This window comes from Stegodyphus dumicola, chromosome 2 (genome assembly GCF_044657685.1).
Source record: "Stegodyphus dumicola isolate Sdum_Otavi_A_Nest chromosome 2, ASM4465768v1".
In the NCBI taxonomy this organism is placed as follows: Eukaryota; Metazoa; Arthropoda; class Arachnida; order Araneae; family Eresidae; genus Stegodyphus; species Stegodyphus dumicola.
In genome coordinates, this window is record NC_140769.1 from 93705466 (window position 1) to 93777554 (window position 72089).

The 72089-nt window shown below is 34.0% G+C and overlaps 3 protein-coding genes across 3 annotated transcripts; all 3 read left to right on the forward strand.

Moving 5' to 3' along the window:
• Positions 1–12153: 12153 nt before the first annotated feature.
• Positions 12154–41076, forward strand: LOC118180486 (TP53-regulated inhibitor of apoptosis 1-like). The gene is made up of 4 exons (XM_035349571.2): positions 12154–12320; positions 20222–20376; positions 22597–22761; positions 40814–41076. The coding sequence occupies exons 1-3, from the start codon at positions 12176–12178 to the stop codon at positions 22690–22692; spliced, it is 396 nt and encodes a 131-aa protein (XP_035205462.2). The 5' UTR covers positions 12154–12175; the 3' UTR covers positions 22693–22761; positions 40814–41076.
• A 133-nt stretch (positions 41077–41209) lies between these two features.
• LOC118180485 (uncharacterized) lies at positions 41210–50395 on the forward strand. Its single transcript, XM_035349570.2, has 2 exons — positions 41210–41409; positions 41523–50395. Exon 2 carries the CDS (start codon positions 43244–43246, stop codon positions 43829–43831), a length of 588 nt encoding a protein of 195 aa, XP_035205461.2. The 5' UTR covers positions 41210–41409; positions 41523–43243; the 3' UTR covers positions 43832–50395.
• Positions 50396–51297: 902 nt separating this feature from the next.
• On the forward strand, positions 51298–60324 carry LOC118180487 (uncharacterized). Its single transcript, XM_085810912.1, has 2 exons — positions 51298–58686; positions 59925–60324. The coding sequence occupies exon 1, from the start codon at positions 51634–51636 to the stop codon at positions 52276–52278; it is 645 nt and encodes a 214-aa protein (XP_085667038.1). The 5' UTR covers positions 51298–51633; the 3' UTR covers positions 52279–58686; positions 59925–60324.
• The last annotated feature ends 11765 nt before the right edge of the window (positions 60325–72089 follow it).

Here is a 72089-nt window from a genome sequence, read left to right on the forward strand (position 1 = left end):
GGAGTAGGGGCTCCACTTGTGGTCGAGAAGTAAACAGCTGTATACTGGTAGTTCGATCTAGGTTATTGCGCAGAAGAGCGGGTTGTTATTATATAGACCATTTTGTGGCTTTCTGCTTGTGTAATGTGAATACGACCTAGTTTCGCTGAGCAAGTCGTGCTCGAAAATATACCTTCCCTTAGGACAGCCGTCGTGTGCTTTGTCATATCCAAATACCCTGACCTGATAACCCACTAGCTACATTTTAAACCGAGGCGTCCAAAAACGTTTTGAAAACTGAGTAATTAAAAAGATTTTTTAATACGTTTCATTTTGCATCTTTTAATTTCCTACACTTTTGTTCGTTTTGAAATTTGAAGCATCTCCATGTCTTTTTAAATCTAATAATGTGGTTAGAAACACAAACAAAAATTTGAACCTTATGGACCCACACTGAATTTTCTGTCAGAATAAAAATACCAAATGGGAAAACTCGTATTCGGTGAAATATTGTACTAGCGTTGCAGAAACGACTCTGCAGAAGCAACTGAAATTGGCAAAGCAAATCAGAAATTTATTTCAAAATTTGACTCAGTCAAAAAAGTTCTTAACTGCGTAATTCTTAACCTTCAGCTCTTAACTACACATTAGACGAATAATTTAATGGAATTCGATAAATATACCCCAAAAAGGGAGGACTCTCGAACGATGTACTTTTCTAGCTTTCCTTTTGAGTAAGTAAAGAAGAAAACGAGAACTTTACTATGAAAATGATATATATAATGAATGGATATTTAATAATTCAAAATGCTCGATTGATTGAGCGAAAATTGCACACATGGAGTTCATGATTACCATGAATTTACTTGCAACGCTGAATGAGAATGATTACAAATAAAGTGAAATTCTTGATGTTTCCTGAACATTTTATAATATAACTAACATTGTACAGTTTTATATGCAGAACCTGAAGTACTGTTCTGTTACTGAGAATTATTCTTGGTGGCAAGTATTGTATCATTATTTCCACCATATGTAAATTTCATTCTCATTGTGCATAAATTTATATCTGCAATTCTATTCAACATTTAATTTAAAAACTGGAAGGAGTACCTAAAGTATGGTCATCAGAATTCAACAGAATATTATAAATGTAGTTTCATGATAGTAATTTATTTCAAAAACCAAAATCTGCTTTTGGTATTTCATATTATTTTATCATAGCAACAATCAAAAATATTTTGAAATGCTTTTAGAAATTTAACGCTTTTGGAATAAGATAGCTCAAATATTTTTTATCCATTTTTTGTGTAGACTATACCTATTTCCAAAATTAATTAAAATCTTTATTCATCTACTTTTTAAAATTTTTATGTTTTGAATGCGCACTCATCGTTCAGTGGATAATACTTTTAATGGATGGACAACAAGAGGTCATCCGAAACTCTAAAACAAATGACGTAAAAATTTTAAAATATGCCATTATACGAATGATTGATATTTTATCGTAAATTATTATTCAGTGATTTAAGAAAATAATAATTTTAATATGATTAAATTTGATTGAAATTGAACTAAGGATTTACATCTTCTGTATTACACACTTTTAGACAACAGATAGGAAATACAAAATATCAGAATTTTTCTTTAATGTGAAAGCTTAGAAAATCCTTCAAAAGGAAAAAAAAAGAGGGACCAAAACGTTACAATTATTGCAACCTAATTTAGATGAAGGGACAACTTCTCCAGCAGCGCGGGAAATTTTATTACCCTCAGTCACAATGAAACAGACAGAATGGGAAAGAAGAAAAGGCAGGGACAACCTACTGCAGGGTTGTCCCTGCCTTTTCTTCTGTTCCCCCCCCCGCCCCCGCCGCATTCAAGCAATTTTGACTTGGCCCTGTATCCAAAAGGAAAGATGCAGACGATATATATCTTTGATTTTTGGAATCGTGAGAAAGTATTTGTCATTTCATTTGAAGATTTTTTTTCAAGCTTTCATTCCTGTTTCAAGTTAGAATTACGTTTCAAGAATAAAACTACAGTTTGTTGCAACAATTTTTAGAAACAAAACAAAAAACTAAAAACAAAACAAACAAAAAAAGGATAGTAAGGATTTTTTAACACTGTATGATAAGCGAAACTCTTACGTTATTCCCTAAATTCTCTCAAAGGTTAATCTAACGAATAATGCTTAACAATTTAAAGAAAAATGTCTAAGTCTTTTCACTAATATTCTTTTTAGTTCAAAGGGGCTTTGTCCTTGGAGGCTATTGCTTTCGTATTGCGATTTTGCGTTGGTTCACTATAAATGTCCGTTTCAATTTTCAAACAGTTGCCATCCAATCTTAGAGTCCTGCATTATATTTGAAAAAATTAAATGATGAAAAATCTGCATAAATGTATGTATATTTCACGCATTGTGATAAAACATTGGTACATACAGCCATCGAATTTTGAATGACGTAATCCTACTGCGGATATGGGTATGTGGAAGCCCAAATTTGAAATCTGGAATTTGTTTTGTGATCGATTTGATATTTTGTAAAACTTTAACGAATTTTTGAGTAGCAAACTAAACGATTTAAAGACGAGCAATGGCAATGTTGTACAGAAAAAAACCTTTTTATCTCCAGCGTGCGGAACTGTGTATCGGAAATTCTAAAGATATGCTCAATTTAAAACTACTTTGCGATATTGCTCTTGAACTGAATTTTATTGTTTAAGTGCAAAGAACGTGATATTTAATAAAAAAGGTAACACACAAAATGTTAAAAAAAGTCCCTTTGGACGTAATTTAAAATCTGAAACTTTTCAGATTTTTCTTTTATTCTGCAAATGTAAATAACTTGGATAAATAAAAAAAAATCATTTTGTGTAGTTTCATTTTAGCCCAAAGGGCATTAGCCCAGAAAGAATATTAATTTCGTTTTGGCATTTTGCGTCCATTCACTTTCTGTGTTGATTCACTTTTCTGGAAGCCCTAATTTGGAGTTTGGTTTACTATTTATTTCATATTTTGTCAGACATTAAAGAATTTTTGATTAACAAACTCAAAAATTTTAAAGCGAGAAATGACAACATTGTAAGGGATTTAAAAAAAAAAAAAAAAAAAAAAAAATTACCTTCAGCGCGCGAGACTCTGAATCGGAAATTCTAAAGATATGTTTATTTTAAAATTATTTTGCGATATTGCTGTTGAATTGAATTTTATGGTTAAGTGCGTAGAGCATGATATTTAATAAATAAAGGTAACGCACAAAACATAAAAAAACGCCCGTTATTGCATAATTTATTATTTTAATAATATATATAAAAAAAAAACCTGAAATGTTTCAGATTTTAAATTACGTCCAAAGGGGCGTTTTTTAACGTTTTGAGTGTTACCTTTATTTATTAAATATCATGTTCTTTGCACTTAAACCATAAAATTCAGTTCAAGAGCAATATCGCCAAATAATGTTAAATTAAGCATATCTTTAGAATTTCCGATATACACAGTCTCGCGAGCTGGAGATAAAAGTATTTTTTTTCTATATAACGTTGCCATTTCTCGCTTTTAAAGCATTGAGTTTGTAAATCAAAAATTCGTTAAAGTTTTACAAAATATAAAATCTATAATAAAACAAATTCCAAATTTTTGATTTCAGATGCCCATATTCGCAGTAGGATTTCGTCATTCAAAATTCGATGGCTCTATGTACCATTGTTTTATCACAATGCGAGAAATAGACAATCATTTATGCAGATTTTTCATTATTTAATTTCTTCAAATATAATGCAGGACTCTAACATTTTGTGGCAACAGTTTGAAAAGTGAACCGACGTTTATGAGTCCGACGCAAAATCGCAAAACGAAAACAATAGTCCTTCAGGGACAAAGCTCCTTTGGACTAATAATATTTTATAATTTATTATTTAAATATTATTTTATTATTATTATTATTACTGTTTTATCAGTAATGTTCACAATTTTGAAATTCTAAGTTCCATAACCGACAAAATAATTCAAGCTTATGATATTTGTTATTCTTCTACAAAATCGCTTATCCTATGCGCTTTTTAATTGCAATTCCACACCTGCGTCGTTAGATATCGTTTTCAAGTCCCTAATGAAGGAAGTGCTTTTAATCTTATATAAATCCGTGAATTCCATTATATAATCAACGCATTCATCTTTGATGTATTCCTAGGGAATATATGCATTGATTGCAGATAACTGAAGTGAGTTCTAATTTGTTCATTGTTTTCATGTATATTTGATATGATAAATTATGTTTCTTTTTCCTAGTACATTGATCTCAGTAAACAGTAGATCGTTTATTTTCATAAAAGGAAAAAAAAATTCTTTAAAATAACTATATTTTCAAACGAGGAAAACTCAAAATTGATTACAATCAAAGGACATAATATTTCAGTAGTTTGTTTTCCTTTACTTCGAGAATAAGAGTTACTGCAGAGCAACTTTCTTCAATGCCTTGCTTAGAAAAGAATAGCAGAGTTTGGACACTATGATAGTTAGTTTAATTAATAAGGTATTTTTCCCCTCCTTTACGTAATCCATCGCGGTGTAATTAGAAGCATACTCGACGCGTATTCGAGAGCTCCAGGTTTCGAATCCCGGCAAAGGGCAATGTACATTTTTCACGTCTGCAGCATCAAAAGCCGTAATGATTCAAAGTCCGTAGAAGAACAGGTTAGCTCACTTGCGTACCAATGGTTATGTTATATAAATTTAATAATATTTGTGACATAAAAAAATTAATTTTACAGTCACGTTCAAATTTACATTAAACTTAAATCAATGCAAAAGTCTACAAGAGCCAATATAGAGCGAGAACTCACTTTCGTTTGTTTATGCAAGTGAGGTAACCTACGATTCTTCTTAACTAAGAGACTAAAACTATCTGCCTATGAACAAGGATGCTTTCGTGAAGACTTCTGAAGGGAAAATATCTCGTATTCACGCTACAGAAAAGGAAACCATTAAAACTCCCATGCAGTCCACCCGTTCTCTAGGATTTCAACCTAGGTCAAACTACCAGTTCAGCGACATTACCGCTAGGTCGATACTATGAAATTGAAGAATTCTTAAAGCATACGAAAAATTTACTGCATTTTTCTACTTCTTCACAATCAAATTGAAATATTTTCCTCTTTTGATCTTGTTTTTGTTATAAATACGTATTTTTTAATTAAAGATTTGTTCATAACATGTTGAAATGAATGATAATTTGGAATTAATTGTTTTTCTTTAATACATAGCCAATAGATTGCAATTTTCTTGATCTAATTTAATCCTATCAAAAATTCTGTTCTAGTAACGCTTACAAAAGGCACTAGTAGTATGTTTTTTTAAGTCTTGAATAACTTCTGAAACATCCATAAACAGTATTATTGGATTTGATTGCTTTTTTAATTAACTATAATGAAAGAACATAAACTTTCCCGAGTTTGCAGCGCATCTGATATAGCATACGAGGGCTATTACCCTAAGGCAAAGGACGCATACGAGGAGGATTTTTCAAGGGCAACTAGCTCGTGTTCGCATTGCTCATGAGAAAAATAAAAATACAAAAACGACTAAGTGGCCACCTCATTCTCTGGTATTTTAACGCCGGCTTAACACAATTACAGTAGTCTTATTCACTCTGCCAGTGGTTGGCCTTTTACTAAGGCTGGGAATTTTAATAATATTAGTATTTAGTATTGCAAAACATTTACAAATGAAATTGATGCTTTCAAGGAAAAGTTTAATTGAATTACGTATCCAATCTATTAATACCGAGAAGAAGATAAAACTGAAAGCATATTGATCAAATATGAGGTCTGTCTTCTAAATTGGGTATTAAAAATCATTCAAGTGATTGTTATAGATTTGTGCATATTGTATGGATTTTTTAAAATTCGCAAACCGAAATTGCGGTAACACCATTAATTTCTTTCGACATATTTCATTCTCTGAAAATTCTCTATTCTGAAAATTTCGTTCTCTGTTTGAAAACAAAATAATGACAGCTGTACGGAAAGTGAGAAGCTCTTTTTTTTTCTTCTCATTCACTGCTTTATGACAGTGTTTAAGCAACACTTTTTACAATACACTGTAATAAAATATGTATAACATTTTTTTACGCATATGTATTAAACGACTACGTTTTTATACTGTTTAGATAATCACTAGACGTCTGTGTTTGTAGACAGATTTAATAAAATGGAAATGCACGGAAAAGCTATTTACCTTGAGGTAGACATCTTTATAGAGATACTTTGTAGGAAAAATTGCTGGTATTCACGTCACAACTGCAGTTTTAATGAGAAGAAAAAATAAATAAAATCTGAAAACGTTTTCAGATTTTACATTACGCCCAATTTTAAGGTTTTGTGTGTTACTTTCATTTATTAAATATCATGTTCTTCGCACTTAAACCATAGAATTCAATTCAACAGCAATATCGCGAAATAATTTTAAAATGAGCGTATCATTAGAATTTCCGAAACACAGTCTCGAGCGTTGGAGATAATTCCCCCCCCCCCGTACAATATTGTCATTGCTCACTTTGAAATCGTTGAGTTTGTTTATCAAGAATTCCTTACAGTATTCCAAAATATGAAATCGATAATAAAACAAATTCCAAATTAGGGCTTCCAGATGACCATATTTGGTGGAAGATTACGTTATTCAAAATCTGATGTCTCTAAGTACCGTTGTTTTATCACAATGCGAGAAACATACATACATTTATGAAGATTCTTCATTATTTAATTTCTTTAAATATAATACAGGGCTGTAATATTTGATGGCAACAGTTTGAAAAGTTAATCAACGCAGAAAGTGAATCGACGCAAAATGCCAAAACGAAATTAATAGCCCTTCTGGGCTAATTTTATTCGGATTTAAATTGCTTATTATTTGTAAGATTGCTGTTATGAAAATTAGTCCATTTTCTCAAACATATACGAAACAATAAGCTATTTAAATATATGTTTATTATACTATAGCTTACTGCGGGAGATGAATTTAGCTATTGCCTTTAAAATATGTAGTGAAAGATCCATAAGTAGCTGGTATTGGTATAATAATAACAATAATTTTAATAATAAATGAAGTTAAGGAAAAGTTGTATAGAAATGAATGATAATATTTATTTTATTACTCGTTTACTTTTATATTTAATAAAAATCACTTTGCTCATTACTGTGCTTAATAAAGTTCAGAACCTCTAACATATGATAGCATACGTCGAGGCGTTGCAACCATGGCCGGCGCTAGGCATTTTGTCGATCGGCGTAAATTTTGAAGGTTTTTAAATTTTGCTTTCCAGTGCATTAATAAATTAAAAACCATTTTCAGCTTCTAAATGCCTCTGCCTTGTGTATTACCTAAATTCCAAAATTTTTGCCATCCCTAAATTTTGCTGCTCATTGCTTTTCTAAATTCTAAAAATTTTCCCGCCTTTTAATTCTACCGCTCCTGCTGTGACATCAGTCCTGGTTTCAACGAGTATCAGTTTAAAGCTTACGATTATTTAAAATTCTTGTAACATGTTTATTATTCTAGTATTTCCGAAAATAAAGATGTTTCTATGTTTAATATCAGTCTTATGCTGTCAAAAGTCTGTGATTAAAACATCTCTTGTATATTTAAATTTTCAATACTATACCGATATGCTTCTATTAAAACAAATCTTCATTAAATGTTAAGGTACGTTAAATCATTAACATTTTAAAAATTTATTTTAATGATTCTGTTCAACTTATTGTGTTGCGAATATTCGATTCTAATTAAAAAATAGGAACTTTGATTAAATACTCTGGATTTATATATTAGCTTCAAACTGTCAAATCAGATTTTAGTTGAAGAGCGGTTATTATTCAATTATTTTTATTCTCCATTTCAGATATTAGATGAAGAAATAAATTCCATTTTTACTTTCAGTACGTGTTGAAAGTATTTCTGCTGTCTTGGCTAATTCGATAGCAGTATTAAAAATTCGAACAAAACATAGATGTTTGGCGACTTAACAGTTATGTGCAGCAACCCCAAAATAACAAGCTAAATTTCAGAAAAACGAAACCCTTCCCAGCAGGGAGCCTATTAGTGCAATCACTCCCGTCAAAATTGCTGGGGGAAAGAAATCCTAACGCGAGCGTATATATGCTTGCTGGCCGCTTAGAGCAAGATTTTAGTTGGACGTATATATGCTTGCTGGGCGCTTAGAAGAGGATTTTGGTTGGACGTATATATGCTTGCTGGCCGCTTAGAGCACAATTTTGGTTGAAAGTATATATACGGCTCGGCCACTTGGAGGGTTAAATGTAATCCCATTTACTCTAAGCTGATACTTATGACTAATGATTATGACTCTAAGTTGATACTTGAAAGGGATTTTTTCGTGATGTGTAAGTACGTATATATGCATTTCGCATAACTCAAAAACGATTAGTTCTAGAATTTTGAAATTTTGTATATGGGCCCGTTATAACATCTAGATGTGCACCTCCCTTTTTATTGAAATCGGTAATACTACAAAACGTAAATATGTATATTTTAAAGAAATTATAATTAAAGTACATATATATATATATATATATATATATATATATATATATATATATATCCTTATAATTAAATGTAAAGTACACAGATATATATATAAATATAAAATAAAAGCCAAGTAAGGCGAAAATAAAAGCCTTGGTTTTTATTTTATCTATTTATCACTAAGTAAGTTACTTGGCTTTTATTATTTTACCAGAGTATAGATAGAAAATTGGTTATGTAGCCTATTCTTCTAAAACGACGTTTCGTCGCTGCCTTCCCCCACCAATTCCCTTTTTTTTCGGTTTCGGATTATTTGGTTACGGCAATGCACACTACGGCTATTGCCCAAGAGAAGGGATGCCTTCGTGGAGGACTTTTTAAAGGAAACTGACTCATATGCAAGTTACACATGGGGAAAGCCATGAAAACTCCCGTGCAGCCAGCCGTTAGCCGGGAATTGAACTTCGGAACGAACTATTAGTCTTCAGCGACTTTACCGCTCGAGCGCTGGTGGGTTCTTCGCTGTTTGCAAAATAGGTGTTCACTTTACGATAAAGCAAGCACCTGTTTTCTTCAATTAAAACAGGTTAGACGATTTGACTCTTAGTACTTCATTCTCACTTAGCTTTTGATTTCTAATATTGATTCAATATTTTCTGTAGACATTCTGATTAGAATAATGGATTTCAAACATGTGCAAAAGGTGTGTATCTGAATATAATAAGGTTTTTATAACATACGGCCCATTTTATTAATTTATAAAACAATATTATCGCTGTTTAGAACCACATTATCGCTGTTTTGAAAGAAAGCAAAAATGTGACAAATGTATAATGAACATTAATATACATGCTTTACTAGAAATTCACCCTTTCGTCATTAGCGGTTCTGATGAAAGGAATGGGGAGAAGCAGCAAACGAAGTATCGAATAACCGACAAATAACGAAATCTAATCTTTAATGCCGTCTGCCAGTTTCTTTAGCCCTCCAGCGGTAACGTCGTTGAACACTGGTAGTTCGGTCCGAGGTTCGAATCCCGCGAACGGGATGGCTGCATGGGTGTTTTCGTGGTTTTCCCCATGTGTAAAGTGTATATCAGCCATTTCCCTTAGAAAGTCCTCCACGAAGGCATCCCCTCTTTAGGCAGATAGCCCTACTGTGCTTTGCCATAATTAAATACACCAACACCAACCCAGTTTCTTTATTTGTATTTGGGAAAGTTTTATTGTCATTATGAAAAGTGAAATTTGATATAGATACCGCATAACTTTTTAAATTATGCTTATTTTTGCTGCACTTCATTTAAACTTATTTCCTCGAATTATTCTAACTTAATTAAGCGATACCCGAAGGCAAGTTACAAATGGCATCAAACACTGCAAATTTTGAAATTAAATTTCCCGGTCAATCTCTGTCTACGAGACTCAAACTTCTTGTATTTTTATTTTTTCATAACGAGTATAAAACTTTGCCAGCTATAAATATAGGAACCAGAATACAACATTAAAAGTTAGATTTCATAATTTGTCCAAAATTAATTCTTTTTAAAATTTGACATTGACAAAATATGAATATTTTCGTCATTTAAAATACTTCTGTATTTTTGTTGCACCGTACTTAAACTTGCTTCTTCGAGTTATTGACATTAAATTACATTAATTCCGTTATCTATTAGAAAATAATTATAGCAAATCATCTAATTACGTTCATTAATTAAAATCTATCATTAATTAATTTAATAACATTTTTCTAAGGTCACTTTCTAAGAGATCTGTATTTTTGTGAACATAAACAAACATTGGTAGTGAACATCACCTTTTTAAGACCACGACATGTAAAATCCTCTAAAAAGCATGAATGGTTGCATTTAAAGAGGACCCATTGCTTTTAATAAAGAATGTACATTAATGTTAATTATACATGTTTTTGGTGTGTGTGCCAAAATAGTGATACCGTGGTTCTGTTGCTTTAGAAATGTGTGAAATTAAAAAAATGGATACAATATAACAAAAATGTTGTTATATTTAGATACAACACCTTCTGAACACGTCTGAAATTCATTCTTCTGCTCAGCATAATTCGTCTGCGTAAAATAATAAATAGTATTAGAAATCAAAAGCTAAGTCGAAGTAGAAACAGTCATCTCTTCTAAACCATTTTAATTGAAGTAAACAGACGTTCGTCTTATCGTAAAGTAAACACCTATTTTTCAAACAGCGGATAAAACGGGAAAGAGGGAATTGGTGGGAGAAAGGCAGCGAACGAAATGACACTTTTTGGAGTTGGAATGAAATGAGAAAGGACGAAAAGGTACTAAGCCAATAAGACAAGGTCTGGTATTTTACTTTATTATTTAACTATTCATCATAAATTTAAGAATTATTTTAATTTTTATTTGTCTTTACATTTTTGTTAAATTTTACTTATAAGTATTTTATATTTCAGTTGCTAATTATTATGTTACTTTAATTATTCATTATTTTAATCACTATTTTTTATTATTTTAATTAATAAGTTTTTTACTAAGTAATTTTTTATTATTTTAATTACTAATTAATGATATTTTTGTAATATTTATTTTATTTATTTATTTTTTATTTTATTTTTTCCTATTTTCCTGACGGCCTTCCGTAGGCGCTTCTGACTTTTGTGACACAACAAAAAGAGGTGAATTATTTCCATCCAAGAATACGACGTAAAACTCCCTATCGCATAGGGCCGTATACCGATCCCTAGAGCTGTATACCGATAAAATAGGCTCAGGATACGAATACCGATGGATTTTACCGAAAGTAACGAGAAACGATACGATAGTAACGAATACTGGTTCACCGAGTAACGAATACATACGGGTACACAATTTCTCGTTACTTCTACAGCACTAACTAGTAGAGTTGACAAGTTCACAGCAAACTCATAACCAAAATAATTAACCAAATTACCAAATTACTAACCAAATTACCGAACCACTAAACGAAATACTCTTCGACAAATGCACAGCTTCCTGTTTCATTCTCACAACTGAGTTTATACATTTATATCTATTAAAAATATAAAAAAATATGAATGTAGTTAAAATAAAAGTTGTGTCTCTTTCAAAACAAAATGAATTCATCAGTGATTTATTTTTTTACCCTCCCCCAAACATGTTCAAAGAGCATATACACTTCAACTTCGACTTCGTAGACTTTGTTTATTTGTTGTTCAGATGGTTAAATAGTGTTTTGATGAGAAATTTTTTTGTATATTTTGTTAAGGTTTGATTATTTAGTGTTTAAATCCAGCTGAACTTTAAAAAAAAAATAACGTTTTACGGGCTTTTCAGTTTTTATTTATGTTTACGTGACATTCTGAGGTAACGTACTTTTTTTTAATGTTTTAGCTAATTGACTGCATTTATTTAAATGCGTTGATATTTATCCTAGTTGCCAGCCCTTCCAATTTTCATCAAATCTCCCGGTGATAACTGATTCCCCCGTTTTTAGCCGTTGATAAGGAAAATCTTTCTCAGCTCTGAACAAAGTGTAATGACAAATTTAAATTGTGCGAATTCCATTTCCTATTAATCTATCTGTGCAAAGGCACAGCTTTAGTATTAGTCCTTTTTGGCGAGAAATTTGTTTGGCGACATTTTGGAGTGATAAATGAAAAATTATGATAACCTTGGTATCCCTAAATACTGAGCTTCAAACATGCTGCCATTTCTGTCCACGTAACTTTAACGAATTTGATAGGTATCAGAGCTTTGATGGCAGGAGGGATAAATTGTGTGTTTTTCTTAAAGTTACTTTTGTGTTAGGTAAGCACAACATTTAAAATACTTTTTAAAAAGCCAAATTTTTGATAGTTAAAACTGGTGCTTTTAATATTACATCACATGAGACTTGACATTTTTTCATATGTCAACTCTGCATATTACTATAAACTCCACCCCCCCAGGAAAAAAAAAAAACACATTTTCAGTAGCATGAGGTAAACTCTTGGTGTTTCCTTTGCTAAGGAGATCAAAATTACCATGGTTACCTCATTTTAGAACTATAGGGATGTGTAATTGCATGAATTCATAGGTTCAAATCAGGACCAAAATCAGGTTTCATTATTGCTTTTATAACATTTTCATAATTTGTCTGACTATAAAAAATATAATGTTGCTTAGATTATGGAATATATTGCTTATAATTTAGAGTTCTCAAATTTTGTAAATCTTACAACCTAACAGCTGTATTATTACTTCACTGAGTATTATTACTTTTATTAATAGTATGTTGACATAACAGTCGACTTTTTATTTTAAATTTTATGCAAATTTTCTACATTACTTAAACATTTTATCTAACAGAAATCTGAATTTTTGTAATAAAAACTCCATAATAAAAGTAAGAGTACAATTTATATATAAAAGTTTGACTACATGGCAAGCACTTAGATACTGATTTCAATGTCTTTAAATGTTATTATCATTAAGTTTAGATATATTCTTATTAAGTTAAGATATACTTTTATTCTATTATAAAGTTTAGATGTACAGAACAGAAGGCACACTTTGTGCTTACGACTCAGTCAACCACTTGTGGCAAGATAACTTATGATAACAATTAAGTTCAAATGTAAAATTTAAATTCAAATAAATTTGTAGCCCAAAGGCTGCACAAATCAATTTAATGCAAAGTTGGTTAAAAACTTAACTGGCATGGAATTCAACTATCAGCAATTATAATGCAAGGCTGAAGACTACAAATCTTTTCTTATCTAGCAACCTATTAATGTGGCCTGAAAAGGCAAAACACGGTTTGTTTTACAAAATAAAAACTTCATTTGGATTCTGGTGAGAAAACGGATGGAGGAAATTGACAGTAAAGATCCCAAGCATGAAATAACTCTGGTTACAAAATAAAGGAACGTTACAATATACTTTGTTCTCTCATTAATTATTCAGTACATGAAATAGTGTAATGCGTTTTTTTTGCATCACATACAAATTATTTAGTTTAAATGCTTTCCAAAACTGACAGGATTTTGCAAACATATTGACCATATTTTTTGATCTATAGATGCAACACTTCTTCTCTTCAGAAGTAAGATTTAGAATTAAGAAATAAGAAAATAAGAGAGAATTATGAATAGAAAATAAATACATATGCTGGCTAGCAGAAGAAGGATCCCTTCATAAAGTACTTTTTAAGAGAAACTGGCTCAGATTCACATTACATCTACGGAAAACTACTAAAACTCCCATATAGCCAGCCTGAACTACCACTGTTCAGTGGCTATCATTCCACCACTAGTGGATTCCAATGACTGTTCGAATTTTTCACAGAAATCATCATTTACAATGATTGTTGTATTATTACCATTGGTACAAAATTTACTCATTATGATAATTTAATTTTAGCTTTTAAATTATAACCATAAATTACTTGTAATAAATTGAGGGATTAAAAAATACACACTTCTTAATATTTTTACCATTTACAATATTTAATCATAAAAAGTATTTCTAACACTGGTACAAAACTTGCCCATTATAATTGAATTTGATTTTCTTCACTTTGAAATATTTTTTTATTTCCTTTTAATAACAGAATCTAAGAAACTAAAGTAACATATACTAGTTTGAAATGCATTTATTAACCTTTTGTAAATTTCATTATTCATAAACATAAAAATTAACCTTTTTTAAATTTAAAATATTAATGTTTAATACATTATATTTTGTAATTAAAAATATTAACATATTGTAACTTTCATTACTCATAACATAATAATTGTCATAAATTCATTTACAGTAGTGTTTCAAGAATTTATCATAGCAGTACTAGAAATATTGAAAATTAGAGAAAGACTGTTTATTCTGATTAAGAGCTTATTTTTTAGGATTGTTATTTAGTCTAGATCGGGTTTTGTTGACAATCCACCATTTTTTTCCGATCTTCAAAACCGGGTCTACCTTGGCGACCTAAGTTTGTCGCCAAATAAAAAAATCGCCAAAAGGACCAATACTAAAGCTGTTCCTAATCTGCTGCTTTTCAGCATTTCTTATTAAATTTTATCTGAATTGTCTTAATTTACTATAATCATTTATAAAAATTATTATTTATGAAGATTCAACTAATATTTAATCAGTTAATATTTGTAAATAATTTTGCCTTATATCAATGAATGGGTTAGAATAGAGAGAAGGGTATCTCTTGTATTATCGTAAAATTGTTGTTCGTAAGGGCTTGGGATGTTGGTTAGGAAGTACATTGTTTATTTTTAGGTTTAGATTGTAAAATGGCTTAATGTGGTAAGATTAATTTGAAGTTTCTGCATGATTTAGAAAGAAAGGGGAAAAGAACATTACTTGACTAGTGTGTAAATGAAGGTTTACTTAGTAGCCATCATTAAGTGTCCTGTTTGTAGGAAGGAAATGCGTATGGTCGAACGTCAGATGATAACGGCGCTACAGAGGGTATTTTTACTCTTATTTTGTGAATTTATGTGGTGATGCCAGTATACAAATTCTAGTTCAGATAATTCTACAAAGTTTTTGGATGCTGTTAAGGAATTTTTTTTTTTGGTTAGAGTAGAGAGAAGGTGGGTAATGTACAGAATCGCCCACTTATTTGGCACATTTTACAAGAGTAAAAAGAATTGGATTTTTGTCAATTTCAAGTGAAAATAGGTTAATATGTACATGGAGTCAAGGGAGTATTCAGTGCCATTTTTGTGCAATTCTGGGATTTTTTTAAATTTAAAATAGGTCAATGTGTATATTTGTACCGAGTATGTGCAATTCTTAAAGACGCGCCAAACAGTGGGTGATTTTGCACTTTTCCCGAGAAGGGACCCTTTTTATTATCGCAAAGTTGTTTCATTTATCATTAAGTTGTTTAATGTATGGTAGCTTGAGTAATTGTGGAAATCCTATTATGATGTAATCGGTTGCATGATTGCAGTAAATTTGTAAGGGCTTGTGGTATGTGTTGGTTAGGAAGTATATTGCTTGTTTTATGGTTTAGATGGTAAAATGGCTGAATGTGGTAAGATTAATTTGAAGTTTCTGTACAATTTGGAGAGAAAGGGGAAAAGAGCATTATTTGACATGTGTGTAAATGAAGGTTTACTCAGTAGCCATTATTAAGTGTCCTGTTTGTAGGAAGGAAATGCGTATGGTCAAACTCGGATAATAATGACGCTATGGAGGATATCTTTTACTCTTATTTTGTGAATTTATGTGGCGATGCCAGTATACAGATTCTAGTTCAGATAATTTTGAAGTTTTTAAATCCTATTAAGGAATTTTGTTTGAATGAAGACATGTTAATTCGTAAATAAGGTAAGTGGATATTTCCTTTGAGTAGTGCAAAGATGAATTTCCTTATGTTATTTTATTGTTTGATTTAAAATGTAGTTTATTGAGATTATGTATTTTTTTCTTGGCTGCTCCTTTGACTTTTTAAGTGAATATAGTTCAATGTGTACATGGACGAAGTCAAGAGAGTGTGCAATTCCCTGATATTTTTTCAAGTGAAAATAGGTCGATGTGTACATGGATAAAGTCAAGGGAGTGCACAATGCCAGGTTTGTGCAATTCTCTGATGTTTTTTCAAATGAAAATAGGTCAGTGTGTACATGGATACCGAGTTTGTGCAATTCTTTGTCTTGTTACGAGGGCTATCCAGAAAGTAGATTACGTTTTGGAATAAAAAAATAAACAAAGTATAGGAAACAAATTTTATTATATACAGATGAAAGCCACACTCAAATACTACTTTTCTACATAGTCACCATACAAATTAAGGCATTTATCGTAGCGATGTACGAGCTTGGAAATTCCTTCGTCGAAAAATTCGGCCGCCTGCGCCTTCAACCACTTCGTTACCTCTTCTTGCAGCTGTGCGTCGTCATCAAAACGCTGCATAGCCAGCCACTTCTTCATTGCTGGGAATAGGTGGAAGTCGCTCGGTGCCAGGTCGGGACTGTACGGCGGATGAGGAAACAACTCCCACTTAAAAGATTCAAGAACTTTACGAGTGACATTTGCCGTGTGGGGCCGGGCGTTGTCGTGAATCAACAAGATCTTAGAGCTCAACATTCCTCTGCGCTTGTTTTGAATTGCTCTTCTGAGTTTTTGGAGAGTTTGGCAATACCTTTGAGAGTTTATTGTAGTGCCTCTTTCCAGGAAGTCCACCAAAATTACACCTTTTCTGTCCCAAAAAACAGTCGCCATCATCTTCCTTGCCGACATTGTTTGCATGCATTTCTTGGGTTTTTGGGGAGAACTTGTGTGCCCCCACTGCATTGATTGCAATTTCGTTTCACAGTTCACATGTTTCACCCATGTTTCGTCACCAGTAACGATGCGATCGAGTAAAGAGTCACCATCCTTATGGTAAGCGTCCAAAAAGTTCAACGCTGCAGCCATTCGCTGATTTTTGTGGTCCTCTGTCAAGATTTTTGGAATCCATCTTGCACAAAACTTGTGGTAACCAAGCTTTTCGCTGATGATTTCGTGCAACAAACTTCGCGAAATTTGTGGAAAACTCAAAGAAAGTTCCGTTATTGTGAAATTTCGATTTTCACGGACTTTAGCATCGACTTTTTCGAGAAGTTCGGCGGTCACTATGCTGGGTCTCCCACTTCGATCTTCGTCGTGAACATTGGTTCGGCCATTTTGAAATCTTATGACCCACTGACGCACTCCACCTTCAGTGATAATGTTGTCCCCATACACTTCACGAAGCTGCCGATAGATTTCTATCGGTTTACAGTTTTTTGCAGTCAGAAACCTTATTACTGAGCGCACCTCGCAGCTCGCGGGATTTTCAATTAACGCAGACATTTCAAACCGTCACAGTATCTGAACGGAGCACAGCACGAACCTCTCACTAGCACGGCTAGATGCAGACTGAGCTGCGCAACGCTCTGACCCCAAGATGGCCGCGCTAGCCCCGCCCCTAGCGGACACAGACGGAAACGTAATCTACTTCCTGGATGGCCCTCGTATTTCAGCTTTGTGTAGCGGCAAATTTTAGAACAAAAAATTGCCACTACACAAGTCAAAGAATTGCACAAACTCAGTGTCCCTGTACCACCAAAATTAGGTAATTTTCGCCAAGAGGTACTCGTAAGTATAGTTTTACCCAGTGAATGTTACAGTACTAAGTTTATCTGCAGAATAGAATCTACATTAATTATTAATTTATTTTCGTCATATTTTAAAGTACACTGATAAACAAAAGCTTTCGATTTACATTTTATATATTGTACATAGGTAGAGGATTTTAGTGCAATTGTATTTTTCTGCACAATGTAACATGAAAAATATAGAGAAGAAAGTTATGCCAGAAAAGTAAAAATACAGGATAAGTCCATTTAACACTGAGTAAATGGGTATCTCGCTAATTTGGTGAGATATTGATCCAATCTCTGTATCACCATAATAGATATTGTAATTGAACATCCTCATATCACCATCTAGTTATTGATATTTGCTTGTCTGCAGTGGTACATCACAGAAGGATTATCGCCTTCATTGAAAATATGTTCACAGCAATTAACGGATCAGTGGAGATTCTGATGTCTCTTATTAAGGAGCACTTGGCAAAGGGAAGAACTATTACAATTGATGAATGGCAGGCATGGGTATTATGTACATTAGACTGTTAATCATTCCATAAATTTCTTTACTTTGACAATAGGTGCACATACCCAGTCTAAAGAATCGAACAAGCGGCCTCTGAAAGTAAAAAAAAGTGGTGTTCACAAGAAAAATCGGTTAATCTTTAGATTATGGTAACTTGGTGATTTTTTGGCGACCAACTCTCCTACAGCAACCCTCTATTATTTTTTTCCCCACCGGCATTTTGTCTTCACGAAGTAAAGACATGTTTCTTTTCTTTTTATCTACTGAACACTTCTTCCAACAATCTACTAGCCGAATTACACTTATCTAGAAATTTTATCTAACAAAACTGCTTAATCATGACAAATATTCACTGCAAAATTGGGAAAAAGTGCACAAGATTATACTCCTTACGCGTTTTTCATAACACATACACATAAACCATGTACACGTTGACTTATTTTTACTTGAAAAAACATCCCAGAATTGCACAAAAATGGCATTGCGCACACTCTTCACTATATCCATGTACACTGCTTTTTTCTCATAAATTAGAAAAATTTCACAAAAATACATGACAATTTTCTGAATCTTTAAACCCAGTAAAAAGAACATATATGAAATTACCTGATCGCGAAAAAGTGTATACTCTTTCCAAATATGAACATTTCCACATATAAAATAAATAAAATATCCAAAAACGTTTACCTCTAAATCATCTATTATATTATAAACGTCACCAACAAATTCATACCGCAAGCATTACAAATACTTAGTGTCAAATATTTAAATTATTTCCATACACGTTTACTTCAACTAAAACGTATACCAAATTCCTACAAACATAAAATTCACAAAATAACTACCATTTAATTAAAATATAATTAAATTCAAAAACACTGCTTAAAATATAAATAAGCACATACATTAAATTAATAAAAATTAGCTTACAATCCTAATTACTTTAAACTAAATCATTGCTAATAACAATTTTCGCAATAATACCAAATTACTTTACTTCCACCTTACATTTAGAACAATACATAAAAATAATATCCTCAAATAATTAAAAATACTAACTTACCTAATCTTCTTCAGAATCTTGCTTACATGGTGGATGTACTTTTATTATGTATTCAATAAAATTATTGAACGACTTTTTCTGCGAATTTTTCCTCCACACTTACTCCGCTAAATAAAAAGCAAAATTCTGTTTATCACAATGCCTCGGAATGTCGCTTTTTATAGCACTCCACGTGCCCTCTATTGTATTGGTATGTGCACCTGTTTCCGGGTCTTTAATATTTGTGGTTCACAGCAAGATGTTTAAAACCTTCATGTTCCAAACATTCATACGATTTTTCACTTTAGACAGCGCCATACAATCCCAAAATTATTCAACCCTACTTCACACAACACACAATGAAGCTTAATACAAAATAATATACAGCCACAGATATTTTTTCAAATTCCCCCCTTTTCCGATTAAAGAACCGTAATTTGTCCATTAATATCACATGACATATCCCATGATCTCTCATTTCCCTCACACAAAATAATGCGTAATCGGAACTGAGTACTGCTCACATTATTACCAAAGTCCCAGGTAGTAACCTTTATCACCTCCAAAATGTCGCCAAACTACCAGTTACCATATTCTAAAGATCAGCCGAAAAATCTAGCTGAGCACGTCCTCAAACACCTGTTTCAGCTTGAAGTTAAACATAATGGCCAGAACCACTCATGGAAATTTTAAGTGCAATTAAAAATTATATTCTTTTAAGGTAATACATCTCCTTCAATGTACTGTTAATGGCATAGGTTTTTGAAAAAAGGGGGGAACTTTTTTAGGGCCATAATAATCTGAAAAAAGAAAATTATTGCTGGATATAAGTATGCACATTTTTTAAAACTCTTTTGTAATATTTCTATGATAATACTAACATTTGTTTGACTTTTTTATGCTAATCTTCACTAGCATTTGCTGAAGATCATGCTTTTCTACCAAATGTGAATTGTATTAAATACCATGTTGAACCAACTCATTTTCTGTATTAACGCTTTCTTTTAAGATTTTCTTTTTGTATTTTTAGGCTGTATGGACAGCATTGGTAAAGATTGTAAAGAACTGAAGCGACATTATGAAGCTTGTTTTAATTCATGGTATTCTGAAAGTTTTTTAAAGAATAAGAATGGGGACATGAGTATTTGTGAACCACTTTTCCAAGAATATCAAAAATGTTTAAAGGTAATTTTTGATATATAATTATATATATGTGTGTGTTTTAAAAAAATTGGATTTTTATTAAAGAAGGTATCTCAATAGAAACAGTTGAATTTTTTTATGCATTATTTGTACTAAAAGTTTTCTGTTTTCATTTATTTATATTGGGCAGATTAATGATAGTCCACAGAATGGATGTGGTTTGGAAAATCTTCTGTGGGGCCTATGGCTAAGTTCACAAAACATGTTGTTTCTGTTTTATTTCTTTTATTTATGTATATTTTCGTACTTCTAATTGTTTTCTATCTTCATATAAAGAGTATTTTAAATTATACCACAAAAATCTTGAAATAAGTATGTTAATTATTCCCGAACATATTTCTTAAATATTTTCCTGTTTCTCAAGATTGAAGGGATCTGTCAACATCATGAAGGAATTCCACATTTAAAAAAAAAAAAAAAAAAAAAAAAAAAAAATGCCTGGAAGGGTCTGTTGTAGATCAAAACTAGAACTTCATTACCACGAAGAAATTTATTTTAATATTCATTTTGGGTAATAATACAATTTTATAAGTAAGAAAATGGTTTTGAAGCAGTATTAATCAAGCTATTTGTAGATCAGGTCTTCTTAGTTGGTGAGAAATTCTGTCTAAGAAGCGAAGGTAAAAATATATTTATGGGTGCCCCTTGGCGAAAATTGCCGATTTTTGGTGGCACATGGATACCGAATTTGTGCAATTCATTGACTTGTTATTTTGGCCTTGTGTAGTGATGATTTTTGCACCAAAAATTCAATGTTTGACCATACACATTTCCTTCCTACAAACAGGACACTTATAATGGCTACTAAGTAAACCTTCATTTATACACCAGTCAATTAATGCTCTTTTCTCTTTTTGTTCTATATTTTACAGAAACTTCAAATTAATCTCACAACATTAATTCATTTTACTATCTAAACCACAAAACAAGCAATGAACTTCCTAACCAACACTCACCAAAATCCCTTACAAATCTTTTCCCATCATTCAAATTCACCGCAATCATGCAACCAATTGTGTCATAATAGGGTTTTCATAACATTCAACTACTCAAGTTACCATAAATGAAACAAGAATTTCGTGATAATAGAAGGGGCACCCTTAAATCTACTCTAACTGCAGGGAATTTTACAGTCTCAGGCAGAAGAGTTCAAATTTCAGACTGTAATCTAAAAAAATTCATGACAAAGGCGTATGTGACGTCACATGACAAAAGGGCTGGAAAAGTATATTTAGGCATCATGTAACTACAATAAAATCTATAGAAATATTTCCTTATTTATATATATCTTAAATGCAAAAATAATTTATGTATTAATAAACATATTAAACATAGATATATATTACAAAGGATGAATTTTAAATTATGTGTACTTTTGCAACATGCAAACTAGATTGGAAACAAAAAATGCCAGGGAGCATGATATTTTATCATATGTTGAGAACAGGGTACAGAGCTTTAACAGCTTAGAACTATTATTGTATTGGGTTGTTCAGAAAGTATTTTCATTTTTTCTTTTTATATGAAAATGAAAGAAGATTTTCTTAAAGTGAATAAATATTTTATTGAATTATGTATTGTTCATTCTGGTCCAATACCTTTTGGCATTTTTCTGTAAAAGCTTTTGGCGTGTTACCAAACTTGTATGAGATCTCGGATTATCTTAGTGGAACACTACACCTTTTCTATTGAACAATTCTGGCTTTTTCTGTTAAAGTTAGTCATTCAATTTATCCAGCTGATGACAATACACTTCAGAATTGATCATTGTGCTTTCCAGTAGAAGCTAAAAAATAAATAAAGATTCCTTTGAAATCCCACCACACGTATTGCATCACCTATTTTAAGTGAACTGATAAGTTTTATCCCCTTAGCAAATGATGTTTTTGTAACTTTACCTTTTAAAGTTTTCCTTGATAAATATTATGATATTAAAAAAATGTGCCACTTTTATTAAAATTAATTTTCTCCCTCCTTCCCCCCCTTTTTTAAAAAAAACCATTTTAATGTTAACTTTGGGAATGCAAGAGGGAAAAAAAAAAAAAAAAACAGAAATTTTGACATGCAGTGTAGCTAGCAAAAGTAAAAATTTATGGAAGTAAATTCAGAATATATAATATAAATATTGTAATATTTTTTACAAAGTTAACTAAATTATATATGGTAATTTTTACTTAAGTATTTCTTTTCTTTCTTTTTTAGATTGCAATAAAAAAGAACAACATTCCACTATGGGAATTAGAAGGTGAAGCACTTAGCAATGGAAAAAAATCAGCTGAAAGTACAGATGCTTCATAGCAAGCATGCTTTAAAAACATGCAACAAATGCTTAGTTGTGCATAAATGCAAAATCACTCATTTTTAATGGTATGCATTTGTCTATGTAATGTCATTTTTAGAAATGGTAATTTTTTTTAATATTATATGTATTAAAACATATGTTTTAAATTCATTTTGTATACATTGCATAAAGAACACTATTCATTCCAGCATACCATTCATAATGCAAGGCATTGTTTCTTATCGTTACTGTGGGAATAATTTCAATTCATTCCCAAACCTTTGTTGCATGTTTGTCATTGATTTTTTGAGAGAGTCAGTTTTCAAAAAATTGCTTAGTTGGTTAGTTTCTTCTTTTCCTTCAGTATTGTCCCAAAGTTATGCATAGCATTATCATTAAATGTGGTTGGCCATTCAATTCACCGTAGCTTGTTCTAGATTCTACTGTGTGATGTACACCCAGACTTTTCCCATATCCTCAGCTGGTCCTTTATTATTAAAGTAGCTGTAGATTCTTTATGGTCTCCTTCTCTTACCTTGCCATAACAAATTTCCATGGGGGTTTTCTTATGCTGCCGCTCAAAGAGGGCTTGCAATTCTTTAATTGCAATATAATATTAAAAAATATAGTTATTTCTCTGCCTCTTATCGTTTTTTAAGCCACAAACATATTTTCTATATTTAATTACCACTGAATCCAAAAGTAAACAAATTTACCTCCACATTCAATGCACCAATAATATGTTATGATATTTGTATGTTTTTTAGATTAAGCATTGAATTTCTTAGGTAGAATAGTTTTCAGTCTATGCATGCATTCATTATGTAAGGCAGCTCTGTATTATGGATTCTGGTCTGCTGGGATACATTGAAGCCTTTCACAGTATTTATTATGTGTAATATCTTGTAAAGTTATGTAATTATTGAAAAGTAAAAAAAATATTGCTAAGTAGTAGTTTGTATATTAAAACATGTTGAAACTAATTATATTTAACAAATTCAATTATTTTTAGTTTAACTTCTTCATTATTACATAAACATCTTTAGTACCTTTTATAATTAGGTCAAATTCAGCTTTACATCAACATTTGTTTTGTGATCAGAAAAAGAGAGAGAGAACTCTGTGTGTTTCTGGAAGACAAGTACAGCTAAGTTTTTGATTTTTCATGAAACTGTTCAAGTTCATGAAAAATTTCCTGGGAAAAAAAAAACATATGCAGTTTTTAAAAATTAAGTTCAATAAACATTTTTCCAGAAATCATTGTGCGTGACTGCAATATGTAAATTGAAGTTAAATGCTATTGTTGATTTTGAATTATATGACAAAATGAAAAATTCTAAAAACAATGATTGGAAAAATTTTTTAAATAAAAGTATCAATGAAAAATACTCTGATTGATATGGATATGAATAACCTGTGGAAAAAGTATTTTGTAAAAGCTGCTGAAATAATATTGGTAGTAGTAGAATTTGTTAAAATAATTGTTGAATGTTGAAGCAGAGGTGATTTAACAGAGTAACTGCATAAAAAGTGCTAAAGAATTTGTTTACAAATTGAAAGGGGGAAAAAAGAAAGGAAGTAAATTAGTTTATTAAAATTTAAATAAATAAATGAAATAAACAAAAGAAGCAATATACCACATCATAATTTTTTTCAAAATGCAAGTTATCCAAAAAAAAAGTATTTTTTAAAGATTCCTTCAAGAAAAGGGAGGGGCAGAATAATCTGCAGAGATGTATGAAGGAGACTTTTAGAAGCAGTCAGAATAATTTCAATTCAAATGCTGACTACAAATGTATTCAAGAACACTCTATTTTCAGAGGCAATTAAATTTATCTATAAGACAAAATACAAAAGAATTGAAATAGTGTTTATGATTAATGTCAGACCCTTACTAAAAAAAATAATGTTTATGCAAGAACCGGCAAAACGTCAGCAAGTTTAGAATAGCCAACACTTTCTTAAACAGAAGCCCAAACACCAGATCATGATGTAACAAACTGGTGGCTGAAAATCGCCATTAGTTACCCACTACCTGTCTTAAAAGTATCTCTATGAACTATATGAATTCAATGAACTTAATACTATTCGAATATCCTTACAAACCCAATGAACTGTGTACCTTAAAAACTCTGTGATTCGCCTAATTTACGCTTACGTTACCGTAATCCGAAGATTAACCCAAATACCTTCATAAATTTAAATTTCAAGTTAGGCTTAACTTACTCTAGAATACTTCCAAATGGTAAAATTTTCTCGCAGTAGACATCTTGTTAATTAGGAAATGTATTATATTGACAACTTTAAGGCCATTATTATATTCTTGGCATATAACATATAACAATAGGGCGCTTCCTTCTTATGAAAAGAAGGAAAGGAGTTTAGGCAAAATTGCCCATTACTCTTCCGCCATTTGATCATTTAAGTTAAGGGATTTAAATGGTAACTCCCGTAAAAGGTAAATAATAAATAGATAAGATCTCAAACTGACACCAAATCTATAGTATCAGCAAAAGATCCCATCTCTAAGTTCAAGGTGTCGGCTGGATCGTAAAAACTTCCCTATTGGATGGAAAACCGATTCAATCCCTCCCAAACCACCAAACGCAATTCTTGACCAAACAAGAGTGCGATGGAGAGTCAAATAAATAAATAAATAAGGAGGGCAGAGGTGCATTCTCAAGCCAAATGGCCAGGTAGTGTATAAAGATTTGATATCATTATATTCCAAAACACAGCTATGAGAGGAAAATCCCTGCATAGTTTCTTTTCAAAAAAAAAAAAAAAAAAATAAATAAATAAAAATAAAAAAAGAACTCACAGGGCGTCTCAAAGCTTGTTTCTTGTGGTTCCATATTCACCTTACCTGTAGGTGTTTAGTATACATCAGAAACCCTATTATGCCAGAGAGCCCTTTGTATAAAAGGGCTTGATCAAAGGTAATATAGGGAAACCCAAGGAATTTGTTTCTAGGGACAGAGAACATTGGACATCGTCCCAAAAAGTGAAAAGATGTTTCCTCTTCTTCTCCACAAGCTGGGCAGAGAGGAGATTCAACAAGACCACATTTGTGGAGATGCTTAGCTAGATAAGCATGTCCAGTAACAATTTGAATTACCTGGCGTAAGTTAGTTCTACTGAGGTGTATGAGTTTACCTGAAAAGTTAAGTGTACTGAGCACCAATTTAGAATGAGCACAGTCTGGAAGTTTAGACCATATATCATCATGTTTGTTCTTTATCCAGCTTCTTACTTCTTTTTTAACCGTTTGATATGAAACTGGGTAAAATGGTTCTGGGCCAGACATGGGGAGTTGCGAAGCATCTTTAGCTACTTTATCAGCTAGTTCATTTCCAGCAAAATCACAATGACCTGGGACCCAGACTAAACTAATGGTATTATGGGCCTGAGCCAGAGAATTGAGATCTTGAGTACAGTTCAAAACACAGTTTTGTAACTTGACACGATTAGCCAGGGCAAGGATGGCTGATTGGCTGTCAGAGAGAATATATATATACTTATTAACTGTATTTTTAGCTAAGAGCTCCTTGGCGACCATATTGATCGCCAGAACCTCGGCTTGGAAAACAGTTGTAAATTTACCAAGGTACAGATGAAATCTAATGAAATCTTCTTCAGATCCCTTGGTCCTTATAATAGCTCCAGCTCCAGTGAAGTTGGATTTTGATCCATCTGTGTAACATTCAATTGAGCCTGTTAGAATTAGGTCAATTAGAGATTCTATCTCATTCCTTTTTGGTATATGAGTTGAAAATAGTTTATCTAGAACTATTGTTTTAGTAATTGCATCTTTGGGCATATTGATTATAGGGATCTCATTGCCCAAGTCCAGGCATATGTCAATGTGGCTTTTCAGGTGGCTTTTATGACCAAAACCTGTCCTTTGGCACCATGTGCCATTTTTATTCAATCTATACATGGCTTTAATTGCTTCTCCGCTCAAGAATAATTTCAAGGGTGGAATTTGCAGTAAAAATTCTAATGCAGCAGTAGGGGTACTATTTAAAGCCCCACTAATGCTTAGGCAAGCAAGTCTTTGCACCTTTTGTAAAATGTTTAAATACAAGCTTTTGTTAATAACATTAATCCAGACCACGCATCCGTAAGAAAGCATTGGCCGGACAATGGCAGTATAAATCCATAGAGTAGATTTTGGGTTAAGGCCCCATTGTTTACCAACGATTCGCCTACAAAGTACTAGAACATTTGTGGCTGTTTGTGCCTTTTCTTTTATATGGGTGATCCATGTAAGTTTACTATCCAGGTAACATCCTAGGTATTTAACGCATTCCTTACGCCTAATAATCTGGTGACCCAGATATAAATCTGCCAGTTTCCATTTCCTTCTCCACGTGAAAATTATGACCTCAGATTTTTCAGCAGAGAAAGAAAGGCCATTTGTATCAACCTAGTGTGAAACTTTATTTAAGATCTGCTGAGCTTGATTATGTAGGGTTCTCCAGACCTTAGGAACATATCCTAAAATCAAACTGGACCTGAATATGTCCACGAGAATGTGACCAAAAATATCCCAGCCTTTCTGAAGCAGAATTGGGTAAATGCCATCGTTCCCTGGAGATTTAAAGGGAAGAAATACATCAAGGGCCGCTTTAGCCTTTTCAAAATTCACAATTGTCTTAGCAAAATCCAGATCTAATGGATTATGAAGTAGTTCCAATGGATTTTCCTGGGGGTCAGAGGTGATACTTCTGTCCCCCAGATGAAAATTCAACATGGTCGAAAGTGTATCCAAAGGGTTTATAGTATAACTGCCATCAGGTCGCATAACCGATGAGAGTTGAGACTCCTGAGATCTTTTAAGAATCTTATGTACTCTGGCAGTCTCATGGTAGGACAGAATATCTGTGCAGAACGATCTCCATGAGTTGTATTTAGTTTTCCTGATTTCACTTTTAAATTTCTTTTGTAGAATTTTGAAGTTAGACCAGTTAACTTCAGATTTATTTCTGACAACTTTCCTGTGCGCTCTCCGAACCTCTAGGCGGAGGCTTTCAAGCTCCTTGGTCCACCAAACTCTCTTGCTAGGAGAGTACTTCCTTCGTTTGAGAGGGCATGATGCATGATAAGATTCAATAATGATATTTGTCAAGTTGTTTGCTTGAATATCAAGCTCCTCGACTGTACAATTATTGTCTAAAACCTGAAGGTTAATAACATTAGAAACCAGGAAATCCTTATAAAGGTCCCAATTTGTGTTTTTAATGTTTCTGAAATATTCAACTGGAATTTCATCTCTAATACAAAATTGTATAAGGCGATGGTCAGAAAGTGAGGGATTGTCACTTACATGCCAATTCTCAATAAGGTTATAAATATCAGATGAAGTTAATGTGAGGTCAATGACTTCTTCTCTTCTTCTGTTAACAAAGGTGGGGCGATTTCCCCTATTTACCCAAGTTAGGTTGGTATTCATTATAAATTCCATGAGTTTTTCTCCTCTAGGATTAGTATCAGAACTGCCCCATGACAGGTGGTGAGCGTTAACATCACCACCAATAACCATAGGAATATTGTTTATTTCACAGAAGCTCACAAGATCTATAAATTCTTGCGGAATGTTAAGGTCATAAGCCATGTAAACTGAGCAAAAACAAATGTTTCCTCTCAGTGAACTGTTTATGTCCTTAATTACAATAGCAGTTAAGTCCTCTGATGTAAATTGGGATAATTTCATAGCCTTTATATTTTTAGAAATGTAAATGCTAGTTCTAGATCTTTTATCAGGTCCCTCTGTCGAAAAGAAGTGCGCGTTCATGGGCCTACCAAGGATTTTACCCTTGTACACCCAAGGTTCTTGAATTAATGCAACGAAAGTGTCTTGCTTACCTAATTGAGCAGCTAAATTATATGAAGCTGCTCTGCTATGTTGCAAGTTTAACTGACTAACCTTAACCATTAAAACAGGTTAAATGAAAGAAAAGAACTTACCCTGAAGGATTTTAGGAGAGACTTAGTTAAAAGCCGCATCCTTATCATACTACTTCAAAGGAAGTAGTGACAAGGGAGACCTATTCAGGTGTCTTCTCCAGAGCCTCCAAAGAAAGCTCTGGTTCCGACTCCTTTTCGGTCTCCCTTTCTTCCGTCAACTGTTTCTTTAGAGGATCCCTGGGTGAAGGAATTGATTTCTCCTGTTGCCTTGGTTCCTTCAACTGTACACAGCCACGGGCACCACAAAAAAGTTTGAAATTCTGGGCCTCCAGATAATCCATAAGTTCATGTTCTACTCCCAGCACCAAGGTATTACCTCCGTCTCCAGGGATAACTGCCTTGATGGCGATCTTCTTAACATCAAGGCCCTTGTTGCAGGCATCAAGGAGCTTGATGTTATCTTTTGGTGACCTGTTTCCAGGAAACCAAGCGAAAAACCTCTTCATGGGGGGGTCTGTCTCCGGGAGCCATGGCATGATAACCTGGATGGTTTTCTTCAGGGCCGGGTAGATCATTAATTAAAGTCTTCAGGACGTCCACAGTCTCCTGGTCCTCACATGCAATGTTGAGGCCATTCGGCTGCAGGACTGTCTTGTGGACCCTGCAGGTGGTGATAGAGCCATCTATAATTCGATCATCAATTATAGAGGTGATGAAATCTGAATCCACCGATGTTATGTCTCTGGAATCATCCTTGCAGACGATTCGCAGAGTGATTGCCTTTCTTGCAGCTTGACTATATAGCCATCGTTTCTTGAGGGCCATTTCCGGGGTGTCACCAGCAATGCGTTCTCTCTTACGAGACTCTTCATTGCTTGGATGGTTCTTCCTCACCGGTTTGGAGGTTGCTCCAGAGGTCCCAGCTTTATCTGTTTTCTCTTTCGCTCCCTTCTCCCCAGAGATCGAGATTCCTTCCATGGCCCTCTCCAGTCGTTTCCGCTCTTTCTGGCGTTGCCTTTTTTCTCTTTTTTTATTTACAACCTCCATCATTGGTGACTGGTCATCCGCTTGCGCATCTGGCACAGTACTTCTGACAGAGGAGTCAGTATCCATCCCCACTGGGTTCAAGGCGTCCGTGTCCGAAGGCACATTCACCCTTTCACCAGCGGTTCTGGTTTCTGTAGTCCTAAAGAGAAGAGCGTCCGCACCCGAGGGTACATTCACTCCCTCAGAAGGAATTACAGTGGTTATAGTGGGGATTTCAGAAGATGCGTTTTTATCTAATTTTGTATTACAAGCATCCATTTTGGTATAAGATTGAAGGAAGGGGGAGAAAAATTCCTTCCGATTTTCTAAGAGCCAGTTTGGAGGGGCTAGCCCCAGATTCAGCAGCCAGTAGTGACCTCGGAAGAGCCCCCCGCTCTGCCATGCAGGACCCCACCCAGGCACCACCTGGAACTACAAGGCAGGCGAGATTATACACCAGCTGATAGAGCAGCCAGGACATGCTGGTTAGGCTGCCCCGGGCTCCTGTACTATCTGGCGGCCTGAGACGCAAAACTCAGCTTTTCTCCTGTATCCTCTACATGGCTGTTTCCTCCAAGACCCCTCCTCTCCAGATCAAAGGTCCTCGGAATTTCAAATCCTCCCCACAATCGCCGGTTTTCCCAGGGAAATATTCTTGGCATAACGACACACAACACTTTAAAGGCATAATGAAAAAAAATATCAATATTAAATTAAACAGACATTCAACCTACTAAAACAATGCTTTGGTTCATTAACATGTCCTCTCATGATTTCTCTAACTTGCTCATGCCATCTGGATGGCCATGGGCTGAAGGGGCTATTTTTCGCACCCCATCGAGATAGCCAAAAGTTTGTTATGTGACTAAACTACGAGCCTTCAGTTGGGAGGCTTGTGTTTAAGAAGGTGCTGGAACAGCTGACAAATGTAGTGCAGTCAAACTCTGATAATGAGTGCTACTCTTAACAAACCCTGGATGTAACAAATGAACCTTTTGGTCCCATCCTGTTTACCATATATTTTATCTTATTTTATATCATTATAACGAACCTCCAAGAATAAGAAAATCGGAGACAAACTGTATGGATAACTTTGAGTGAAATGTTTTTCGTACTTTCATATTTTTCCCAGAATCTCTATAAATTTTAGCAAAAAAATTACTGATTAAAATCATTCATATTTAGAATATTAGTATCCTCAATCTATAGTAAAGGAAATGTCTTTAAATCATTTTTTTTCTTTTTCTCTTCTCACTTTTATCTCACAAAAGCTATAAGAGACAGGTGAGGCACTCAGCTCATAAGAGAACGAGGATGCAATAAACTTATCTTAGGACACTATATGGTGTATATGACCATTTAAAGAAAAAACATAAATATGTTCACTGATTCCAATTAAATTCTTTGAACAGAACTCTATTCAATGTTGATGCTGTAACAGAAAATATTGAATCTCATTGAGCTTGTGGTTTTAGAGTCCATTAATCTTTTAGAGATGGAATTTTTTTTTATCCTTATCAGTTTATTTTGAGTATAACTTCTCTCAAAGTTGTGTCTTTTTTGCATTCTTTAGGTTTTTTTTTTTTTTGTGAGGCATAAGATAATATTTATAAAGGTTGTTGAATCTTTGTATAGTAACCATACATGAGAAATGATTGTATTCTTACTGGACATCGGATAAGATGCATAGGTGACAAAATTATCTTCATCTTTTTCAAAAGAACAAAATTCTCACCTTATTCTTTGACCACTCTGTTTCTGTGTCAAAAATTCATCTGCTTGGTGAGCTGTAAACGTAAAATTGCTGCATTGAAAATAAGATGAATATTACCATAATTTCCGGAAGAAAGGCCGCATCAGCCTAAATTTTGCACTCGAGAAAAATGGCGGGAAAAAAATTAAAATTACAAAGAAACGCCGCAATAGATTAAATTGCACGTGACATCGTCGTGGGCGGTATAGATGCAAAAACTCAACCTAAGTCCTGATATATGACATACCAGTTAAGAAAAATGCATGAAATGAAACCATAACTCAAAAATAAATTAAAGGTAAGAAACGTGGAAAATATATTTACCTTCACGTATATACTTATATTTACCCATTAAAGAAGTCCATATTTTTAGTACTCAGACTATATTATAAAAAATGTTGCAACAACGAAATATTAAATTTGGATGACAAAAGGAAATTTTTAATTTTACTTACGAATTACAGCAAACTATACATCGTATGAAGCCATCAAAATCTGATTCTTCACTATCTGAATTAAAAAGATTTAGTAAATCCTGATCTAAGTCTTCCAGATCGTCACATTCATCCTCTTGGTTTACAGTCTCTTTATCTAAGGATATAATTTCAGCTTCTTTGAACCCTGCTATTATTGACGATGTTTCTACCGATTTCCACGCACTTCTTGCCCACTTTGCAATTTCTTCATAAGATGCTCTACGCATCTTACCGCTTTTGGTTTACGTATGCAATCCTTCACTCATCCAATACTCCCACCGCTTTCGGACTTCAGCTTTGAAGGATTTTATACCTGACAAATCTAACAGTTGTAAGATTTTTGTCAAATTACCAGAAATTTTTGCTTCGGTCGTAGACATCTGGTTTTCACTGACTCAAAGAAATGAGCACGCATGGAATCCATTATCAATAACCCCTTTGGTTAGAAAAAAGATCCCATACGACACTGCCAAACTTTTTGTAGCCACTCGTGCATGATTGTTTCGCACATCTAGCCGTTCTCGTTTGCACAAATAATTACGTCATTAGGAAAATCTCCCTTCGGAATAGTCTTTCGTTTAAAAATGATCATCGGCTTTAGCTTGTCACCGTTTGTGGCACAAGCTAACACACATGTAAATGACGTTCTTTCATGCCCCGTCATAAACACAGATACAGTTTTTGCACCAGTTTCGTCAACAGTTCTGTTTGCAGGAGAGTCGAAAGCTAACGGCGTTTCATCCATATTTATTATCTGCGACCGAAGAAGTTTTTTTTATCAATAATAGCTGTCACATATTTTAGAAAAGATGACTTTTTATCCTGCCAGTCCATTGGTAATTGTTGCCTGACTGTTGTTCTAGTACGCACAGAAATATTTTTTCTTTTCATAAATCTGCTACACCTCCTTTGAAATCATTTATGTTCATTCTTTTTGCTATAAATTTTGCTTGTAAGTGAATTTTTACAGTCGAAATTGCCATTCCCTTTCTTCGTTTCTCCTTTATCCAGTTTGCAAGGTCGTCTTCTAGATTTGGCCACTTTACAGTACCACTTCTTTTGGCTCGTTTCTGTTGTGGCATATTTTTAAGAAGTTCTTTTTCAGTTCTCCAACATCGAATACATCTGTCATCCACTTCAAACTCTCGAGCTGCTGCTCGATTTCCAATTTGTACAGCACGTGAAATTACATTAAGCTTAAAACCAGCAGTATAGCATCTATGCCGTTTAGGGACATTTTCAAAAATTTTTCGTTCCCTTCTTACTTAAAAACTATCCAACCAGTACTTATACCCAAACTGATGGGATCTGTATCTGGCAGAATGCCAAGAAAAATCGATTCATGCTGAAGTGGAAATACGTCAGAGTTCGTTATTACGAGGCAGGTCTAGTCATGTCCGCCTTTGAAAAAAATTGCAGAAAAGGCAGGGGTGGGAAGAGGATGGGTCCTGGAAGATTCATTGAATGGCAGAAGAGAGAGACTATTCAAACTGATGAGAATGTTGAGGTCCATTCAAGGAAAAGATTGTAAACAAAATAACGTTTGCAAAAAGCAACTGAGTGGTCTTTTGTGTGGGAACAGCACCAGTCTATGCACAATGACAAGACCATCCAAACTATGTACAATGACCATCATAGGAAATATTTTATTTTTAGTGCACCTAAACGCCGCACCCGCTGAAAATTTAAGTTTTAAACACGTAAACGCCGTGGCGTTTCTTCCAGAAATTACGGTATTTGAAAAATTCAAAATGGATGCAGCCAAATCAATATCTGCCAGAAATATATAAATCTACTGTTAAAAACCAAATTTTGAAAAATCAAAATGATGTAATTTCTGCTTTTGGAAAAAATTTGAATGCGAGGAGTATATGAATGTTGAAGAAACATTGCTGAAATGGTTTGCCATTCAAAGAAGTCATAATCTGCCAGTATCTGGATAAATGCTTCTGACAGAGGCTGGTGAATTAGCCAGACACTCTGGAGAGATTTGAAAAGAACTCAGAACAAATTTAATATCTGTGCTTAGCAATACGCTCATGTCCATAAATTAAGGATAATGCAAAATCAGGCAAAGGAAGAGTTAGAAGCAAAACAAATTTGACTTATTTGTAAAGCTTATTTATTAAACAAAAGGTAAAGAGCAAAAAAAGATGCTATATGTTTGATATTATTAAAAAAAATTAGCGATTTTTTCTCCCTGGAGCAAATTAAATAAAAAAAAAAAAAAAAAAAAAAAAAAAACCTATTTACAAAAAACCAATATTACATGTTTTGTATGATTGTTAATACATTGTATGTCTCCCAGACGATGCAATACAGTCTGTACAACGCCTAGGCATGCTGAGTATCAAATTATCGATCTGATCTTGGGGGATATTACACCACTCAAAAAGCAATGCTCTCCGAAGTTCCGGTAGACATGTAGGAGGAGGTTGACGGGCTGCAACTCGTCGGCCAAGCATATCCCACACGTGCTCTGCTGGATTCAAGTCCGGTGAGAATGCTGGCCAGTCTATACGGGTGATATCCTCCGATTGAAGGCATTCGCTTACGATGTTTGCACGGTGAGGACGGGCGTTGTCATCCATAAACACAAATTGTGCGTCCATGGTGCCCCGAAACAAACATACATGTTGTTCCAGGATGACCTCCCAATAGAGTTGGCTTGTCATGGTTCCAATTTGAACATGCAGGTCAGTTCTGGAATCCATGAATAATTCCACCCCAAATAAGCACTCCTACACCACCGTAACAGTGTCGTTCAATGATGTTTTCTTGGTGGTAATGGGTACCTGGAGCTCTCCATGTGAAAGTCCGGCGAGAATCAGACTGAAAGCCAAACCTGGACTCGTCGGAAAACATCACACAAGCCCACTGTTGCGGTGTCCACAATGCATGCTCTCTACTCCAGGCTAACCGCAGGCGACAGTGAGTTGCAGCGAGTGGAACACATCTGACAGGTCTATGAGCATATAGACCAATCTGCCCTAAGCGTCTGTACATGGTCTGCCTCAAAATTGTCGTACCAGTGGCTGAAAAAAGCTGACGAGACAGGTCTGAGGCTGTGCTCTGCCTGTTTCTTTTGGGAGTAACTGTCAAATACCGTTCCTCATTCGGCGTTGTAACTCTGGGGCAACCTGTGCTGTAACGTCTACTCACATTACCATCATCTTGGAATCGTTGACAAAGTCTGGAGATGACACTCTGGGCAATTCCATGTTCGTCTGATCCTCCCAGTTGGGTACGCCCACATTCCAGACGGCCGATAATTCTACCACGTAAAAAATCATCCAAATGCGTCCTTTGTGTCATAACTATTCGGTTATTGCACTGAAATGCTTATAAAGCGCCTGCGAACAATTTTACTTCTTTGCCTGTATTCCTTATATATCACTCTCTTACACTCTCGTCATTGTGACGTACCATCAGTGTCATCTAGTTACTTCCTGAAATTTGCATATGATTCTTGAAGATGTGTGTAGTGATTTTATAGGTGATATATTTATTTTAGAGTTTGATTTCAGCGTGACTCCGAATTATCCTTAATTTATGGACATGAGTGTAATTAATTTAAATCTTATGATTTTTAGCCCAAAGGGCATTAACCAGAATTTTGTTTTGGCTTTTTGTGGTGTTTCACTATAAACTGTGTTCCACTTTTCTTATTTTTGCCACCAAATATTACCCTGTATTATATTTAAAGAAATTAAATAATGAAGAATCTGCATAAATGTATGTATGTTTCTTGCGTTGTGATAAAACAACAGCACCTAGAGTCATCAAATTTTGAATAGCGGGATCCTCCATCTGAGTATGGGCATGTAGAAGCCCAAATTTGGAATTTGTTTTATTATCTATTTCATATTCTGTAAAGCATTTATGAGTTTTCGATTAAGAAACAACAATTTCAAAGTGAGCAATAGCAACCCTGTATGAAAAAAAAAAAAAAAAAAAAAATATATCTCCAGTGTGCAAGACTGTGTATCAGAAATTCTCTTTTAAATTATTTTGTGATATTGTTGTTGAATTCAATTTTATGTTTTAAGTGCGAAGAACGTGATATTTAATAAATAAAGTTAACACACAAAATGTTAAAAAAACACCCTTTTGGGGTGTAATTAAAATCTGAAATGCTTTCAGAATTTTGTTTCTTTTTCCTTTTTCACAATTTTTTCTCGTGTGTTATTTTTCATGAAAAAAATCTGCAAATGACTTTTGATTTAATAACAAAGAGAATTAGGCCACAGTTCATTTTTGTGTACAAAATTATTTTTGCTTTTAAGTTAATGGTGCTTCATATCAACATAATACTGCTCGCTAAAAATTAAACACTTCAAAAATCTTTTGTATGCTGCTGCTCATGGAACCTTGTAAAATTTCTTAATCTAAATTTGAAAGGTGTAATTTTGATATCTGGTGTACGTGACAAATTAATTAATGCATGTACAACAAATTAATAAATAAATGCTGATGTACAATGTATAATCTTTAGCTCCTTTTTACAGTTGTCAAGTATTTTAAAATCTTTCTGAAGCTTTCTTTCATAAATTTTCTTTCGAACACCATTAATAACAATTTAGTGCGATTTGAACCACTTTGAATGTTTCATTAAATTTAATTGCCAGATGAGCAAGTCCATGAAAAGCAAACAGCCTGATCTGCTCACAGCCAGAGTGATACTGCTCCACGATAACGCACATCATAGCTCTCCAAGGTCACACAAAGTATAATGGCCAAGTTCTAGTGGGAGCAGCATAAGCATCTGCCCAGAATTGTTGCACTGTAATTTCCGTGTGTTGGTCTCCTAAAAACATATCTTGGAGGGAAGTGCTGTAACTTGAATGACGAACTGAAAGAGATAGTGGAGGACTGGCTTCTGTCACAACCACAGGAACTCGTGGAGCGGGAAATCCATTGGCTTGTGAAAGAGTAGGATACTTGTGCTCATACCTGTGGTTATTACTTGAATAATGACTTCAATTATACCCATAGTGTAATTTCGAACTTTTTCATTTGAGCAACATATATGCAGAAAGTTATTTTCCTATTTTGTTACTACATGCTACCATTCTTTTTCTTTTTCCTATTAGCATTATTAAGGCATTGTATTTATGAGATATGTATTTGTTATTGTGTTAAGGATTCATTAATTTGGGGAGCACAATTATTTTCCTCTTATACTGGCTGACATACTGCAGTCTAAGTGATATAGTTTTATTGCAAAGTTTGATAGTTTTTATTGCATATTTCTTCCTTGACATATAGCAGGTTACAGTTCTGTCTCTAGAGCACATTCATCAGATCTTTCTCCGACTGAATATGTCTGGTCTGTGAAAGGTTCCATAGACTTGATAAACCAATTTGCTATTATGCCACTGGAAAGCAGAGGGAAAGTTCACCAAGGGATTTGCTGCTAAGAATTTCGTCCTCTGCCCTGTGTACAGGAAATTGAGAAACATGTGTTAAGAAAAAACGTTCTCTGACAAAACGTTTCTTCTTTGATGTTTCGCGATAATTTAAACTTAGCTCAAAATAACTAATCTATTAATTAATTTTCTTGCACAAAAAAATATTTTCTTTTCCTTTAAAGTTTAAAGAAATTTAAAACAATATTTGTTTTATGATCTCTTGATAAATGTGAACTTCGACACCAGCTTCGAGCTTTTGCGCTTTGGCGACAGATATTTTGCACATGCGCAGCTGTTTCCCTGTACGTTGGGAAGGAGCCACTCCTGTTGCGGAGAAGTTTTACTTCTTAACAATACTTCTTTTACTCTGGCAATTACTTCTTTTAACTCTGACAACAAATTATAGTTGCCTGTTCTGCATTATTCCAAAATGCCAACCAAAGTTTCGTCACTTCTGTGCTTTGCTAAAGAGCAGTTATTGTTGCTCATATTGTTTATATGCAGCTCATATTATTGACCTTTTAATGCTGTTCATAGCATATTTAGCTTGTCTGATGTACCTGAAATTTTAATGATTCGATATTTTTACTATTAAGAAATCTGTCAAATGCACATAATTTTGCTATCTTTTGTCTTTGGTGGTGTTTCAGTTTTAATGCACTACAGCACTACAGTTCACTTAATTTTCTTAAAGTTTGTGGTTTATGTATATCGTATAGGTAAAAAATTGATGCATTTTATTCATTAAAGAAACATGCATTATATTTTAAATTCACAATACAGTACCTGCCACTTATTAAAATCACTTCCGTTCAAAACATTTGAGTTTATTAAGCAGCTGAGTTTAATATTTGATAATTTGTATATTGCAAATCATGTTTTAAACTTTTCAAGTAAAATAATAGCTAACAATTAACTTAATAATTAATTCTAAAATAATAGTTAATTAAACTATGTAAGCAATTTTGAAATTCATTTTTATAATTATGTTCTTGATGAAGTTTCATATCTTACAAACAGTTGTTTTATCTCTTGTTTGTTTCATATTATTCATCAACAGTTTTTCAATTGTATTCTCAATTTTGTAAAATTGCTGGTAGTTTTTGTGATCAGCGGGTTTTCATTTCAAAAGAATTTGCTGTGCTTTTGTAGGTTTGATCAATGTTGGCGTGTCATAATTCTTAATATCATTTTTGCCGTTAGTTTTGCAGTTTTTTAGTCAGTTTTTACACTCATTGTTTCAGTATTATTGTAAACAGACACATATTGTAAAAATTAATCTTTGTAACTTACCTACTGCAGAAAACATTAACTAGAGTTTGTGATTCCTCTGGGGCTTTTTCTACATAAAAGCCACATTTTTCGAAGACAGTTTTTAACTCATTTTAAGAGATTAACTCCCTGCAATGTCTATAATATACGTAGGTAAGTTGAAAAATAGGTTTCCCCTGTCGACTGTGGTCAGAGTTGTGTATGAAAGTCAAAAAATAGAATGAGACATTAAAGATATGACATACCTTTATTTTTCCACATAGGTACCAAGTACATTGAGACAGTTGTCATATCGCTTGATAAGCTTCAAAAAGCCCTCCAGGAAAAAATCAGGGCTTTGCATATGGAAGAAGCGTTGAACGGCTATGGGCGAAAGACAACACAGCAGGAAAGCGCGCAAGTCACCAATACACCATTGGGTAGAGGTCGCTGCAAATCAAGCTAATGGCGCTGTTGCAGTGCCTGCGCAAAGCGGAGACCAGCCTCTCATTTGAGCGCTGGTAGGTACGGAGAGAAGGTGCGTTTTGAATTCGTGGTCAAAGGAGGAAGTGAGAGTGGTTATCTGCTATGAATGGGCACATGGAGTATCAGGAACAGAAATTCATAACCGCCTCAAGGAAGTCTATGGGCCAGGTGTGATGTCGAAGCAAATGGTGCGGAGATGGTGTCGCGCATTCAGTGATGGACGTCAGCAAGTGGAGGACATACCAAGAGCTGGACGGACGCGCACGTCCACTACAGATGCAAATGTCAGGAAGGTGGATGACATGATTAGAGCGAACCGGCGTATCACCGTCGATGAAGTAGCGGAAGAACTTGGAATCTCACATGAGCGAGCTCAAAACATCATCCACGACATTCTTCGATACAGAAAAGTGTCAGCACGATGGGTGCCCCGACAATTGACCTTGACACACAAGGAACAATGCATGGGGGTCAGCATGGAACATCTCGTGCATGATTAGAGCGAACCGACGTATCACCGTCGATGAAGTAGCGGAAGAACTTCGAATCTCACATGAGCGAGCTCAAAACATCATCCACGACATTCTTCGATACAGAAAAGTGTCAGCACGATGGGTGCCCCGACAATTGACCTCGACACACAAGGAACAACGCATGGGGGTCAGCCTGGAACATCTCGTGCATTACCATGAAGATGGCAATGACTTTCTGTTTCGGATTGTGACAGGGGATGAAACGTGGGTCCACCATTTCACGCCAGAATCGAAGGCCGCATCTATGGAGTGGAAACATCCGTCATCACCTGTCCGAAAGAAGTTCAAGACAACTCCCTCTGCAGGTAAAGTACTCCTCACAGTTTTCTGGGACGCCCAAGGAGTTTTATTGCTGGACTTTTTGGAGGTTGGAACCATCAATGCTACGCGCTACTGTGACACCCTGTCGAAATTGAAAGAGGCGATTCGGAAAAAGCGCCCTGGCCTTCTCACATCTGGCGTTCTGCTGTTGGATGACAATGCCAGACCACATTCGGCGACGGCAACGCAAAACCATATTGCAACTCTTGGTTGGGAGTGCCTACACCATCCGCCATACAGTCCTGATCTCGCACCAAGCGACTTCCATCTGTTTCCTGCTTTGAAGAAAAATCTCGGGGGAAGGCGCTTTGGAAGCAATACTGAAGTGAAACAAGCCATTCAACGCTTCTTCCATATGCAAAGCCCTGATTTTTTCCTGGAGGGCTTTTTGAAGCTTATCAAGCGATATGACAAATGTCTCAATGTACTTGGTACCTATGTGGAAAAATAAAGGTATGTCATATCTTTAATGTCTCATTCTATTTTTTGACTTTCATACACAACTCTGACCACAGTCGACAGCGGAAACTTATTTTTCAACTTACCCTCGTACTTATTTCCATCATTCTTGCATTTTCACAAAATTTTATTTTGCTCATAATTTTTTTAACATCTTTTTTGTAAAGATATTTGAAAGCTTTAATAATACCGTGGTCTAAAGGCTGAATGTTAGAAGTCGTATTTACAGGAAGAGATACTTATGTTGGATAAACTATGAAAGCTCTGAGTATTAAGTTGGATAATTTTGCACTGAAGAATCAGTCATTTGCCATTTTGGGTTTTATAAGTGGCAGAGATAAGTTTAATAAATAATGGTTTTGCTATTGATTGGTATATATTTGCTTTTGTTCATAGAAATTTTAACATTATAAGTGACTGAGTTTAATAAGCATTGGGTACTGTTATATTGGGTATTTGTTATTAATATTAACTGAATATGAATTTAAGATGTTTCTTAATTTTTATTTCAGGTGCAAGCCTAAGTACAAGTTACTTCATTTATAGGTACTTTATATTTTATGACTTGATGCAAAGTATGCACTGAATTTTGCAACAAATTAGGAATAGTTGCTGGAATTTATTTGTTTCATAATTTATTTAGTTTATTTTTGTATTTTATTTCATATCCTACAAATTTTTTCATATTTTATACATGTATTTAAGAATAAATCGAAGTAATAATGTAAGTTTTTTTTAATGAGCATTGTAAATAAATACATGCCTTTTGCACACATTGAATATTCTCATTTGTAATTTAGTTGATAATATCAATAGATGAAAAGAAGATAGGGTAAATTATTCTGTTTTTAGACAAACTACGAGTACTTTCCATATGTATGAAATTATTATTTCATTATAAAGGAATAATAAAATAAAGTGTTAAGAAAATACAAATTTTTATGAAATACTGCAGTTTTTGATAACTTTGAAACTGTATTTTTAAATATGTTCAAAACTTCATGTATGTGTTTGTAATTTTATTACAATTTTACAGACTTCACATAGGGTTTAAAACATGAGAAGATTTTGTATGAATTTTGGGATTTGTAAAACTGTATGGATTCTAGTAAGTTGATTTTTAAAATTTAAGAATCACAATAGTTTATATCATTTGTGTTAAGATCATTTGTATTTCGACTAGAAATACTGTCACTGCAGATCACTTCTATTATATTTCAGTTTCAGGAACAGAACTCGTTCAGTGACAAAACTATCTGTTAAGAGATGTTTGCATTTGGTTTTCATGGTTTGCCTACTGCTATGATGATACCTATTACATATGCTAAAGCTCAAAGTTAAAGGTATAACAAAAATGTTGAACTGCTGTTGGATTGTTTATGAACTGAAGATTGCCTAGAGAAATGATAATCATGTTGTATGATATGGCATTCTTTCAGATGTGTTTGCAACTAATAGAAATTTACAGTACCTTGATATCATCAATGATAGATATGAGGTAGCCTTTCAACCATTCAATCTTTTTTGTTCAATAATGTTTTGAAAAGTCAGAGACTTGTTAAGATGATTGTCCTCTAGAATATAGTATGGATTCTTCCCGGTCCTCATGATCAAGAGAGTTTCGTGCAGAAATTTGTGCAACCAATCACCTCTTTTTCTTTTCAAGACGATCCATAATACTGTTCATTTGCAAGAAGGTTAGAAAGGCGGCCGTGTAATGATATTTTCATCGACAAAATTTGTGTATCCAAGGAAGAAATTTCACGAGCCGTCAAAACCTCTTCGTTGGCCAGAAATTGTTCCCGCATCTTGTGATATATATTATAACCCGCACATTTTGAAAAATCAGAGGCTTTTAGGTAAACGACTCCTTGGATGATAAAAAATAAAATCTCAAAAGTTTTATATTTGTAAGGAATACTCGTGATAAGCTGGGGACTCCTCATCATGATCTACTCCCCCCCCAAAAAAATTACTCTTTTCTCTCTCGTTCTATTTATATATAGAGAGAGACCCCCCTGTCCCTTCTTCCTTTATCTCTGGACATCCATGGGAATTAAAGGGTGACTGAAAAAATAAAAAGGTCATTGGTTGGTTATTTTTTTCTTTCACTTCCTCATTCCAACCCACTCAAAAAGGGTCATGGAGATAAGATTTCTTGGAAATGGTATATAAGCAAAAACAAAACTGACGTCATAGAGACTATACGTATAAAGAGGCGAGATCATTTCATTTGAGCCATGTCCCTATTAGATATCTTCTCGACTCAATTTATTTTGGGTGTGGAGGATTTGAAGACGCTGACGCAAATTGCCAAGCTGAAAATCTTTTGAGCAAGTCATTGTGCTAAATTTATTCTACATTTACCAGCTGACCAAGTGATCATTTCTTTCAAGCATGTAGTCAAATCATCCGACCTGCTCGTTCAGAATATGAATAGGAATCTATTCGACTCTCAACAAACAAAAGATTGCTCATCCTTCTCTTGGAACCGGGTGCATCAAGCTTTGAAATGTCCCATTCAAACAGACCGGAGATATACAGATTTGCGCGTGAGTCTTCGGTGGAAGAATATTTTTCTCGCGAAAAGATACTTTTCTTTTGGAGTGAGAACTATGGCCGAGGACGAAGTTCTTATCTATCAGACCACAGCTTCTCTCCTTGTCTATTACAAATCATCGTCCCCTAATATCTAGGAAAGAGGTTTCAAAGTGACCAACAGGTTGAAATTTAAGAAATATATTCTAAGACCTTTCAAAAACCATGTAGTCCCTTCGAAGACGCATTATCTCATTATAACGACACAGAAGTGCCTGTTTCTCGTCAATCGCTGCTCGTAGACTCTTTGGAAACAATTGAAAAAGGAGATTCCTTTCCAAACCCCGACTTCGTTTCAAGATTACGAACAGCCTACCTCTCCCTTCCCTTCTTTAGATGATAAGATGAGATGGAAAAAACAGTCATTGCACGAAATGCGATTAGCGGGTATACGGAAAGAAATTGAAGTGATCACGACTGAAGATCATGAAGAGGAGGAGAAAAAATCACCTATTAAGAAATGTATGACTTACTGCAACATGCCTGGCATGGAACTTGGAGATCCGGTCATGAATCCAGAATTCTCTTCTCAAACTTGTCCAGACTGGCAGCCTCTTTTGGACACTCAAATTTGTCCAGAACCTCTCTCAGAATCCTCTTCATCTCAAACATGTCCAGAAATCATGGAGGCAGAACCTCAGCCTGGTCCAGAAGTCATGGAGGCAGAACCTCAACCTGATCCAAAATCTCAAATGTGTCCAGAAATCATGGATCCCCAAACTCGTCCCAAAGAGGCTCAAAAATATTCAGGAAAATCTTTTGAGGATCCAACACTTCCTGCATGGGACAATTTTATGGATTTACAAAGTTTAGTGGATCTTGAAGAAAATAATAGTGATTTGTGGGTAAAAGATTGTGTAGATAAGTTAACCTCGAATGAAACTGAACTGTTATGGAATTGTATCTCTGAAATTATATTGGAAATGTCATAATTTTTTTTAACAAATTGTATCATTGTAATAATAACAATAAAAAATATTATATATACCAATCTTGGTGGCTTTCGAATTCAAAGAGAGAGGGTATTGAGCATTCACTTCAGTTTTCCAAGATTAGTTTGTCCGCTTTTCCCAAAATGGCTACCTAATTCAAAGAGAGAAGGTGTAGAGCTTTCATTTCAGTTCTCCAAGATTAGATGGTCCACTTTTCCCAAAATGCCTTTCAAATTCAAAGAGAGAGGGTGTAGAGCGTTCACTTCAGTTTTCCAAGATTAGGTTGTCCGCTTTTCCCAAGATGGCTACCCAATTTAAAGAGAGAAGGTGTAGAGCGTTCATTTCAGTTCTTCAAGATGAGGAGGTCCCAAAATAGCTACCTAATTCAAAGAGAGATCATGTAAAGCATTAATTTCAGTTCTCCAAGTTAGATTATCCACTTTTCCCAAAATGCCTTCTGAATTCAAAGAGGGGGGGGATAGCAGACTTCAGTTTCCCAAGAATAGGTTGTCCCAAAATGGCTTTCAAATAATCCAAAAATAGCGAATTCAAAGAGAGATCGTGTAGAGCATTCATTTCAGTTCTTCAAGATTAGGATGTCCCCTTTTTCCAAAATGGTTACCCATTCCAAAGAGAAGTGGTGTAGAGCGTTCATTTCAGTTCTCCAAGATGAGGTGGTCTGCTCTTCCCAAAATGGCTTCCGAATTCAAAGAGAGATCGTGTAGATTTTCAGTTTTCCAAGATGGGGGGGGGACCTATGATGGAATGACACGAGAGAAAAATACCATCTTGTCATTTTCTGAAGGGTACTGGTGTTCGGATACTTTTGTGACCGACTGTAGATGCTTCTCCAAGATTTCGAATGTCGAAATATTCTCTGAGAATTCATTCAACTTCTTGAATTTTTCACACTTGTCGCTCGCGACTAATATGCCATCAACATGAACAATTATGTAAGTTCTAGCATTTTTCTCGATTAGTGTGAAAGAACATGGATCAGCTTTTCCTTGAACGTATCCTTGTTTGCACAGAATTTCAGCTCTCTTGTGATTCCAGTTTCTGGCTGCCTGTTTTAGTTTGTAGATACTTTTATTTAGTTTGCAGACTTTGTTTGCTTCTGAAGCAGAGATGTAACCTTCTGGTTACTTCATATATATATATCTTCTTTTAGATCTCCATATAGAAAAGCTGTTTTTACATCAAAGTGGTTTACGTGCATCTTCTTTTGAGCTGCCTATTGCCAAGATAGTCCTTATTATGGTATACTTTACGACTGGTGCGAATGTTTCGTTGTAGTCGTGCCCAAATTTTTGGCAATATCCTTTAGCTACTAAATGAGCTTTATATCTGATAACATTTCCAGAAGCGTCGTATTTTGTTTTAAATATCCATTTGTTTCCAATTGCTTTCTTTCCTTTTGGAAGATTGACTAGTTCCTATGTTTTGTTTCTCTTCAGTGCTTTCATTTCTTCTTTCGGGGACTTTAACCACAGTTCCTTTTCTTTGTTTGGAAAAATTTGTAATTCTTGCCAGTCTTTAGGAACTTTAATTTCTTCATTCTTAGCCAGGTATGAGAATCTGTTTGGTGGGATTCCCTTAGTCGTTCTCTGGGATCTTCTCGGTAGTAGGGGATTTTTTTCTGTTGTAGCATTGGGACACTGTTTTCTAGATTTATTTTCTTTAAAAGGCCATTCTATTTCCTCATTCTGATCATTTAATTGACAAGGCATTTCTTCTTTTTTGTTTTCATCGACTATTACACTTCTTCTGATCACGACGTTGTTTGCATGCTTAAGTTCGGTTTTTTATTATTACAGAGCTCGTATGGTGTTTTTTCGATTGATCTTGATGGTAGCCTGTTTTGTAGATAGGTGGCTGGCATTATGGCTTCACCCCAAAATTCTCTTTGAGTCCTGAATCGAGTAGCAGGCATCTTGTCATTTCCATTAAGTATCGAATGTTTTCTTTCTGCTCTACCATTCTGTTATGCTACGGTGAGTATGCTAGATGAGGTTTGATGTTCGATTTCCTCTTTCTTTAGATAGTCTTCAATCTATTTTCTTGTATATTCTCCTCCATTGTCTGTTCTTAAGACTTGGCTTCTTTCCAAATTTGTTCTTCGTCATGGTTACAAATTGCTTTACCTTGGAGATAGCTTCATCTTTTGTAGCTAGCAGATAGATTGTTGCGTATATCTCAAATAATCTTCGATGAATGTTATGAAATATTTCTTTCCTCGTAGTAATGTTGTACCGATTGGTCCACAAATATTTGAATGTATCAAGTCTAGAACTGACGTTGCTCTATAGTTGTTGAGCTTGGGATACGGCAATTCAGTCATTTTGCTTCTGATACAGCATTCGCATTCTTTTTTCTGTTTGGCTTCTCCGTCAGTCCTTATTCTGGTTGCCAGGTCATTATTTTTAGCCTCTTGATTGCTTCATAATTTCTGTGTCCTAGTCTTCTATGCCAAAGATCTGTGCTATTTTCATTTCTATCTGCAGCTGCAATTTTGGCTTTTCTTCTTCCCAATTCAATTATGGTATATAAATTTCCTTCTGCTTTAGCAATTCTTATGGTTTTATTTTTCTTCTTTATTCTGCAAATAATCTTCTTCAAATTCAACTGTAAACCCTTTCTTTGTAATTTTTCATATGGATATCAATCCTCCTTCTAGGTCGGGAACGTACAGAACATCCACGAGTTTCACTTCTATTTTGTTATCTTCGTCGTCTGTACAGTATAAGTATTCTTCTCAGATGCCTTCGGATCTGAGTACCGTTAGCAATTGTTATTTGCTCAGTTTTGCTTCTATCTAATTTAGTGAAAAAGTTTATTTTATCGGTCATATGACAAGTAGCTCCTGAAGCAATTGACCAGTTTGAGTTTAGAAATTTTCTTTCTCTGGTGATTTCGAAAGTGTAATTCTCAGTCTTCTTATGTTTCTTATTTTTGTTTAAATCTTCATGTTTATCCTCGTTTACAGCAACTTTCGTTTTCTGTTTATTTCCGTAATTTCTTTTATTCGCTTGCTTGTCGTTCTTGAAAAATGAGTTACTTTCGTTTTTGTCAATTTCTTTGTGGTTATTTAAGAATCTGCATTCCTTTTAGAAGTGTCCTAATTTTATGCAATAATTCCATTTTTTTGATTGAAATGCTTGAATTTTGTGTTAAAATATGTTTTGAAGGCAGTTGTTTCATTTGTTTGCGTGCCTTCTTTTCTTCTCAGGCATTCGTTGATGAGTTTCGTTTGTACGTCTTCCAATGTTAGTTCTTCTCGGCGAGCTTCTGAAGCTGTAATAGGATTTTCGTAGCTTTTTGGTAAGGCACTTAGTAAGAGTGCTGCAATGTGACTATCCTTTATTTCTTCACCGATTTCAAGCATTTTGTTGACGTGTTCTTCGAGCTTGTATTCGTTTTTTGCTTTTAACATATACAGCTTTCTGAGAAAGTAAAGTTTACTAGAAAGATTCTTTCTTTCATGAATTTTATTTAATTCATTCCATAGTTCTTTGGTTGTTGTTTTATTTCTTATGTGTACAATTTGGTTGTCTTCTATGAGTAAACTAATGGTGGATTGTGCTTGTTCATCTCGTTTTGTCCATTCGGCGTTTATTTCCTTTGGTGTATTATCAGCGATTAAATCCCATAAATTTTCCTTTTTCGGGATCATTTCAAGTTTGTATTTCCATATTTGATAGTTGTTATTGTTTAGTTTCATGATCAAATATTTATTTTCGCAGCTAGTAGCCATTTCTGCTTCTGTATTTCGAATGCGCAGTACACAACTATGTAGTCTTATTACGCTTTTGAAGACAGGCTTGGCTTTTCCTTTTTCGGATTATCCAGTGTTAATTTATGGCATAGAGTATCTTTTCTGTTTGTATTTTTTATTCTTCATAGCTTATCTCGATATATTTTATGCGTATAGTTGAAGTAAACATGCGCTCAGTCTCATAATCTAATGTTGAAGGTATGCGTGGTTCATTTGTTTACTATTGCAACTATAGAAAAATAACACTAATTTGAGATGAAGATGAATAAAACAGAATTAAAGTTCTTACCTTAATGAAACGTAATCCCAGCTGCGGATGTAAGAAACACGATCATTATTATTAGCACACAAAATAACATATTTATTATGCATTAGAAGAAAAAATCTCTAGCGATGATTATAAGCGTTGTTAACTGTCCATTGCATAACATGAAAATTAGTCATACAAGGTGAGAATGTTTCTCCTTTTTGGATCAAGTCCAATTTCTGTTAGCGGGAGTTGAGGGGAAAATTAACATCGGAGGGTGCATCTTCATCGCTGTTGTTATCAATTGCTTCACATTGAAAACGGTTAGGAGACATAAACTTTTAAATATGGCTGCTTCAAATAAACTCCTCATATATAAATCTATACTTCGAACAGCATTACTCTATGCTAGTCCTGTCTGGGGCTTCCCTGCCAAAACTCGCATTCAACACATCCAAGTTCTTCAAAACAAAGCACTTAGAGAAATTATCAATACGCCACAGTTCGTATAACCATTGTAATCTTAAAGTAGACACAATTCAAAATTATACTAAAAAACTGCCAAAAATTTCTTCTATTCATTTCTCACTCATACTAAGAACTGCATCAACTCTCTTGGATGTTCTCCATATCCAATCAAGAATATGGAGAACATCCAAGAGAAAAACACTAATATCCATTTGTCATTCTCCACCCTTAACATTTTTTACTCATGCTAGACTCTTTAGTTCATTGATTTGCACCTTCCATCAGAAACTCACCTTTTTTGTCAACTCAACTGATGGCGGCCACTTTCGTCTCATTTTGTCCTTACTACTCATTTTTTTTGGCCGGTGGTCTTCACCAGATGCAGAGTAAAAGGAAGCACTGCTTTCTGAAACTCTAATTCACTGTATGTTCTTAGTAGTAATCCTTTAATTGGGGTGGAAACCTGACGGTTCTTCCACTGCATGTTGTATGGTTGAAATTGACCGCCGGCAAAATCCCTCACCGCAAGGCTCGCACTGTAGGTGTGGATCTGGATAATCCATGTGCCTGTTGGTTTCAAGAGGCTGTTCATCATTTTCAGAAATGGTTTCAGTCTATGAATTGAAATTATTTTGACAGTTCCATTAATTTCAATGTCAAAATACTTTGGTGCTCGGTGTTTGACAACATAAGGCCCAAGATAAACTAGTTGCAAAGATGAAATGGTCGCATTATTATAGACGAAAACATGTGAGCAATTCAAAAGGTGTTTTTAAAGGAATACAGTTGTATTACCATAGGTAGTTGTTGTAGAAGGTTTCATGTTACGGATAATACTTTGTAGTCTTTGCACGAACTCTGAGAGTGTGATATTAGGGATCATGGTGACGAATTCTCCAGGTAAATAGAGGGGACTTCCATAAAGAAACCCGCCTGAAGAGTATCCTATATCTTCTTTCAGTGCAGAGCATAATCTGAGAAGAACTAAAGGTAAAGCGTCTATTTAAGATTTGCTTTGTTGTAAATAACATTTCAAGCTTGCCTTTATAATCCTGTGTTGTCACTCAATCAGTCCATTTGATTGTGGATGGTATGCTGCCGTCCTGGATTTTTGAAAACCGAAGTATTTGTTCAAAGATGGGAAGAGTTGACTTTCAAATTGACGTCCTTGATCAGACATAATACATTGTGGTATTCCAAAACGAGAAATCCAGGTTGGGTTCATCCCCTTTGCAACTGTTTTTGCTGATTGATCCGCCATAGGAAGGGCTTTAACGCGTCTTGAAAAACAATCAATCATCATTAGTAAGTACCTGACACCTTAAAATGGAGACAAGGCTCCAACATATTGTGAACGTGTTGAAAACATTCAGGGGAACCGTGAAGTCCATAAGAGTTGACTTTGCATGTATTCTTACCTTAGATTGTTGGCATCCCATGCACTCCTTACACCATTACTGACAATCTTTATTGACATTTGGATCTTTTCGTGATTAATTTTCGTGTGCTTCTAATCCCTGTATAAGATAGGGTATGACTAAAAGAAAATATTTGCCGGTGAAAGTTTGAGGAGATGTATGGGAAGTTACTGTTGGTGGAGACATCACAATAAATCGATTTGTCAAATTTTGTGAGATGGGAATCTGAATCATTCTCAGCCTTGGGTTGTTTTGTAAAGTTGTTAGCTCTTCATCTTGAAATTCTGCAATAGTTGCATAACCATTTGGAGATGGTATTATTTCTGGAAAGAGCATCTGCAACAACGTTTTCTTCTCCCTTGAGGAAGCGCATATTCGTTGAAAATTGAGCAATATAACTCAATTGTCTTGTTTGTCTGGGAAAGGCTTTGTTTAATTTTTTTTTTTTTTTTTTTTTTGAAAAGCGAAGGTGATAGGTTTGTGGTCCGTATAAATGTTGAAAGACCTTCCGTCTAATATGTACATTGCGCAAAATAAAACTGGGAAATTTCTATATCTCCCGCTCTACTGGGCCGATTGACGAAATTCAAATTGCGTTTTTTATGTCTCGAAAGCACGACTCTGGATCTATATTAGATTTTTATATAGCATTGCTCTAGCATAGGTATTTTAACACAAAATGGGACTTTTTTGAAATAACCTACTAATTTCTTTTCCTATTTCAATTCTACGACACAAATTATGCCTAAATATTAAATTTTGTATATTTTGGTGCAAAATTTATGTAGCAATTCAAAAATTTAACTTGGCGCGTTTTTTTTCAATTTACGCCAAGAATAATTCACTCGGCGAACTTCTCAATATATGACAATCTATTTTCCTTTCCCTTCCATTGTGCAGGAGCGGAAAAAACGTCACATCTTTCCTACGTTTTTAACATTGTGGATGAGCGGAGAAAAAGTCACATCATTCCTACTTTCAAATAATTTTAGCAAAGTGCTTAAACTACATTTCAACGTGCCAATGCTTAAACTACATTTCAACGTGCCCCGTCACTGTAAATTCATGTATATCTTTGGAAATTTTGAATTAAAAAATTATAACTTTTTGCAGGTATGCTTAGAAATACGTCTACTTTAAGATGGTGGTAAAACTTTTATAGGTTATAATTCAAAATTTTTTCAAGAAATTTATAACAATTATTTAAAAATAAATCACAAAAATAGGCAAATGTTATTTAGAATGAACCTAAATTACGAAATGTGAAAGGAAGAATCAAATAAATGTAATAAAAAAAGCCACATTTATAAATATATACCAAACTCAATTAACATTGAGGAGCTAAAATTTTGAGGGCTAATTTTTTTAAAAACTACTTGTGTGATTTTTACAAAAACTTGGCAGTTTGGCGTAATTTGAGTCGTAGAATGGAAATAAGGAAAAAAAAATTGGCTTGTCATTTCAGAAAAAGCCCGATTTTGTGTCCAACTACCTATATTAAAACAATGCTTTATATAAATCTATCTAAGTCGCGCTTTCGAGACATGAAAAACTCAAGTTGAATTTCGTTAATCGGCCCAGTAGAACGGGAGATATAGAACTGTCCCCCTTTTTTTCGTAGTGTACCTAAAATACTTTATTGCAGTGTAGATGGACAAGAGCTCTCGATCATATGTGTGGTGATGGCGATAAGGAGCGCACCTTGCACCCTCCGATAAGTGTGGCAACCCTAGAGGAGAAGTTTCTTATGAGTAGCGAGCAGAGCGAAACAGGCCGGCTGTCGGGAGTGTGCGCGAAGTTCCAAAATAAAGCTTAATTTTTATTGTGCACTATGTCTTGTTAATATATATATTAATGCAGTACGAACAGAATCACAACAACAGCCTATCATCCAATGTCTAACGGCATCGTTGAACGATTTCATCGACATTTAAAATCTTCTCTCAAGGCTCACAAGACCAATAACTGGACTGAAACACTACCAGTTGTTATGCTTGGTATTCGGACAGCCGTAAAAGAGGATCTACAGTCATCTTGTGCTGAACTGGTGTACGGCACAACTCTCAAGCTGCCTAGTGATATGATAATGTCATCTAAGATATCTCCGTATGACACTCAATTTATAACGAATCTTCGGCATAGAATGCAACAATCAAATCCAATAGCAACATCTGCACATTGCCAAGAAAAGTGTTACATAAGTGCTACCTTAAAGTCATGTACGCATGTATACTTATGTGTCGATCGAGTAAAGCCACCTCTGTGCCAACCATATACAGGTCCGCATAAAGTCCTTTCTAGAACGGACAAAACTGTCACAATTGATATTAACGGTCTGAAATCTACTTTGTGTATAGACCATGTGAAACTAGCCTATTTGCTTTCAGACTCTCATTTGCCTGAACTGAAAACAAATAAAGATTTAAAGACAGTTCAGCAGAATAAGTCTGCAAACGAATTCTCTAAGACACAAACTGTCACCAGATCGGGAAGACATGTTCACTTCCCTAAGAAACTTGCTTCTTACATAACAATTTAAAACTTTTTTTTAAAAAAAATTTGTATCGTAACATATTTTTTGTTATTTCATGTTTATTATATGTGTCATTACCTTGCTATATATTGAACCGCATTTTGATCTTTTCTAATTTTATATTCTAATTTTGTAATCATGAAAAAAATAACTGACAGTATGGATCCTCTGAGATAATTTCATAACCCGATGTCATTCCTTTGAATAGCATCCAAAGGAACTGGGGGAAACTCTGTGGTGATGGCGATAAGGAGTGTGCCTTGCGCCCTCCGATAAGTGTCGCAACCCTAGAGGAGAAGTTTCTTACGAGTAGCGAGCAGAGCGAAACAGGCCGGCTGTCGGGAGTGTGCGCGAAGTTCCGAAATAAAGCTTAATTTTTATTGTGCACTATGTCTTGTTAATATATATATTAATGCAGTAAGAACATAATCTGTGATATGGAATTCGAGGATAGGTAACAATATGACGGGAATCACTATATATGCGTTATCCTTTCTCTGTGTGTTAGTTAAGGAGCATCCTCTCGATCATATGTGCTGTAGTTTCTCTGTGTGTCAGAAGGAGCATGAGGAGAAATTTAATGAGCGCATCTCTTCCTGGTCAATGAGTGACGGCCCCGATAGTTGTATCTGAAGTGATATGTGAGAGATATAATAGCGTCAGTTGAGGGATGAACCAGCATAGTAGCGTGATAAAGCGCTTTTGAGATTTTTGAATGCATTGCGAGAATCTTCGGTCCATGTTAGCAGTATTTTACTATTTTTGCGTCTTTTACTGAGTAGTGAGGTTAAAGGATGAAGCTTGAGACACTTTGGGATGAAGTGGTGATAAAAATTGATCATCCCTAAGAACCTCCGCAAACTGTTGGATGATATGGGTTCGGTTATGTTTTGTATGGCATCAGCTTTCGTCGGAAGAAGTCTTATTCCTTCAGTTGTTATTTCATGCCTCCCAGTAATTAAGTTTAGAAGTGCGAAAAATAGATTTTGCAACATTTATGCATAAAACATAGTCATTTAAGCTTTGAAAAACTGTGTATAAGTGCTTACGGTGTGACTCTTCGTCGGGAGAAGCGATTAGTATGTCATCTAAATAACAGAATGTAAAGTCTAATCCTGATAGTACCATATTCATGAATCGCTGAAATGTCTGTGCTGTGTTGCGTAAACCAAATGTCATAAATGGGAATTCAAACAACCCAAATGGAGTTATAATGGCCGTTTTTGGGATGTCGCTTTCGTGCACTGCACTCTAAATCTCGCAGAGTGGGATTTGGAGGGTGACAGCAGTTTTCGCTCCGTTTCGTGTCAAACAACGCAAATTTACTGTCTTGGTAGCAGAACATGTTTTCCACTTGCAATAATAACCTTGGGGAAGGGAGTGAATTGAAGGAGCAGGACGACCCCCTGTCTTGCCATTGTCCACCCCGACTGACCAAACAAGTTTGCTAAGCCAAAGAACGCCATTTCAAGCGAGGACAGTCGTAACAATGGATACAGCTCCTTTGCCAAAAGTAAGTTCGCTTTTAAAATATATATACAATTATTTCTTAATATAAATATCTTAATTATTATAAATTATAGTTAGATTTATGTGTCAAAATTGAAGTATGTAATAAAAAGTAGTTTTAGTTTGCTCTTTTTTTTTTAGGTGTCTGTAAATTTGCTTTAAGAGTGTAATGCTGTAACGTAGTTTTATTTATTACGTACTGCTAACACAATGAAAGCTGTACGTATGGATGGTACTTTTTGTAAATAATTCTTAACATTATTTTTATTTTTGAACAATTTACACAAAGCTATCGAATTTAATTATTTAAATTTAGTTTTGCATGCATTCCTATTTCAAATAGGAAGAACAGCGGTGGAAAAAAAAAATGCATACTAAAGTTTTGATTTTTTTTATAACATAAAGTGTGTAAATTATTTGGTAGTATTGGAAGAAGAAATAAAAACCGTATACTTTACTGAATTTCCTATTGAAGTCATATCGTTTTCAGCTTCTAGTAGTTTTTAATAGATTTTTAACTTTCATTTTTTATAAATTCTGCTTATAGTTTGAAAATTCGCTTACTGTTGCAAAGCTGAATTTTTCCAAAATATAAACACTAGCACTACCTGGGTCATATCAGCACTCTAAAACTTATATTTTTGCAAATATGTTGTTATTCTCGAGAGTGTAGGTGTAGCTAAGGCCTCTTGAACATTCAAAAGTCCGGGAGGCCAATAAAGCTGCTAAGACGGCTTTCCGTTTACGATTTTAAAAAAATCTTGCATTCTTTAAAAAAGACTTAAAGCTTCAGATTTTAAATTATGTCCAAAGGGGCATTTTTTTAACATTTTGTGTGTTACCTTTATTTATTAAATATTATGTTCTTCGCACTTAAACCATAAAAACATTCAACAGCAATATCGCAAAATAATTTTAAAATGAACATATCTTTAGAATTTCCAATACAGAGTCTCGCGAGCTGAAGATATATATATATATATATATTTTTTTTTTACTCGTACAGTCTTGCCATTGCTCGCTTTGAAATCGTTTACTTTGTTAATAAAAAATTCGTTGAAGTATTACAAAATATTAAATAATAAAGCAAATAATAAAACCAAATTCAAATTAGGGCTTCCACATGCCCATATTCTATGGAAGATTACGTTATTCAAAATTTGATGGCTCTAGGTACCGTTGTTTTATTACAATGCGAGAAACATACATACATTCATGCAGATTCTTCATTATTTAATTTCTTTAAATATAATGTTTGGTGGCAGCAATTTGAAATGAAACATATCGGGAATCGGTGCAAAATGCCAAAACGAAATTAACAGTCCTTCTGGGAGAAATTGTCAAATTTATCTGCCTGCAATTAACGCCTGCAATAAAATACTTTTTTTTTTCAGGAGGCATTACATGATAGTTCAAAATTATCAGATTTTTATAACTGCAAGAGTTCCCGAAGATGCTGTTAATGTCCTAAAAGGTAATTTTATTTTCTACTCTGTTTTAAATTAAAAACTATACCTAGTCCGGATTTTTGGAAATGTCAGATATTCAGTTGACTTTATATGCTATATACATGTATTTATTTTATGCTAAATATGTATTTACTGGCAAATATACGTATATGCCAATATATAATATGTACACCAAATGTTTATTTCTTTTAATGCAAATAAGAAAATTAAAAAAAACAGAATTTATTTTTAAAAAATGTAAGGCATGTTTTTTTTCAGACTTAATTAAATAGTAAAATTCGTACATGTCTAAACATTTTTATTTCAACTGAAACAAAACGACTTTTTTATATGTAAGCCATAAAACCTAAATGTTTGATGCATTATTATTTTATAATATGAAAGTTAAGCAATATTGCCTTATATTTGTGGCAGCGCCTATCATATTTAAAAAATTAACCTATTTTATTAACAGATAATAGAATGGACAATTAAAAAACAGCTTCCCCTCCCTTCTATTGCGGGAGAAAACCTAATTCGACGGGTTATTTTTATTTATTTATTTCCCCCTTCTAAGAAAACTTGTCAGGCATACTTTCAAAATTGTCGAAATATATACTAATTTAAACATGATAATTCTAAAATGATTCATAGATTAATTCATATACATCAATTCAATAGTTAGAAAGTTAAACTAATGACATTTACTTATTACTTTTCAAGATTATTGCCTTTTCATTTCAATTAGTTATTATATCTTCTCCTAGTGATATTAAAATGAGTGAGAGGATCTGATGAAGTTAATGTTCAAAATAATATAATTGTTTACATTAGCAAAAGCTATTGTTGTATCAAACAAGTCTTGTAAACCTTTTCTTATCCACAGTCCTTTAAAGTAGGAAAAAAATGTAAGTAACCTGATCTTAATAAACTCATATGAATTCATTTTCTGGTTTAGATAGGATTTAAAGACCCAGGTAACACAGCTTGTTTACATTTTCAATAACTAAGTTATGCGAACACTGTTAGAGGTGTAGCCAGAGTTCTTGCTGCTTTGCTCAGTGCACAATAAAAAGTCTATAAAATGTCAAAATGATATATATAAAAACAAAATATCTGGGTTTATTTTTGAAATAAAACATTAATTCTAATACCGTAAAGTACTATTTTGTTTGTTTTCCTATACACAAAATCATTTATAGTATTCTAAAAGTTTGATTTACTACTCTATCAGCTGATTTGTAGACAGTATGGTACAATTTCTCAGTCTTAGGTGTTTTTTAATCCATTTGTACTTTGCAAAATTCTTCTCGCAACAGTCATGAAAAAATTTTACAGATGTATATCAGTATTTGAAACTGCATTCTGAAATTTTATGAACTGCAGAAGTTCAAAGTTACCATCCTTCCACCTGCCTTCGAAAACACTACCGCAAAGAATCCAGTAAATGTAATCGCTGCAAAAGCACAAAGCTGGTAGAATTCTCTTGCGGCCTCCTTGCTTTCTTTCACTGCTGTTCAAAATTTATTTGCATGTGTCATTTTTTCTCAATTTATTATTAATTTGTCTGATTTCCGTGCTATGTTTCCTAAAAGTGATTTTAAAGTGTTTGAAAAGAAAATTTACAAAACTGCATACTCGAGTACTTGTCTCGGCATGAAATTAAGCATAATGGTTGAGATACAGTCAGAAAAATATTAAATTGCGTTTAAAGAATGTTTCCTTAAGATAATATGTTGCCGAAAATTTTCTTAACGGAACAGTTTTTGGGACAATTTTGAGAAAATGGGAGAAGGCCAAATTGATTTCAGTAACTAATATTTACTTTATGTAAATTTTACTTACGTATGCTTAATATTATATTTCTTGCTACTCATTCAGAGTGGTAGCTAGGGTTTTCAGCGCCCAGGGACAACTGAAGATTTTGCGCCCCCTACTACTTGCCAAGGATGGAAAACATTTAATTCTAAAATGCTGTAACATCAGTTTGGCGCCCCTTGGATTCTGCGCCCGGGGACAGATGCCCCTTGCCCCCCTCTAGCTACGCCCCTGCGCTCATTTTAATTTATATGCCCTAAATACCATGTTTAACAGGCTGTTTACTTACAAATGCTTAATATCATGCTTTTTCTCCGAACATTAATGCACATCCGCTAAATATTACCCACCAGCGGCAAAGTCGCTGAGCACTGGTAGTTCGGTCCAGAGTTTGAATCGCATGAAGGAGCTGGCTGCATGGACTTTTTTGTGGTTTTCTCCATGTGTAACGTGTATACGAACCAGTTTGCCTTACAAAGACCTCCACGGAGGCATCCTTCCCATTAGGCAGATTTTTGATGGCATGTTAGCAACTAAAGGACAAATAAAGGCTTTGAAAAGCTGTCATAATTTTATCGAACCTGTCGAAACTATGCTTGGCAGTAGATTGGATCAAGCTCTGAATACAAAAACAGGTCAATTTGAAACCAAAATTGTAAAAGAAACATTTCAGTATGTTTCAGTCATAAAAACAATTGAAATGGTTTTGTCTAATAGCCATGTAAGAAATTGTATCGAAACTGAAACAATTTCTAATGATAGACATTTAAAAAACAGTTTTCATCTTTTTATGTCCCAAGAATTTTGAAATATGTGGAAACAAAACGCCCTGATCTTCTGGTACCAAGTATTGCTGATTTCAGTGGTAAAAATCTTTAAAAATTTAACTAGGATTATAAATGATAGAATTTAATTAGGATTATAAATGATAGAATACTTTAAAACTTTTCTTTGTTTACTGTTTTAATTACCTAGAGTAAAGTAATTTTGCATCTATTACTCACATTGGTCTTTATTCTTAAATGGCTTATAGTTCTTTTCTTCTGGCTCGTAAAGGTAAGCTGTAAATGCATGTGCCTCTAGTGCCAAAGGCCTTTTTAATGATATTTTTGTAATCATTATGTAATAAACATGTGTATTTATATATATATATGTATTGATGACCTAAAAGCATTAGTTTTGCTCACAGAACTTTTGCTCAGCTAAAATTATTGGAAAGAAAGAGGGAAAAAGTTTTATTCATTATTAATGAGTAAATATTTGGCATAAGTCTATGCATAAAAAATAATTTCATATGCTTAGCTATAAAATTCTTTTCATAGGATAATATTTTTAGTTTGCAGTGTATGTATATGTAAATAAGCTATTGATACTATATGTAAGTGAGTTGAGCTGAATATCCTTTGAAATTTGCTACATATTCTATCTTGAAAGGTTCATGTGTGATATTTATATAGTTTCAATTAATTATTACATTTCACATGCAATTTTTATCCAGTATATGTCTTTTATATATACTTTTATTTTTATTTTTGTAGGGTAAAGGCAAAGCAAGTATTTTAGCATCAGGCTTTTTTTTTTTTGAAAAAAAAAAAAAAAAAAAAAAATCCAAATTTTGCACTTCTAATATTTGCTAAATGTAAGTATTGAGGAATTTTGATATGCTTTGCACTAACTTTCATTTTAAGAGGGCAGATTATATTAAAATAGCCATTTTACAACAGTGAATGTATTTGGCCTCATATAGCTAAAATTCATCTTCTCAGGCTGCTTTCGACTATTGTACCCACAGATGATGCATGGTCATTTAGCTAATTTCTGTAGAATTGGAATTGCATTGATTTGAATGTCACCTACATACTAACAAATATTTCGAGAGAATAAGATGGTTTGTAATATGTGTGATGCCTTTATATGATCTAAATCTAAAGCATGACACTAATCATATATATGCATGTATATACAGTGAACATAGATTTTTTTTTTTTTTTTTTTTAAACTTGTAAAGTGATGGAAAAATTGCTTCAAGGTGAAATTCAAAAGATACACTTCCAGCCAGACTATAGCGATCATGAAATCAAGAACAAATATCTTTACAATAACAATAGTTTATTATGAAGGGATAATACTTGTTTTCATAAGGAAAAGACAGACTAATTCTCCATATAGTTTGTTCGTTTTACATTTTTATGTACATTATTTATTACATTTTTCATTAAGAAGCAACGCACAAATAGCAGTATGCATTACTATCCTATTCTATATTTGCATCAATATAATATTTACATATTCTTATATGATCTAAATCTAAAGCATGACACTAATCATATATATGCATGTATATACAGTGAACATAGATTTTTTTTTTTTTTTTATACTTGTAAAGTGATGGAAAAATTGCTTCAAGGTGAAATTCAAAAGATACACTTCCAGCCAGACTATAGCGATCATGAAATCAAGAACAAATATCTTTACAATAACAATAGTTTATTATGAAGGGATAATACTTGTTTTCATAAGGAAAAGACAGACTAATTCTCCATATAGTTTATTCGTTTTACATTTTTATGTACATTATTTATTACATTTTTCATTAAGAAGCAACGCACAAATAGCAGTATGCATTACTATCCTATTCTATATTTGCATCAATATAATATTTACATATTCCTATATGTATTTATACTGCATTTTTTACAGAAACTAAAAGCAAAAGACCTCTATGTGAATGGAATTACTTATTTTTGAAAGAAGAAAAAATTTTCTGGCGATATTTTTTAATTGGAAAGATAAACTTTCTAGTATGGCTCATTGGTATTTGACTTGTCCTAATAGATAGGTAATGGATGTATTCTTAATAAAGAAATTTATTTTCAGGGAATAGAAGACATGGAATCTCTGGGACCAGCTCAGAATAAACAGCCCATGATAGTGTGTATTACAAGTTCATTCTATATTAAAGCAGTAAATCACTTAATAGCATGCCCAAATCATGCCATGAAGGCATTTGACATTCTATTTAAAACTAATTTGTATTTAGCATTCAATATGCACATACATCAACAAATTTTTATAATTTTGTGGCAAGCCTTTTGTATAATGTCAGCACTCCTAGAGCTTGTGTGGACTCTTTAAATACATGTTTTAGTATGAATTTATTGCATTCTGTACATCCATTACATTTCATATTTTTAATGTCATTTTATTGTCATATTTTCCATTTTTATATATGTATATATATGTACATAAATTTCCTAATAAAGAGTTTTTCCATGCATTTGCTTGCTTTCACTTATATTTAAAATACTTCGTTCATTGAAATTGTTATAATTCTGCAGTTATGGTAATGATTCCTATTTGGATTTAATCAATAAATGAAATACATAATAATTTTCAGCAGAATTATGAAAAATGAATTTTTAGCTTACACATGTGAGCTATAATTCATATTATTTCACTTTAAAATTTACTTTATTTTTCCCAAATGAGACTTGGAATTAGCATATATAAGAATAAGTTATAGTCTAAAAGTATATGTAAGCATTTATTCACCTGTAATGATTAATGTATAGAAATTTGTATGCATATAACTTCTCACAAATAGAAAGCGTAACAAGCTAACTGAAGATTTTAGACTTTATTCATAATTTGGGGTAATAATTAATTTTAAGCTCTTCATAATTATGTAATAAGAAATAGAAACATTTCTTTTGCAATATTTTGTGCAATATATGAAGCTACAAACAATAGCATGAGAGTATTTTATGGTTACTTATTTTCTGAATCTCATTTATTGAAAATATAGCTGAATAGTTTTCATGTAAGGGAAATTAAATTCGCATTTGTTTCTTACTTCAATGTATATTAAAATTTATTATTCGATTTTTTATGCATATTATGCTCAAGTAGACAAACTACTAGTAACATCAATTCACAAATTGTATTAATATATTCACTTATAAGTAGCATTTTAAGAAGTTAAATCTATCAGATTATGATACAGGTTTACTGACACATATATATATGATCAGCTGTTCTAACACATTCAAATTTTCATTATAAAATTTGTCAAGAACTATTTTTAATAAATTACTTTTCCAACTAGTACGATTATTTAATGGAAAATTTAGCTTACAATTCACATGATTACATGCCCAAATCTTGTGAATAAGCATAATTTGCTTTTTTAAATTAAAATATGTATACAAAATTTAGAATGTATATCACTATATATATATATATATATATGATTCATCTAAAATGATTTTTTTAAATTTCTTTTATGAAACTAAGCATTTTTTTATTTCTCAAATCAAATTTTGAAAATATCTGAAATATTTATTCAAAGTTTTAAGTACCTGAAAAACCTTATTTTTTATTCAAAAACTAAGTTTTTCATTGCGAATATCTTGCTATTCCAGTTTTTATATATAAGTTGCATTGACGTTCTTATTTTTATTGCTTACTACACATAGAGGTAAAAGGCATGTTTCTGTAAAATAAAATATATTCTGTGAGTGCAAAGTAATTTCACATCAGAAGTACTGTGAGAAAGTGATAGTGTTAAGTATTTCAGAATGTTAACTACACCGAATTTCCAATATTTTAATATGGATGTAATCTTTTTATATGTATATTTCGTTAGATTTGGAAAGAAAAACTGTGTCTAAACAATGAAGATATGATTGTCTGTAAACTGTGTTTTTTTATTTCAGTGATGGTCTACTTTGATTCATAATCCAGTTTTTATATATAAGTTGCATTGACGTTCTTATTTTTATTGCTTACTACACATAAAGGCAAAAGCCATGTTTCTGTAAAATAAAATATATTCTGTGAGAAAGTGATAGTGTTAAGTATTTCAGAATGTTAACTACACCGAATTTCCAATATTTTAATTTGAATGTAATTTTTTTATATGTATATTTCGTTAGATCTGGAAAGAAATCTCATCACCAATAAATGTTTAAGTAAGTACATAGGTAGCAAATCTGAAACAGATGTATATATCAGATAATTAAAATCACAATAGCATATTAAAAAGTAGTGTAAAATATTTTTTTCAAGAGATAATATCAACCAGATATCTAAAACAATACATCAGCTATAAAGTTTACATAGCAAATACCAATTTTTAGTTTGCCTATAAAATAATTATATAAAAATCGCATCAAGGAGTGAGCAGACTATTATTATAACTCCTTGTAATGTGTGTGGTTTCACCCGAATATCGGGCGATATTTGACTATCGAAGAAGAGCAAACAAAGGAAGAGTCACTCCTGTTTTTGTGTGAAAAGGGACCGCTTTTTACTAGAGTGAAATATCGCTCCTTCGAGGTTGGTGCCATTTTGGCTTTAGAGGGAGGTGGGATATCACTCCTTTAGAGTCGGATAGTACTCTTTCGAATTTAGAGTGTGGAATTTGTGGATAAGTTCTAATTAAGACAGTGGCTGAAAAAATCTTCTTCCGTGTAGAATATCGCCACAGTCGGGTGAGGAACGATAGAGGATATCGATTAGGAGTGGTAATATTATTATGAGCACTGTAATCACCACATGGCCTCCAGTTACCTGATTTCTTTAGATTGTGATGGAGAGAACTGGCCCAACAACTTTTTGAACGTCTGCAAAGACCTTTTTGCAACATAAACTCAAATTCGGCTTTTGCTGCTTTTAATTTTTTGTCTGAGAGTTTTCTGACCCTAGTCGTATCAGGAGCCCCTTAGTTTCAGTAAAATGTTCAAGGTTGTGACTTTTGATTTTATTACTGACGAGTGTTGGCCGCAAAAGATCTGGAAAATGTTTGAGGAATACTTCTTACTTATTCTGTACTGCATGAACCATTGGTGAAACGACACCATTAGGTGGGATCACCAATAGAGCGCAATGAAGTGATGTCATCAATTTATTTACGATTTTTGCTATTAACCAAAAAGTGAAAGTGAGAGGAAAAGTCAATACCTATTCTTGGTTGATTAATATCAGCTATCAGAAAAGGCCAATCAAATGCTTTCCTCAGTCCCAGATCCAATTTTAGTAACTTTTGCCCATAATTCTTAATTTTGATACCAGTTGTAGTGAAGAGTTCCAGCTGTGCAACAGTTCTTTTTTCTTTCGATAATGGTTAAATCACGGAAATTTCGGAGCCAGTATCGATTAAAAATTGGGTGGCGTTCTTCTTGTCACGAATAGAAAGATGACACATCTCTACCCCTTGGTCCTCTGTCATCTGCTAGAGATGGGGATTTAGTTTTTCTGTGGTTGATCATTGGTATTATTAGGCCAACTGCAAGAATTATTGCATTTGAAAGCCTTATCGCGAAACCTTGAGTGAAAGTAACATAAACTTTCATTTTGCCAATTTGGCTAAATCATTGCCGCTGATGGATAAAAAGCCCGAGATTGTCGTGGGTAATCTTTGAAGCCAGAGAGTTTTAAGAAAAGGGCTCAAATGCGATTTAACCCACTGTTAGCGATTATTTTTAATGGGCAACGAACGCTCCAACATGACTAAATCGATATTTTGAAGCTGTGGAAACATCTTGCATTTCTGCACATGCGTTGTTACCATTTGATAAACTAACTATTTTATTGACAATCTGAAATGAGGTAGCGGTTTATTTGAAATTTTTAACTGTTAATTTAATTGCCGTTTGATTATCTAGCTATTTCATTAGCTATCTGAGATGACGTAGCTGTTTATTTGAAATTTTTACTTGTTAACTGGAGCAGTTAATTCAGTTGCCGTTTGAATGTTCTTATGTGGTGTTTCTTAATCAAATGTTTTTTTCCCATGTGTTTGGGCCATTTTTCTGCATATGTTCCGGAAACAGCGGACAAAACGGAGTAAATTTTCTTAAAGACGGGGGATTCAGAGGGGTTCCCCCCTGATATAAATTCAAAAAATATAAAAAATCCCTCAAAAATACTTTCCATTTTTTCCTGAAAAGGGTAAGTGAAAACTTTTGTTCTTTTATATTTCTTTTCAAAGTTGCTTATTTTAAATATTTTATTATGTTTTCTCGGCTCATTCCTAGAAGATGGGCAAAGCCAAGGCAGTGCCCAGTGCTGAGTTTGTACAAATCTGTGATGTTGTTTAAGTGAAAAATAGACCGATGCATACATGGGCAAACCCAATGTTGTGCGCAATGTCGAGGTTGTGCGCGATGCCGAGTTTCTTTAATTCTGTGATATTTTTAATTGAAAATAGATGGATGCGTACATAGGCAAAGACAACACAGTGCGGAAAGCTGAGTTAGTGTAATTCTCTGATGCTTTTTTAAGTGAAAAGAGATCGCTGTGTGCATGGGGGTAATGCCGAGGTTGTGCAATTCTCTGATGTTTTCTAAGTGAAAATAAATCGATGTGTACATTGGCCAAGCCAAGGCAGTGCGCAATGCTGTGTTTGTGCAATTCTCTGATTTTTTAAGTGAAAATAGGGAGAAAGGGCAGAATTGCCCACTGCTTGGCGCGTTTTTAAGAATTACACATACTCGGTATCCATGTACACATCGACCTATTTTCACTTAAATACATCCCAGAATTGCAGAAAAATGGCATTGTGCACTTTCTTGACTTTATCCATGTACACATCGACCTATTTTCACTTAAAAAGTCAAAGAAAATAGACAAAAATCCAATTCTTCTTACTTTTATAAAATGCGCCAAACAAATAAGTGGGCGATTCTGCACTTTAGCCGAAAATGGTGCTACTTTGATAGACGGTTGCACGGATTTTTGGTGATTTACATTAGCACGGTTTTTACAGTCGACAGCCATCTTGAAAAATGCTGTTTTTACGTATTTTACGCATATAGTAAAGTATTCGAAACTTTAAAAAATAAATATCATTAAAAATAATGGATTAATTTTTTGTTGAAAACATTTTTCTTTTTAAGATGGCTGACAAATGTACATAAATACATTTACTAAGAGTATAAAATACTAAAGTAAGGTTAAATTATTACTTTCATATAATAGAATAAAAACATCGCTATAAAACATTGCACCAACATTTAATTGGATTAAAATATTACTTAAATTGAATATCGAATTAAAAACACCATACCAACGTTTAAAAGAATTAAAATATTACTTAAATTCAAATACTTTAAAATAAGTTTTATAGGATTTAATTATTTAACATTAAAACATATGTGGCAATAAATATCTTAGGAATTTTTGAAAACATTGTATTAATTTTTTAATAAAAATTTAAGTTTTTTTTTAAGTATTTTACCTGTCGTATATTGATAAGTAAAAAAAAAAAAAAAAAGGATCTTCATGTGTGATCCTCATCTCTCGCACTTCATTGAAGAAGCAATTAGCGAAGTTTCCTCCAAAAATTCCTCCGACGCTTGTAACAATTTATATATAAATTTTTTATTAGGAAAGCCAGGTTGGCCAAAATAAGGTCTCAAAGGGCAATTTTTTTATTCCGATACCAATAATTCTTGGGTAATTACCAATAACAACATTCATCTTCGAAACGGACATATCCATTCCATTTGAAATCTGAGGAATTCGAAGAGATGAATAATAAAATTTTAAAATGGCTCGGTAATCTTGGCTTAAAATAAAGTCCTTTTCTGCAAAATCTGCACTATGAGACGCACACATAATTTGCGAGGTCAGTGAATTTTCTTACAATACTGGAGCACACTGCTTAAGCTGTACATCAGCTTCCCCCATCTCTGCATCACATGCACTCTCAGATGGTTCAACACTTGCTGACTGCGTTTTCATAACTTCACTATCAGTTTCTAGGAACTTGGCAGTCACATTTTCACTTTCTTCTATCTCTACTTCAGGCACATGAGATTCAATATCCTCTTTTTTCCCGTCTTTTATTTCTTCCTATTTTCATTCTTGATCTTTAATCCCGTTAGTTGTTTCATCTTTCATCTCTTGATCTTCCTCAGACACTTCATTAGCTACTTTCTTCATTTCTTCATCCTTTGATTCTTCAGAAGCCACTTCTCATATCCACATTGTCTTTTATGGCCCCAGTTTCTTCTGTAAGCTCCACTTTCACCTGTTGGAGTTGCTCTCATATTTTTCCTTGGTCAACATTTATTTCTTCTCGCCAGGCTTTCTTCTCTTCCAGTCCGGCTTTCATCTCTTTCAGTGCGACTTTGATTTCAGCTTTCAACTCTTCATGTCCGGCTTTCAACTCGGCTAAAAGGTCCATCAAAGACTTTGTTTCTTCCGCCATTGGCTTTCCTCTGCAGGGGGAGGCTACTGGCATTCACTCGCAAATCCCACTTCTAACACCAGTTGTTACGTTATTTTTTTTTCTGACACCAGTTGTTACGTTATTTTTTTTTCTGACACCAGTTGTTTCGTTATTTTTTTTTCTGACACCAGTTGTTTCGTTATTTTCTTCCTTCACGTTCGTACAGGGTTTGTATGGATTTGGAGTGAATAATGATGACACTACTTGATGAAGTATCGAAACACACTTTATTGCCAGTGTTGTCAGGACAGCTCCAAAACGCGTTTTACAGTCGTCGATGAATTACTATAAACACTCTGACACGATCAGCTACACAGCCTCCAGGTTATCAGGCTATTACGGTAGAGACAGCTTCATTGAAAAGCACCAGAGTACAGCTCCCGACTCTGCTCGGTCGTTCTCGGAACTTCATGTACTCTCGAGACTCTCCATGCTACAACTCACGATGCACTCGACGACACACAGGGCATGGCTCCCGACTCTTCAGTTCAGTCGTTCCAGGAGCTCAACACGCTCTCTCGACGATGCACCAATCGTGATACACTAAGAGACTCCTTCGGTGAACTCGACGACCCACTCGGCACTCGCTGCACGGCTGTCAACTCGATCAACTCCGCAGGGATTAACTCGCTAGACGAGACACCAACTCGATACTGACTAAATCGCCCTCTTGACGAGGCACACTGACTTGCGCTCTCGATGAAGCACATACTAACTTACTCCACTTTAAAGATGCTTCTGAACACCTACCTGGGTACCTGTGCCAAAGGCATTACCCCGTGTAGAAAGGTTAGAAATTTCGAATGCTATGTTGCAAAAGTAGCCAATAAGATGCATGTAAGATTTTTTTTATATATATCATAAGTTAATATCTAAATAATTGATTGTGTATTATTCGAATGGGAAAAGCTGCAAAGAGTCGTCGAGCTAGTGAGCAAGAGCTAAAATAAAGTGTATTAGGTAGTATGAATCATATCGTGTTATGAAATCGTGTTTTATGAAATAATGAAGCATTTGTGATTTAAAGGGTATCAAAATTTACAAAAGAAAAGAGCTTAATATTTATATGCTTAATTTATTAAACATTTCTTTCAATGTAAGTTGTTTGATTTGTTTGCTCTGCTAATACTTTAGACTAATACTCTAGACATATAATTTCTTGTTCAGTTATTAAGTTACATTGGTCAAGTCCTGTAATTGCTGTGTTGAGAATTCCGAATAACTTGTCAATCAAAATGTTTTCTCTTTCAGTAACCTCTCTGTTACTTTCTTCACTATCGGTAGCTGTATTTTCTGCATTTAGAACCATACCACAGATTTCGCCATCCGTTAATTGATTGACGATTGGGGCATTGTCATCGCAATGAAAAACTTCTGTTTAACTTCCCTATATTCTGCCGCCTGGTGCGGCCATGCGAGCTCTGGCGTTGGTTCTGGCTTTATGTGAATAACAAATCAGTTATTCTTAATTCAAATAGCACTAAATATAATCGTTTGTCCTATGAGTATCATTAACAAAACCTATTTTTAGCATAAGGAAAGAAATTTCTGTTAAATCTCTCCTTATCAACATTTTAGCGCATTAAACTTAAATCTGTAATCGGATAATACTCTTTTATTTGGCGTCGCTGCATGAGTCATCACTCAAGTTGTCATCGTTGATAAACATGCGGTGATGAAAGCAAAATACAATAAATAATGATTCGCGATTTCGGCATCGAGGTTATAAAATATTAAGTTGGTGTAAAATCAACAAATGTTTCGGTTTGAGATTATGCCAAGCAGATACGTAGCTATGGAGTCAAGTTACTAATCACACAAATTTATGCTAAAATAATTATTTCTTCAATAATGAGATACTTTAATTTAGTGCCAAACTGAGATTAAGATTCGGGATTTTCGGCATGTTTTTTTATGATGAGGAAAAAAATGTAATGCGCATGCGTAAAGCATACCCCTTCCCTACAAAAAACCCCTAAAAAATTGGTTGGTGGTGGCTTTGAGGTCCGGATTTTAGATCATTCCAGATATTGGATGTCCGGATCTCGGACTTTGTACTGCATATATACGAGGGCTATTTTTTTTTTGCAACCTCCGATGGGCTATAAAGAAAAAACGGGTGAATATACTAAAAAGATTTTATTACCAAAAGTAATGTACAATACAGGTTACTTCTCTACATAATCACCTTGACGATTGAGACATTTGTCATATCTGTGAACAAGCTTTGCAATACCCTCTTTATAAAATGTCCCCGCCAATGATTGGAAGTGAGTTGTGAAGGTTTCTTTCAGCTCCACGTCATTTTGGAAGCTCTTCCCGCCAAGCCATTGCTTCAGTTCAGGGAACAGATGAAAGTCACTCGGCGCTAGGTCGGGACTATATGGTGGATGTTCGAAAATGTCCCATTGAAATTGCTGATGAAGCCGTTGGGTTACACGAGCGCTGTGAGGACGGGCATTGTCGTGGATCAGAACAATTCCAGAAGTCAGCATGCCTCTTCGTTTGTTTTGAATAGCTCTCCGTAAGCGTCGCAAAGTTTCACAATATGAATCTGCATTAATTGTTGTTCCAGGCTGCATAAACTCCACAAGCAACACACCTTTTTGGTCCCAAAAAACTGTTGCCATAACCTTACGGTTGTTAAAGGTTTGTTTGAATTTTGTGGGTCTCTTTGGAGAATTTGTGTGCATTCACAGTTGTCATTGTCGTTTAGTTTCGGGTGTGTCATATTGAACCCATGTCTCATCACCTGTCACAATGGATTTCAAAAACTCTTCTCCGTCAGTATTGTAACGGTCAAGAAACTCAAACGCTGCAACCATTCGGCGAGTTTTGTGGTCGTCAGTCAACATCTCGGGGACCCAGCGAGCACAAACTTTTCTGTAGCGCAACTGTTCAGAAACGATAGAGTACAGGGAAGATCTTGAAACTTCCAGAAATTTCATCGATAATTCACTTATGATGAACCTTCGTTATTTGCTTAACCGCTTGGTCAACTCGTTGAACAATCTCGTCTGTAGCGACAGACTGGCGTCCTTGACCCCCTTCATCATGCACATCAGTTCGGTCATTTTTAAACTTTCGACACCATTCACGAACAACGCCATCACTCATAAAGCTGTTTCCATACACTTGACACATTCTTCGATGAATTTCCGCTGCACTGTTGCCTTCTACCTGCAAGAAACGAATAACAGCTCGCAACACTTGGCGGAAGATTCAATAGCGACAGCCATGTTTACGTGACTGCAACTCAACAGAAAATGGCGTGTTGAATACGCCAGTGACAAGCTTATTCACAAAGCCTACAGACCGTTTCTACTGCTGTTTGCTCCGATTGGTTAAAACTGGAAACGTAGGGTTACGGAACCTAGTGCTTGGCGACTTTTGGTTCATCGCCTTTAGAATTTGTATTTAAGCGTGGTGTACCAAAAATTGTACATAGCTCACTGGAGAATCCGCAGCTCAGTGGTAACGAGCGCGGAAAAAGTTCTCAGACTTCTAGATCGCCGGTTCTCTGCTCGTAGCTTTCACAAACTGTGCTCTACACGGATTGAATTTTATGTTTTATTTTATTGAATGACTTCGTCATTATTTGTTTGGGTTGCGGTGTTAAAAATTAAACGACTTTGTTTTCTCTATTTTTGTTAATTTTTCTTATTTTTATTTACTGGTTTGTACTCTTTGTAGTAGGTACCAGTAGCAAGATTACGATCCAAGATCCCGAAAAGCGTTTCAATAGAAATAGCGCATAATGGAATAAAATATACTTTTAGTTATACTTACTTTTCATAATTTAGGTAAAAAAGAATAGGTATCCGACGCCCTTAAATGTTTACTGAATGTTTTCATTTGGTTTATTTTTTTAATATTCCTTTATTTGTATAAATTAATGCGCTATGGAAATTTACACAACATGCTCTTTCTAACAGAAATGACGAAAAAGTGCATATGCTATCTCCATGTAAACACCTTTTTCTTGTAAAACAATTACGTACTTTTAAAAGTTTAAATTCGAATACAAATAAACTATTAATAAGATCAGTTAGTTATATAAAATATATTCTACACAATTCCTCCAAGCTTTCATTCATAAACTCAAAAAAAAAAATATCGAATGAAATAAACGCTGTTTCCGTTTGTTCAGCGTTAATTACCACGCCTACAGGGCGATAACTCGCCATTCCAAATATGACCGCCAAGCAGATGTTTCACCAATGAGAGCAGACCTTAGAGAAATGGTCTGTAGGCTTTGTGAATATGCCAGTGACAAAGCGTGTGGAGGGGGAGATGCGCAGTCGCCTACTACGCACACCAACCACCTGCCGCATACCTGGCCATCATACTGTGCGTTCGGAGGTTGAAAAAAAAACAACCTACGTACATATAGTAAAAAATGTATATTTTCAGGTTACATTTCTTATTATATATATATATATATATATGCAATACTTAATTTTACTAATGCCTTGCATGTAATGCCCCTTTTAGGTGCAAAACATCTCTCCCTTCTCAACTGCAGAGTTTCTTCTAACAGTATCATGAATTTTGTCAAGTTAGAAGAACCATCTACTTCAGGAAAAGATGTAACTGCTAATTCAACATCAATAAGTGTAGAAAATAATAAAATCAATTCTTTTCTTGTCAAATCTGAAGTTACAGATGCAGAAATATTATGGGCTAAAGTGCATCAAAAGCCACTATTCTTTTAAATCGTGCGATGATATTGGGCCGTTATTCACTAAAATGTTCCCGGATAGTTCCATTGCAAAACAGTTTTCATGTGGTGAAAAGAAATGTGCTTATATCTGTCATTTTGGTCTTGGCCCTTATTTTAAAACTTTGTTACTAAAGCATTGTAAAAATGCTGAGGTGTTTACATTACTATATGATGAGACTCTTAATCTGACAAATCAAAAGAAGCAACTAGATATTCATATGAGGTACTGGCATCACGAAAATAAGGTCAAAACTCAGTACCTTACTTCTGCATTTAAAGGGCATGCAACAAGTGAAATTATTTTATCCAAATTTTATGAATGTGTTGAAAAACTAGACTTGTCAAAACTCTTACAAATATCGATGGATGGTCCTGCAGTCAACTGGAAGTTTTTTGATTTATTGCAAGAGGACTTTACAAAGGAATATAACATTCAATGCTTGACATTAGGGACATGTGGTTTACACATTCTTAACAATGCTTTCAAGCATGGGATGTGATCTACTGGCTGGGACATTCAATCATTCTTATCCTTCTTATATTGGATTTTTAAAGATTCTTCTGCAAGACGTGAAGATTTTTTAAGTATATCTGGCTTAAAAAAGCTTCCTGTGAAGTTCTGCTTTTACCGATGGTTGCAAAATGTCCCAGCAGTTGAAAGAGCCATTGAAATATGAGATGACTTGCTACTGTACATTAAAAAAGTTGAAATGTGGAAGTTTAAAAAAAATTCATCGAAATCCTTCTCAAATATTTTGGAGGCAACTAAAGATAAAACATTTCGTATAAAATTATTTTTTTTTCCTCTCTGTCGAAAATATTATTGCCTTTCCTTGAATATTATCAAAGTGATAAACCACTTATTCACTTTTTTGCTGAAGATATCTTAAAACTTGTAAATGATTGCCTTCAGCACTTTAAAATTTGAAACTAGAATATTCAAAAATAAGAAAAGCAGAAAATCTTTATAAATTTAATTTTAATGATCCAAATTGTTATAATGATAAAAGTAAAGTTTATTTGGGATTCATTGCTGAGCAGTTAATGAATGATAAATGCCGCAAGAAGGACATTTCACAAGCTG

Excerpts from the sequence above, each read along its gene's own strand:
- LOC118180486 (XM_035349571.2), top strand. The coding sequence starts at position 12,176 with ATGATAACCTTGGTATCCCTAAATACTGAGCTTCAAACATGCTGCCAT. Across the intron at positions 12,321-20,221 it reads TAAAGTTACTTTTGTGTTAG|GCTGTATGGACAGCATTGGT; the intron begins GTAAGCACAACA and ends TTGTATTTTTAG. Across the intron at positions 20,377-22,596 it reads AATATCAAAAATGTTTAAAG|ATTGCAATAAAAAAGAACAA; the intron begins GTAATTTTTGAT and ends TTTCTTTTTTAG.
- LOC118180485 (XM_035349570.2), top strand. The coding sequence starts at position 43,244 with ATGAGATGGAAAAAACAGTCATTGCACGAAATGCGATTAGCGGGTATA.
- LOC118180487 (XM_085810912.1), top strand. The coding sequence starts at position 51,634 with ATGTCTAACGGCATCGTTGAACGATTTCATCGACATTTAAAATCTTCT.